We start from the raw sequence: 70,313 nt of genomic DNA on the forward strand, positions 1-70,313 counted from the left end.
TACAAAAGGTCCAATTTTGGTGTAACATTTAAAAATACTTCATGAGTACGGTACATTTTATAGAGTACGGTACATTTTATAGAGTACATTTTATTTTCTATTGTTGTCATAAAAAAATCAAATGATGCATAACCATGTAAATAAAAAAAGGTTCATCAGGTTTGTTTGCTATACTTTATGTTAAAAATAGCTCATTCTCAAACACTGTGTTCTCGAAAAAAAATTTACACTCCAGCATCGCGGGAGAGCCCGTGCGCAGTTCATAACATTTAAGGGTCTTGCCAATAACACTTACAGCTCCAGCATCCAGATCTCATTGTATCTGTTCCTTCCCGTAGACCCTGTAAGTTAGGACAGTCACTGCCCCTGCTGGGGTCTGGGCTGCCTAGGGGTAGGGAACAGGGATGGCAGTGACTCAAGAGAGAGGCCTGAGGGTGACCTGGTCTTAGGATAGTCACTGCCCCAGCTTGGTCTGGCCTGGACCCTTGTACGTAATCTGATGTGACCAAAAACCGTGAAAGCTGGCTTCTGACGACCACGCCCTCTCCATGTGTTTCAAACAGATCTCCTTGTTTTGAGCAAAGGCAGCACAACAGAACTGAAGAACTGCAGAAACCAGTCCCTTCTCTGGGCTTCAGTGGTGAGCACTGGGACAGCCCACTTGCCCTGAGAAATGGGATAATCTCAAGCCAGTGAAAGCTCATCCTTTATTCACTAGTACTGCCCTGAGCCTATGAAGTCCTGGGTGCTGCCCTCCAGGGAAACTAGTCTAGCTGTGCAAACAGGTGTGTGAAATGCTGCAATTAGTATGAGCCTGGATTTTTGCAGCAATAGTTAGGGGGTGACTTTGAAAAGGGCTAAAAAAATGCTATCAAGGCTTTCTACCATCCTGTGGAGGAGGAGGTATGGGCAAGCTCGGGGGATTAAGGATGGAAGTCAGATTGTTTACAATACTTGGGTCTCTCCCCAAAGACTCCAAGAGGCCTCACAAACCTCAGAGTGCAAAGGAATCACCTGCAGAGCAGTAAGACGCAGCTTTGGCTTCAGGAGGAGGGGGAGCTGAGGTTCTGCGCGGTGGGAAGTGTGGGAATGGGAGGGCAGCGTGGGTGGGGGAGAGAGGAAGGGAGGAAGCAGGCGCAGTGTGAGGCTCAGCGTGGAGAAGCTTGGTGAGCTCCTTTCAGGACAGTGGCCGTGATGACGGGAAGGGGTCAACGCACCAGCAGCCGGTGCCCAGGGATGTGTCCCCAACCTCACGTTCGCAGGTCAAATGTCTCTCCCCACCCTCGACTGTGAGCTTCTAGCGCTCGGCCTGCAACTTGGACATGTCTCCATCCTCGACTGTGCCCAGGAAATCTTGGTAGAACAGCCTTTCTGAGGTAGGTCGCCTCCCCTTCTCAGAAATGGACCTGACATTGGCCTTCACTCCCAGCAGCACAAGACTGGAGGTGAGCATTATGAGAGACGTTTTCCTCTTCTACCTGCTGGGGCATGCAAGCCTCAACTCCAACCCTATCTCGGCACCGATGGGCAACCCACTGGGCAAACACAGAATTTTCTGGCCAGGCCCTGCCCTCTGGCCCCTCTGGCCCTCCACTGTGACGATCAGACCCGGACAAACAAGGAAAGTGTGGTTCGAAGGGGTGATGCTTTTACTCAAGTTTGTGCAACCAGTACAAGACAGAGCTGTCAGCCAAACTGTAGCCCCAGATGGGCATTCTTGCTACCTGCTGGAAGCTTCTCCGCTGTAAGCCTGAGAGGACAACCGGCTCCAGATAAATGACCCATGTGTGTGCAGTCCAGCTGTCCTTTCTAGGCTTAGAATAGACTGCTTTATCCTGATCGTCACTCCTTTTTTCAAATGTTCAACTCCCTTTCTTGTATGAAGTAACAGTAGGCAATTGTTTGTGCTGATTTACAATGACTGACAAAACACGGAGTTGGAAACCATGTTAGTCCCTAGTTCTAGAGAGATTTTGCCCATGGCTGCATGACAGCCAAGAGCCTGGGAACCATCCCAGGCCAGCCCTGCCTCCCCGAGGGCACTGCCCTGCATTTCCTATCCTGCCCCTTCTGTCAATAAATCCCTCCTCCTTCAGAAACGCACCCTTAGTGAATGAGAGAGCGGGGTCAGCCCACAACATCTGAATTTAAGCTTAAAAAAGACGGTGGAGGTTTTCAGGGTCCTGATGTGACGTCACAGACACTTTGCAATTCCGCTGGAAGTTCATCACACTTCATTTTTTTCCCAAAAAGTTTTGCAGTGACAGCTGTATAGGACTTTGGTGTTACCTGTGGGCTTCCCCTCAGGGGAAGTTAAGCACTCCCCTTAACTGTCCTGTGCGATCACTTTTTAGGGGCGGGGGCAGCATGGCAGTGCTTTGAAGAGAGAAGAGCTCATGTTTATGGATGACAAAGGAAGCTGCCCAGGATCCAGGACATGGGGGTGACAGCGCGCCCCACTCTCTTCTTGTGGTGGGGGGGAGGCAATTAAAACGCAACAATCAAACCAACCTTTAAATAGTAACTTTTAAAAATATAAAAACAGCTCATTACAATGACTTTTCATTTTCTCTTTTCTTCAGGAATCATCTTGTCTTCCAACCTCGCCCTCCCTTGTGGAGAGAGCCTTAACAAGAGGTGGCAGCTGAGCATCTGAGACCCAGAGAGAGAGGAGGGAGAGAGGGAGAAAGAGAGAGAGAGACAGACTCTGGATATGCCTCCCCCAACCCGTCTCTGCAGCCTCCCATGCCAGGTCGGGGGAGGGGCTCACCCAGAAACAAGAGGGGCGGCGGGGGGGGGGGTAGGGGCGTGGTTCACCAGAGCCCCTCCTTCCTTCTCACCAGACAGAATCACACATTATAAAATAATCCATAAAAATGCAGTATAAAAATTATCTTCCATATGCTACATCCATGGAGATCCCACCACCAGGACTCACGACGGCCTTTAGCTTTTCCTTAGAAGAAAAAATAAGACCAAAAGGAAAAAAGGAAAAAAAAAACAAAAAACCGAAAGACCAAAAACCCACCAAAATCCTAATACCTCAGAACATTTTGGTACCAAAAAGTGGCACCTGCAGGAGATGATATTCTACCTGTAAGCTGTCTGGGCTCCCAAAAGAGATGGGAAGCTACAAGAAGTCAGCCCAGTGTGCCCCCAGCCCAACCCCAAGTCCCCTCTCCCCAGGCAGGGGGGAGATAAACCTCAGACTCACAGCTCTGCAGGTTAAAATACACACTTTCCCTCTAAGGAGAGAGGAGGAGGTCAGAGGCAGGAAAGGGGAGAGAAGGCATTTTATGAAAGGACATCACTTCTAATTCCTTTTATTCAAATTAAAAAAAAAAAAAAAAAAAAAAAAGCACCCACATCGGTTGCTATTTTTTCTCTGGTAGCTCCCTGAGCTGAGTTGCTATGCTTTCCTCTAACTTTGTGTCCTTTTTAGGTTGTGTCCGAAGATTAAGAAGGGCCGGAGACAGAGTGGCTTTGAACTTCCATTTCTCATCACGATAACCAAATGTGCACCAAAGAGAGATGGAGGTCGGGGTGGGAGGGAGGGAGGGAGAGAGGAAGGGACAGAGAGAGAGAGAGACAGGGGGTCAGACACCTGAAAGGGGAGCATGGAGCTCAGGAGACTACAGAAAAACCCACCATTTCTGCTGCCGTCAGCCCGGGCTGGCACCCATCTCAAGCTCTGTCAGTCCGTCAGTCTGTCTGGAGCTTGGTCCTGACACGCCCCAAACGATTCCCAGGTCCACATGGAGATACACTTGTCCAGGGGGGTACCTGACAGCCAACCTGGTGGCTAGCCTTAGTGCCTCTCCTCCACCCCAGGAGTTTTCTCCCCCTTCTACTCCCTCTCCATTCTGCACCCGGCTCCCTGCCTTCCCTTCCCGATGGGAACTTTTGTTTTTTTGTTTTTTTTTTTAAAAAAAAAAAAAAAGAAAAAAGCCACCACCACGAGTGGATTACAAATACAGCAGGCGAAATACACGGCTGGCGTTGCCGGTGGGAAGGGGCCTCTTCCCCCCAGCTGACCAGTCCGAGATAGGAGTCTGTTATTTACACTTTTCACAAACCTTGTGCGCTGCACAGTCAGGGACGTGAACACCCCCCTCCCCTGGCATAAACATGTGGGCCACGCTCCAGTGTCCCCAAGCCAGGGCAGGGGAACACATCAAAAACAAAAGGGGAAGGAAAGATTCATGAGGGCGTCTGTGGGGAGCCGGAGCCACGAGCCCCCGAATAAATCTATGTGTAACATCTGCCAGGATCGTTAAGGGGAGGAGAGGAGAAATCCATCAGAGTCCGTGAGTCCCATCAATCCACGCCTGGGAGTCCCGACTGTGACGGGGGCACCTTCTCAGCCGCCGGAGCACAGCGCTGGCCTGCTCGCCGCCCATCCTCCACGTCCACGGAGCCCCTTGCCGGGGTCTCCCTGGCACAGCTGAGTCTGTTTCTCCCAGAGTTTGACAGCCCTGTTACAGTCCTTGTTTAGTAGATGACCTCATAAACCGTGGCCTTCTTGTCACCAGAGCCTGTTACAATGTATTTGTCATCCGCCGAAATGTCACAACTCAAGACAGATGAGGATTCCTTAGACTGGAGAAGGAGAGGCAAGAGAGGGCGGCGAGAGAAAGGATAGAAATTCACTTTGTGGGTACTGGACGCCCTTTCAGTGCTCTCTGAATTCAACCGCCCTCTGCCCGCCCTGGAGCCCACACTGCAAGGCCTTCAAACACAGCGCTTCCCGTTAGAGGGGCCCCTTCCACCTGCTTCCCCACAAGGAAAAGCTCGTTAACAGGGCCCAACGTGATCTTTACAGCCTCTGAGGAGCAAAACAGGACACTTGAACCTTGTGAGCTTTGATCCTGAGTTTACAAACAGGAAGAAGCTTTTCTGAGCTGGGAGCAGGTGTCAACAGGCCAGACCCTCAGCCTGGTGAGCTAAGCAGGTGTCAACAGGCCAGACCCTCAGCCTGGTGAGCTAAGAAACAGGATTTGCACCTGAGTTTTGAAGCATGCAGTACAACTGGAGACTTGAAAGTTACGTGTGTGACACACTAGATGCCAGACTTCTAGCCTGAATCCAGAAAGTGGCTTGTTGGCTCTGAGAGCAAAAGTGTGACTGTGTGTGTGTGTGTGTGGCATGTCTCTGTATGTGTGTGCGTCTGTGTGTGTGGGAGCGTGTGAGTGACCAAGTGAGGGGGTGCAGCATCAGGCCGCAGGTCTTGAAAACTCACAGAAAGCCTCTTCCTTCTCTCCTATTTCCTTCTGGATCTTTCTCCTGCCCCACCTCTCTCCCTACTTGGAAGTGTTGAGATGAAATACGAACTTACTTGAGTATCAGACAACACTGCTCAGAAAAAAAACTGCCCAGTTTGCTCAAATGCCCAGCACACCTCCTGCGAGGGCTCAGCGTGCAGGCCAAAGCCGAGAGCATGTTTTCACTTCTCCTTGCTCTAGAAATCCTACAAGAGCCCCTGCTTAAAAGCCCTCACCCTGAGGGGTCAGATGCCATTAGCAGCAGAGTGTACGGCCCACTGATGTGCCCAAGTCCAAGCCCTTGCCTCTGGAGAACCCATCCTGGACCCCTGGCAGATAGGGGCTGGAAGAGGCCGGGGCAAGTTCTGTTTTACCTCCCCCACCCCTGTCCCCATCACCGCGGACGGGCCCTGACTCTGGGCAGAATCAGGAGGGGGGTGCTCGGATGGCGGGTGGTACCTGGAATATGCTGGCTCCATACGGTGTCCTCCAGGCGTTGAGAAGGTTATCTTTCCCAGTGCTCACAAACCACTTGCCTGCAGGCGGGAGGCAAAGGAAACATCAGGTTGTGGGCTGCTGCCCTCTAAAGTGAGACCCGCCCCATACATGGCCGGCTGCCATGGAAACACAGTGTGAACCGCTAACCAGTGCTGGGCCAACTCTTCACTTGTGAGAGACATTTTGTAACCGAGACACAGTAACACAAACATCAACACCCAGAGAATGCCTTCCTCTGCAATCAAGGGGAGGGGTGGGCAGGCTGGGACGGAGAAAGGGAGGATCTGCAGTTAATCACAGGGATTACACTGCCCAAAAGATTCTTTTTAAAGCCACTGAGGTCGACTGATCCATCTCGATTCTACTACTGGAAGACAGCAGGAAGTACTAGGAATGACAAAGCTCCGAGTGGCTGAAGACCCAGCTGAAGGCGGGGATCGCTGCAGGTGCGCTGCCAGGGCTCTGCCTGCGTTAATGCCCCAGGGTTCCCAAAGCCACGTGGGGTGCCTGCAATTCCTGGTCCACAGAAAGACCCGTCGGGGTTTAGAGAGGACGGGACGCATCAGAGCTGCACAGCCACAACTACTGAGTCCGCGTGCCACAACTACTGAAGCCCGTGCACCTAGAGCCCATGCTCCCCAACAAGAGAAGCCACCGCAATGAGAAGCCCATTCACCGCAACAAAGAGTAGCCCCCACTCGCTGCAACTAGAGAAAGCCTGCGCGCAGCAACGAAGACCCAATGCAGCCAAAAAGAAATAACTAAATTTTTTAAAAAGTAAAATAAATTTATATATATATATATATATATATATATATATATATATATATATATATATATATAAGTGGGCCGGCAGATATTCCAATCCAGAGTTATGGCCACCAAAGCCTGGGGTCTGAACCATCACCTGGAAGCACTGCTGGCAGGGCTGTGAGTACTGTTCCTTTGCCCCAAGCCAGCAAGGTCTGGCTCTGGCCTGGTCTCACAAGTGCTTGGTACCCTGTGGCAGTATCTGTATCCAAGGATGCAGGGGGGGATGCCAGATGGGGGCGGGTACTGGTCAGGGTCGGGGGGCCTGGTTCTGGGACCGTGCTCACTTTGGGGCTCTGGCCCTTCTCTAAGCTTTGGGCCGCATCTATGCACAGAGGGCAGGCCAGGCCTCCCGGGGCTCCCACTCCCCCAGGCTCACCGCAGTAGGCGAATTTGAGGGACAGCACGCAGCTCTCGTGCAGGTGCAGCTGGTACTTGTCGGGCTTGGTGTGGTGTAGCACCTCCACGTTGCTGCTCTCCATGCCCACGGCCAGCCACTCCCCGGTGGGGCAGTAACCCAGCGAGAAGATCTGTGGGGGAGGGGCATAAGGAGATCAGCATCCTCCAGAGCCACAGGGGTGGGGGTTCCTCAAAGGCCCTGCTCTGGGACCCTGAAGACTCAGCGTCCCACCACTCCTTCCCCCAGCACCTCCCCACCTGCCATTTGCAAAGCCAAGCCCGAAAACCCAGGGGAATGGGATCTCATGTTTCATCCCCATTTGATAGGTGACGAAGTTGAGGCCCAGAGAGGTTGCTGACTCTAGAAAGTAAGTGGCGGAGCAAACTCAGAGGTGGCACAGATATTTCACCTTCACAGTTATCCTCTCTGCCTCAGTGACTTCTGCCTTTCCTTAAGAAACGTATGAGTAAATAAAACACTAACGTATTGAATAGCAAGATGAAAATATTAAAACAAGTAATAAAATGACAACAAAAAACACTAATACCTGGCACTTATAGAAGGCTGTCTATGAGCCAGGCTTACAGCTAAGGCTTTTAGAGGGACCATTTCAGGTGCTCCCACCACACCCATGAGGTAGCTATGACTATTCCCATCCCACGTAAGAAAACCAAGGCCAAAGTGCTCAACGGTAGAGGAGCTGGGAATCAAATCCAAGCCGTTGGGTCAAGTGTGTCCAACTCCAAAGCCTTGTCGATTCTGTTTCATTGCCACTTCCTCCAGGAAGCCTTCCCAGATGGCTCAGGTTGGTCTCAGGTCCATTTGCAACAACCAGGTGTGAGGGCCCCTTTGTCCCCTGACTCAGCCACTGGGACCTGGGGAGGGAAGGCCCCACGCTGCTCCAATGGAGGGAAGGGGGGGGTCTCGGGGGCACACCTGGGAGGTGAAGTCATGCTGCTGCAGCTGCCGGCCCTCCCGCAGGTCCCAGGAGCGCACGGTGTTGTCCAGGCCTCCGGTCCACAGCTTGGTGCCGTCGTGGGAGATGTCTATGCAGCTGGCCCCATCCGTGTGGCCCTGGAACTGCCTAGGAAGGCCAGGCAGGGATGGGGGTGAACTCCGGGGAAGAACCGATGCCAAGCGGACAGCCATCCCAGGGGGCAGGCCAGCTCTGCCCGAGCAGAACAGGAAACTGAGGTCCATCGTCCCCTGGGGAGCTTGCAGCAGAGCCAGGCCTGGGCCCCTCTGCTATTCTGCTCAAGGGTCTTGGGCAGGGGCAGTTCTGGGAGAGCAGGTACGTAACAGGGGAACCCCCCCCTTAGCCCGACACCCCATGCCTCCTCAATTTGCATGCTTGATCCATCCTTGTCACCCCGCATGAACCACGTGGCGGAGGCCATAAACCAGCTGCATGGTGCTATGACTAACGCAGACAGCCACACTGCACTGAGGGCCAATGCTGGGCCCGGCGCTGGGGTCCGACTCTAAGGAAGGGGCTTCACTCCGCCCGTTGCATGCAGGGGAAACCGAGGCACGGAGGTTAAGTGACTTGCACAAGGTCACACGGAGGCAAGATTGAAACCCTGCAGCTTTGCTCCTGAGGCCCCACACTTAACCACCAAGAGGTACTTGCTCCTCCACTCTGGTCTCAACGCCTCTCCTTCTCCTGCCCTCTGTGTGTCTCCACTCATCTGAGTCCCACACTCCCAGGCCTGCTCCAGCTCCCCTTCTCCCCAGAGCCTTGTGCAAGCTCCTGGGCCAAGGAGCCCTCCATCCTCTACCCATGCCGGGCATCTGGCACAAGCTGTTTTCTCACCTGGGTGCCCTCGCCCACGCTGTTCCGGCTGGCCCACAGCACCTCGGACAGGCCAGTCGCAGCAAAGATACCAGGCACGGCCAGCGAGGCCTTCCCGAGGACAAGGACCCCCGCCCCATCCCGTGCCTAACCTGACCAGGGTCTGGTTGTGCAGGTCCCACACGGCAATGTTCCCGTCGCTACAGCAGGAGAAGCAGACTTTGGCGTCGGGGCTGATAGCCAGGGCGTAGCAGGCCGGAGCCGAGGATGTCAGTTCGGCCTTGATGCGGGGCGTGGGTGAAGCCAGGTCCCAAATGGTGAGCGTGCTGGCCTCGCCGCCCACGATGAGCGTGCGCCCGTCGGGGAGCAGCTTGCAGGAGCGGATGTAGTTATCCCTGTTCTGGAGGGGGAAGGGGCAGTGTTCAGCCCCACCCACCTGCCCTCCTGGGGACCAGGAGGGTCCACAACACTGAGCGCCCTGGCCGCTTCTGCCCACTTCCTGCCCTTACTGAAGGCAGCTGCCAGTCCGACCCCACTCCTCACTCACTCCTCGTTCACCCCCCCTTTCAAACTTTCACTCACTTCTTCACAAACCCCTGGAGGTCAGCATCACCTCCCCTTACAGACGATGAAAGTGGGGCTCAGGGAGGTTTGCCAGCTTGCCCAAAGTCGCCCAGCCAATACAGGGCTGCACCTGGCCGGGGGGATGGGGCTCTCCCCCTGGCTGCCCCACTCTCCTATACCAGGTGGAAGGGATGCCCACAGCCCTGGGATCCTCACCAGGCAGTCCAGCTGGGAGATGGGGCTCTTGCTGCCCGGCTGGCTGATGTCCCAGATCTTCACACAGCCCTTGCCACCTGTGTAGACGTGCCGCGTGGGGTTGCTGATCGTCACCGCACACACCACCTCCCCATGGCTGAGTGTGTTGATCTGCCGGGCGTGCCTGGGGATGCCGGGGCCTGCCAGGGCATCGTGGGGGAAGGGCACGGGCTGCATCTGCCCATCAGCACTCACGTGGAAAGAGTAGGCTCTGGGAGGGGAGAACCACACTTCTGCCATCTCCAATCCTCTAACAGTTTGCACAGCTCCTGCCCAGTTTGACTGACACCCGCCCCTGCCTGGCCTCCCTGCCTCCAGCTGTCCCCTCTCCCCAGATCTGAGGGCAACTGCTAACCCTAACCTCCTCGGCCTGGCTCCACTGGGCCGGAAACTGCTGCAGAGTCTGACCTTGGCTTCTGCCCCCACTTACAGATCCTTGCTCCAAACCAGGCTGCTGACCCCAAACTGGCCGTGGGACACCCTTCCCCGCCATCTACAGAATCCTGAACACGCTGACTCCAGAAAGGACCCAGCTTGAACGCCGCCACCCCTCCTCTAGGAGCCGGTGGCATTAGGGAGAAAAACCTGTTTGCGACCCTCCAAATGAGTCACAGGGTGCACATCAGAGCCAGGGGTGAGCCTGTGTGGTTGGCCTGCTGTTTTAGGTGCCAACTGTGGGCAGAACCCACAGGAGCCCCCCAAGGCCAGGGCAGCTCCACGGCACTTGGTTGGGAGACTGCAGTGTCCGAAGTGTTCCTTCCCTCTCAGAGCCCAGGGACCACATCCTCCACCCCAGCCCTGTCTCGTTCCCCTTTCAGAGGGAGCCTGGGGGCCGTTCAGGAGTGCGGCATGGCCAGGCAGCTTTGCTGGGGTTGCAACCTGGCCTATGGGTACCCCGAGAGGGGCAGACACCTTTCCTCAGGGGAGGTCCACCAGGGCAGGGGATGGGCGGGTGGGTGGTGTGCTCTCCCCTGCCCTCCCCAAGAAGCAAAAAATAGCCAAAGCTTACGGTTTTCCACCAGGAATGGAGGCAAGGCTGGAGGGCAGGCCCGTGGCCCGCATTGGGGGGTGAGGGTCAAACCCAACCTGTAAGGCAAGGCCAGGCCAGCCCTTAGTGAGGGGTGCCGCCATATGTCCCCCCACTATACATCCCCCGCCAAAGGCTTCCTCTTTCACCACCTCCTGTCCCACCCGCACGGCGCTGCCTCTTCAGAACCCGAGACAGCTGGGCAGAGCACAGCCCCTTGGTCCAGAGAGAGCACGGGCCCAGGAGGGCCAAGTGCCTTGTCCAGGACAACAGCAGGAACAGGATGATGGTCCAGACCCCGAACTCTGAACCAGTTATCTTCCACTCCCACCCGCAGCTCATTCTCCCTGCTCTGCAAGGCCGAGCGGGCCCCTCCTCACTTTGTTCCCTCCCCTGGTGTCCCAGTGGGCTTCTCATGTGGAGAGGAGGCCAACCTGGGTTCAGGAGATCAAGAGAGAAACCGTCTCCTGGAAGAGGACCCACCTCTCCAGTCTGAACTGCTCTCAGTAAACGGCAGACAAATCTTGGTATAATGGGCTGCCCCATTTGCCAAGTCCCTGCCTCGTGGAAATCGCCCGACTCACCGTGGGATTCCCACCCCCACAGAGCCCAGAAAGAGAGGTGTCAGCCCTGCTTCCCAGATGGAAAGGGGCAGCCCGGGGAGGCTGTGTTGTGTGAGGTCACATGGCGACTGACGGGCAGGCGGGGTGGGACCCAGGTCTGCTGACCCCCAAGTGTGTTCCACTCTTACTCCTAATAAACACTCTGCCCCAAAGGCAGCTAGCTGCCTGGTCACTGGGCCCGGAAGGTCCCCTTTGGTGTGCAGGAAGGGCCACCCTCACCCCCTCCAACTCCCCCGCTCCTTACCCAGTCCCCCCAAAAAAGGAGCCAAAAGGTCTACGTACAGCTCCAAAGCTCACCATTGGCGATCGGCCATAGGCGGCAGCGGCGGCGGCGGCAGCCGCGCTCATCTGGGGTGGGATGTTGTGGAGGCCGGCGTAGGCGCTGGGGCTGGTGAGGGAGCCGTTCATCTCATGGTGGCTCATCATGGCAAAGGGTGCAGCGTAGGAGCTGGTGATGGAGATGGGCGTGCGCAAGGCCGAGGCTGCAAGGAGGCGGGCGTCAGCTGGGAGAGGCCACCAAGGGCAGTGGGCCCCACGCCTCCGTCAAGGGCAAAGCTCAGGCCACCAGGCTGCCTCCCCACCCAGCAGCAATCCTTCCTGTGTTCTAAAGCTGCCTACTCCACGCAGTCCTCCTGGACTGAACCCACCTACCGAAGAACCCCATCTTCACAGCCTAAGAAGGTTCGAGCTGAGAGATGTGACCACCGCTTTCTATAGAGCAGGACTCGGAGGCCCAGAGGAGGGAGTTGTTCAGAGCCTCACAGAACTAACAGCAGAGGCAGACAGATCATTGGTGTCCTGATCTGTCTGAAGCTCCTTCCACACACCTAGTGCACGATGGCTCCAGTAATCCTTGACATCGGTGTTGAAGCACCAGGCACTCACCTCCTTCTCAAACCTGACCAAGTCCCCCAGAGACGGGCCCTGGGAGAGCCCTGACTCTGACCCCCCTCCCTGGCCCCCATCTGTGAGGCTCTAGCCCTGGCCTGGGGCAGACCCCCTCCCCTCAAACATGGTCAGCCCAGCCCCATCGTGCCTACCCATTATACCTATCGGGTCCATGCCTGGAGGTTTGCCCGGCATCGACCGGAGTCCCGGGGTCGTGCTGGTGCCCGGAGTTGGGGCATCGTTCCTTGGGGTTGGTGTGTTGGACTTGAGCCCAGGGGTGGAGGATTTGTCATTCTGAAGAGGGTAGATGCAGAGACCAAAGGAAGCCATGAAGATTCCTTTCTCCCAAGAGCTGGGCACCACATGAAGCCCAGTGCTGGACCCAGCTCTGAATCTTCTGCCCCACAGCTCCTCAATTCTTGCCCAATCTTGTTTGGCAGGGACTGTGGTAATTGTTCCCATTTAATAGATGCAGCAACCAAGGCTTAGAAACGTTAACTAATAATAAGCACAGGGCTCAGCCTGTAAGTGGTAAAGCCAGGATTTGAACCCAGGCCAAGCCCCAATCCGTGTGCTTTCTACTCCAGCCCTCTGCCTTCCACTTAGCACCACTCCAGATCCAGACCCTTTTCCAGAACCTTTTCCCTCTGCCCCCACGTTCCCCACCCTCTCCCAGCCTCTGCGGCACCAGGGGCAGACCCCACATACATGACCAAGGTCTTTGGTCTTGGAGGAGGGCGTGCTGCTGGAGGAGGCCACCGAGGCGGGGCTGGTGGGAGCATCCTTCTTCAGGCCACGGGCCTTGTCCAGCCCGTTTTCAGGAGGGGAGTGTGCCGGGCTGACCCGGGGCGTCGCTGGGTCCTAAAAACACAAGTGATGGGGGGATGTGCTGAGCAGTGACGAGCCTGGAGTCTTCTCCGCTCTGGGGACGGGAAGGGAGTGGGCACAGGGCATGGGAAAAGAGCCTGGTCCCAAGTGGGGACAATGAGTTTTTAATGACCTAGTCTGACCCCTTCATCCCACAGATGGGGGGAGACTGAGGCCTGGGTGGGTGGAAGTGACCTGCCCAAGATCAAATACAAGTTCAGGACTCCAAGCTGGGCAGCTGGGCCTCGGCCCTGGGTAGATCCTTTCCAGCTCCCCCTCCCTTGCTAAGCCTGACCCAGGGGGCTCGCAACCCCAAGATTCCAGGGGTGGTGGGGAGAACAGAGCTGACCTGGAGGACCATGGGGACCGGGAGCCAGCCCTCCCCTGGGATCTTCAGGGGTCTCTCTCTGGAGACCCATCCTAGGAACCCAGCAGTGTGCACGAATGCCCAGCCACCAGGCAGTCAAGCCCTGCCCTCCTCCTCCTGACCAGCTGGATGCCCCAACCCCAAAGGCCTCGTCACCCAGCTGGGGCTGCTGGTAATGGTGCAACAGCTGAGACACGACAGCTCCCACCCAGGACAGGAGCAATCGCCAACCACCCTGCACAGGGACAGCCGCCCTGCGACCTGGGCCGGCCCTTACCTCATTGGAAACGTCCACCACCAGATCGTCACTCTTGTCCCCGTCACTGTCCTGCATGGAGAGGGAAGCCAGTGAGAGGCTACGCCCACCCCAGACTGAGCCCAGACCACGCCCCTGCTTCCACCAGCCAGGATCTGAACCTGGGCCAAACCCCAAAGTCCACGCTCTCCCCACTCGGCCCCACCAAAGCTGACCTCTTCTCCCTGCTGTTTGCTAGCCCAGAGCCCAGCCCCTGGGTCACTCTGCTCCCACGCCCACAGGCAGCCTCACCAACACCTGCCCAGTTATAATATTTCTAAGCCTGCTTTAACGTGTCGCTCTGGAGCCAGACACCTCTCTCCAGCTGGCCTGATATCCACCACCATTTGCAAGTGAGTGCACTGGTCTCGTTCCATCATTCCCATCACTGTGTGGGAGGGGTGATTAGCCTTGTCTCCCAGAAACGCAGCTGAGGCTTTGGCTGTGCAACATGTCCAAAGCCCTAGAACGGCCAAGTGGCTGAACATGGAGGGCCGGGCCCAAGGGCACTGGGTCCCACACCGCATCGCCCCCTGCCCTCTGCCCCAGCTCTCAGCCCTGCTCAGCCTGGCACAGAGAAGACACCATGACCACCTGTAGGGTCGAAGTGTGGGGATGCCAGGGACGGCCCCCAGAGCACACCGGAGGTTCTGAGGGGGCCGTGATGGCAGCACGGGGTTTTTGGCCCATCGGGGGAGGTGCCCCTAGCTCTCCCCAGGCCTCATGGAGGCCAGGATGACTTCCCTGTCCACTGCCTCCTGGCCATGGTCCTCAGGCTCACAGGACATCGGTCTGTGGACGCTTCCCCTGCCCGGGCCACCTGCCCTCCTCGGTGCGGCAGCGTCTCCTGCCCCCACCTCTTCCTGACTCTCCCACGACTCAGGCCCCAGCCCAGTCCGCCCAATCCAAACCCCGGCGGAACCCGCTGCGCTCTCAGACGTACGTATCGGCTCAAACTGTCCTTCTCCTCCGCTTTCCGCTTCTTGGCTTCCATGCTGTAGTCTGCGGAGCCCCGGTGCTTCTCACTGGCCCGTAGGCTTTCCGAGGGCGACACCGAGTTATTCTGGAAGCAAGGAGAGTGAGTATGAACATTTCATGCACATACTGACATAGCTAAGTGACTCAGAAGGTCAGCTGAGGTGTCGTGTGTGTCCTGCAGGTCTCAGCTCCATCGGAGGTTCCCCAGGGACGCCTTCCCAACTCCCCAGACTCGGTTCCCCTGGGAGTGACCCCGGGAGCACGACAATTCTCTTTTGTAGCTGCTATTAGATAATTAACTCAGCACGGGCCATCTGTCTCTGGCCTATGAGACTGTATGCCTCATGAGGGCGGGGGTCACGCCTGTGTCCTCCACTGCCCATCTGTGCCTGCCATATATATTTGCTCAAAGAATGGATAAGCTGAATCTGCACTGGGTCTCGAAAGATGCATCTGAGCTGACAAACTGGGGCCAAGTGCAATACTTCATCTGCTGAACCCGACAGGAGCGGGGAGACTGATCGGGATGGGGATCGCCGGGGTGCCAACAGGCCTCCTAAGTGGAGGTGGGCAATGGGGCATTTTGTGCGAACACCCTACAACTACAGCATGGCCTCCTACAACTTTAGAGAAACGCCAGGGTTATAAAGAAACAGAAAATGCAATGTCATGAAGCCTTTCCCCTCTTAAGACAGGAAAAGGTATAGAGGACAGGTAGACTCCCCTGCTTTGTAATGACGGGACAGGAGGGGCCCCAAGACAATGGGCAATGTGCCCAAGGTCCCCCAGCAGCAGGCAACATGAAGGAAACCCAAGTTTTATAGGCCTGGAAGAGACTTAACAAGTTCTCCCTTCAACTACAAAGCAAGTGAGGACGAGAAGAGTTTGGAATTTCAGGCCTGGGAAGAGGGAAGGCGGGCCAACAGGCGAGGTAGGAGAAGCACCCGCCAGCGGGCCCGGGGACGGAGCGGTGCTGGAAGGGGAGAGCTGCCCACGGAGGAGGACCCTGGCTGGTGGTGTGACAGGTAACCAGGAACGGCAGGCATCACGTGGCCACCAGCACCGGGCTGGGAGCAGGGAGGGAGGAGCTACGGGCAGGGGTACCTGCCAGCAAACCTCTGTGCCAAGAGAAAAACATCACAACCCCGTCTAGGGGGCTGCCGAGGTTTGCCCCTTCCTAAGAGACCACGCAACACCGTCCCCGCTTCGCTCAGCACCCTCTTCAGGGCACCTGCCCTGGATCAGGCCTGGGGCCGGATGCCAGGTGTGGAGGAACAAGACACAGTCCCTGCCCTCCAGGAGCTCACAATCCAGCCGGAGGGAAGGCAAAGTCCACTTCATCCCCATCCCCAGGGGTGTGTGACAAGGCCACGTGGGGACCCAGAGAGACGTCTGCTCAGAGGAGAAAGGCATCAAGAGGCAGGAGGAAAGTCTCCCCACTTCCCCAGAGGCCGGGGACGGTGTTCTGGGGGGGTGGGGGTGGGAGTGGTGCGGGAACCAGCCACAGAACTTTATTTCCTCCCCAAAGCCGGTTTCTGGGCAGCCCTTCCCTGCCAAACTTCTGCCTGAAGCAAATTAAAATGGCAGAGTTATCAAGCCTTGAAGAAAATATGGAGGTTATAATGGAAGTGCAGCTCAACCTTCCCCCGCAGCCGGGCAGGCGCGGCGGCGATACACGCACAGCCGTGATTCAATTAGCCGGGGCGAGCGCCGGCAGAAAAATCGCCGTCATTTCATTTCAGTTCCTCTGACGGTGGCCACCCTGTGCTAAGCAGAAGCGCTCCCAGCCCCTCTGCTCTCGGGTGGGCAGGCGGGGAGGAAAGGGGGGCGCGCGGCTGCTCGTGTTTCTCCCCGCGACCAGGGCCACGGCTCAGAGAACAGCGGGCTCTTTCTTCTCCTGCAGTCAGGCTAAAAACCCTCGCTGCTACCGGAGGAGAGTCCTGTCAGGCGTTTAGCGGCATCGATCCAGCCCGCCTCTGGCTGGCAGGCAGCCAAAAAACTAAGTATTTTTTATTGCTTCAGCTAGGCAAGGAAATATGAATGAAGCTACCTCTAATTGGACTCCAGACTAACCCCTCTGGGACAGCTTCCAGCCCATCCAGCCGGCCCCCCTCCCACTCCGACACGGCCCTGTCTTTCCTGCCGGGGCCTCATCTGTTGACAACCTGGTTTCCAAAGGGCTGATTACGTTTGTCTACACTCCCTCCGACACCACGGCCGCGTGCACACACGTGAGCCCCTACTGCCTCTCCCCGGGACGCCCCACACCCCTTCCCGGCCCAGGACAGCGTCCCGATTCATTTCCACAGAATTCTCCAGTGGCCCAAGGATGGCCCCTCTGCCCTGAGTCTGGATGTCAGCGAGCACTGCGGAGCGAAGAGCCCAGCTCTTAGGGGTTCCCCGTGGGTTCCTTTTAGCAGAAAGCGTTCACAGACTGGGGCACAAAGCCAGAGCCAAGAGCAACGAGGATAGCATGAGAATGTGTGAAGGCAGGGAAGGGGCCAAGCACCCACTTCTCTCTGCGGCAGGTCCCTGTTAAGCAGGTAACCTCTGGGATCCTGGGTCCTGTTCTGAGCAGGGGGTCTTCCTAGCTAAGCGGAGAGGCTGGCTGGGCAGGAATATTGCCATGTTACAGATAGAGAAACTGAGGCTCAGAGAGGCCAAGAGGACTACCCAACGTCCCATGAATCTGGGACCAGACTGAGCCTTGAGGTGTCCAGCCCAGCCCTCCAACAAGGCCACCTACTGGGATCAACACTAAAGCAATCAAAATGGATTTAGTTTCAGCTGTTCCTTTCTTATGCACCTAGCCATTCCTGGGCCCAAATGACCTGGATTTCTGAGCACACAGGCAAGTCAAGAGAGGACGTGAGCACTACTGCTAATGGGAGGTTTAAAGTCAGCCCGGGTAGAGGGCTGGCAAGGGGAGGTGGGTCGGGATGGAGGAGCCGCCCAAGGAAGCTGCTGTCTAGGTGGTTAGTTAACTGCCTGACCTTCCAAGTCCCACTTAACACGAGGTAATAACCAAAGCCATCCTAACAGATTAGATGGCCCCAGATACAAGGACGGCGATGAGGAATAAAATAGCTGTGTTAATCGCTGGAGGATTTTTTTTATCCAGACTCCACTGTGCTTATTCAGAAGGCTTATTCACTTGAAACAGAACCTCTGAGCCTCAGTGTGATCAGAAAGATTTACAACAAATCTCAGAGCTGACAGACACGCAGGCAGCCTGCCCTTAATGCTCGCTTGCTAGCACTTTCTCAAACCGAGTTAAAGCCTAGAACAGGGAGAAAGCTCAGGTGTTGGGAGGAAATAAGGAGCATATAGGATCATACAGGGGTCAGCCAACTGGGGGGCAGGGAGGCACTCTGGCCCCAAACGAGGGGGGGACCAGGGTCCCGAGCTCTGGGTTCAGCCCTGTGACTCCACAACCCCCCTTGGAGGGCCCAGGGCTGGCTGGCTGACCTCTCCAGTAATCACCTCTCATACAAAAGGCGGTTGCTTAGAGCTCACTTAGCCCAGCTCTTCACTTAACAAATGATGGCCCTGAAACCTGGAGAGACGAAGGCTTCCCCGAGTGCAGGTCACTCAACAGGGGACAACACCCTCCTCCCAGGAGCCCACACAGGGTTAGGGCTGACCCTCCCCCAGCACCCAAACACCCCCCCAACAGGTTCCAGAGTGCTGGCACTTACCGTGCTGGATTCTCTCTCTTTGGGGACAGAAGGCCAGGACAGGAGGAGGGTCAGGTCCCCCAAGACAAAGAAACAAAAAAGAAAGCAAGGTCAGTATCGTCCGGTTGGCTTTTATGCTTTGCTAGTTCACGGGTTTTAAAACGGACAGCGGCTGGCTCTCTGAGTCACCGCGGGTCAGCCAAGGTAGGGCCATTAGGTGACGTCTCTCGGTTTGGAAATTAACCGCCCCAATTCCAATGCTTCACCTGGCCACCAGGCCCCGGTGGGGCAGCGGCGGGGATCTGTGGCCTAGCTCTCCCTGACATGCCGAGAAGGGCACCAAGATTACTGGTAAGCAGTTTTTAAAGCTGTAAACTTGGGAAGGATCGTGCTACGCAAAATATCCATAGGATCTGGGAGTTGAGAACATTGATGTTACTTAAAAAAAAAAAAAAAAAAGGAGTTATCAGAGTGGTATTTTGGTGGTGTTGTTTTTTAATTAACACTCTTCTCTGTCTCTTTACCAAGACGCCCCTGGAAGCTGAGGCCTCTGATTATTTGCCCAGCCAAGCACTAGCTCCCTGATCCTCCTGTCTGTTGTGGGGAGGCCCTCTTCCTCTGCCAGGAGGACCATCCTACTGCAGGGGCCAAAAAACTTAGTCTCTGGTTCCCACGACCTGCTACTACCGCCCCATGGCCCCGGCCCAGGCAGGATGGTTAACACTCCAAGCCCCCTGTGCCCAGGGCCGGCTCATAAGGCATTGGCCATGTGCCCCAGTAAATATCTAAGGGCAAATCAAACCATCATGGGGTGCACCTTAAACAGGATAGTATGTGTCGATTATATCTCAATAAAGCTAGAAAAATAATATCTAAGGGCAGACCACACAAGGTGGCAATCTTTGCAAAGGGTCTGCTAGGAAGCCAGGCCCTCTCCTTTCCCGATCAAAATAGGCCCTTCCAAGGCCCTTCTCGGCGCAGCTGGTCTTCGCGGGATAGGTTGGGTTAAGTAAGGGTAGAGGACGTTCTCATTCCCAGTCTTCCCAATCATCTCCCTGCAGCAGTGTCACCACCACCTCTACTTAAAGACAGTCCCCTAATGAGTCTTTACTTGAGCGCCAACTGGGTATCTTTTCCAAAGAACGTGGTCTCTGTCCTCAGAGGACTAATGATCCTGGTGAGGATAAAACACTTTCCAGGGTAGGAAACAGAAGAACGGTAACAAAGGGCTCCGTCTTGGGGCCCCCAACTCTTGAACTCTTATGGGAATTTGAAAAGAGACCCTCAGCTTGGCCAGGAGGGCATCCTGAAGGGGTGGGACTGGGGCTGGCCCTTGGAGGGTAGGCAGGGTGTGACTAGGAAGATGAGAAGGTATTCCAGGAAGAAAGGACAAGATGTCTTCCAGGGAAAAGAAGAGCAGGTACACATCAGGCATTGGGGGGTGGCCTGGGGGGTGGGGCTCCGGTTTCCGTGTACCAGGAACTTAATAGATGGCTCCAGGCCTTTTGCTAACTCCTGGTCCTAGGGTGACAGCATTTGCTGTGTCTGTTCACAGAGGGGCCTCCCAAACCTCTGCCCCCAGCCCTGCACTCTGCCCTCCACCCCCGCCCCGGGCCGCACCTCTGTGGTCCAGTTCATGGTGGTTCTTCTCGTCCTTCACCGACAGGTGGGCCTGGCTGCCCAGGGCACCGAGCGCCAGCAGCCCTGAGCTGCTCCCCGTCACTGGGGGAATCCCTGGAGGCTGGAGGCCTGACGGGTGGGGTGGCAGCTGCACCGGGGGGCCGTGCGTGGCGTGGGAGAGGTGCTGCGCCTGGAGCTGTTGTTGCTGCAATGAAGTTGGTGGTGAGTGCGGCTGAGCGGGGAGGGCCGGGGGAACATGCCCCCCAAACCTCTGCCCCCACCCAGCTCAGGCCACACATGCTGTCATGCTGGAGGAAGTCTGGTAATGGACTGCAATTGAGACACAAGATTTATGATGGCAAACACTCCATCTCCTCTCCAACCCCAGTCTCAGGACAGAACTTCTCAATGCATGTTTCCAAGCCCAAGATAAATACAGCATGCATTTAAAAGCCAGTCATCGGGGTTCTCTCTCCGTTGAGGGCGACCCACTTTTAAGCTCCTAGCGGCCACAGTTTTGCTCATGCTTACATGCCTGCAAACGTCAGCAGCCAGCGTTTCCCACCCTGAGCCCGTACCCTGGGGAAGGCTCCCTAATTCTGAGGAACTCCACGCTTGTCTTACAAAGCGGGGGCAGGACACAGCAGAGGAGTCCCGAGATCAAGAGGAGTTTGGGGCCAGTGGAATGAGAGCCAACGTCACCGGACATCAGAGTGGAAAACAGGGTAAGAGAAAGAGTGGGGGCTTTGGAATCAAGACAGACCAGGATTCAAATCCCAGCTCTGGCACTTACTAGCTGGGTGACCTCAGGCAGGTTACTCACTAAGTGATCTCATAACAATAGCTAAACGTTTCCCAGAGGCCTTCCCGTGGCTCCCTCCCCTTCCAAAATCTAGTCGTGCATTAAGTCACTTATTATCAATAGCAAGGATAGCAATCCCTAATTAAGGATTCCGCTCAGCACTAGCCTCAGAGTCTTCTTTTCCCCCTTCCCCTTGTGCTCCCCCAGCAGCCAAGACAAAGCACCCTTTATCATTCCCAAGATTGCGTCAAGAACCACGGGCACTGTGGCGCGAGCTACACCACGGCTGAATATTTCATAGGGACTGAAATATTTCTTAGGAATGGCTGGGCTCTTGGGTACACATACATCTTTCTTCTCAACGAGCACAACAGGAGGGGACAGAAATTTACTGAATGCCTGAATCAATGCCTGGGCCCTTTCCAAATATTTTCTCTGACCCTTCCAACTACCTGGCAGAAGGGTTCTGCCCATTTTACAGATGGCAAACTGGCACTTAGGGGCTGGAGTGGGCAGCAACTAGCCAAGTCTCACCACTAGTGTGGTATCTGGACTCAAATCTGTCAACCACCGACGTCAGCCGAAGAATGTCCCTAAAGAGACCCTCCTCCCCAAAGCAAGAAGAGTTGGTGGGGGTGACAAAGAGCTCGCCTGTCAGTGTGAACTGTGGCTCTCAGGCCACTGATGAACAGACAACACAACACAATGAAGGCCCACAGATCTGGACAGACGCGAGGCTCCAAAAGGCAATGAGTGTGTTTGAGGTCAGGGATTAAGAGCCCCACTCTTCCCCAACTAAGCCGCCAACCGCCAACCTGGTGCACCCCCAGATTAATGGCACCCCCAGTCACACCACACTCCTGGCCCCAGAGAGCTCATTTCTCAGTTTGGGGAGAAAGGCTGGGACCCACGGCCATTGCTCCAGACCTAGGACATCTCTTGGTGGGCAGTTTACAGAAGCTGCCGGTGGGTACTGGTCCAGGTTGCAGCCTGATCCCAGATCTGCCTCGAGACACCAGAGCAGAAACGAAGCCGAAGGGCCCCCCGGAAGCCCTCCCCATCATCCGGGTCAGAACAGGTTCCTCCTTTCTGAGAGTTATGACAGCTCAGACTCTGGAGCCAGACAGACTAAGGAAGATGTCCCGCTCTTTTATCAGTTATAAGACCTTGGACAACAGTGGACCTCTCTCAGCCTCAGTTTCCTCATCCGCAAAGTGGGGATCAGAATGCAGCCCATCTCTTCAGGTTGTACAAGGATCACGTGCGTTACTACATGTGAAGGCAAAGTAGGTGTTCAACAAACATTAGCAAAAACTATGAGTGGACCACAAATAGAACTGCATCTTTCATCTTTCTCTGATCTTGACAACTTGTGAGCTCCAGGAAGAAGGGACCTTGTTTTATCCATCCCAGCACCTCGGGTGGGGCCTGGCGTGTTTGCCCAATACACATTTGCTGGGTAAATAAATGAAAATGTTGGAAAAGGGTTTACACAGAGAGGCTGGGAAGTCAGTCAGCAGAGTGACTCTGTCCAAAAGCCATCCACCTTCCCAGATCCAAGCCTCCTCTTGGTTGGGACGCGGAGCATCAGTGGTGCATCCTGCTTCCCAAAACATGAACCAGTGAACCAGCATCAGAAACTTGGAACAAAGGCTGTAGTTGCAGTGACTGTTTGGAAGACAGTGGCTTTCAAAGCTGCTGAGCTTCCCAGATGGAGAGGTTGGTTTTCAGCCGTGGCCCGTCAAGCAGGAGTGTCTCTTCTTTGCAACAGAGGAAAGGCAGCTTCCATGTACTTCTCATCTTCAAATACAAGAGCACCCCCTGCACAGCCAGAAATTCCCCTGAGGTCTGTTCCGGGGGGTTGGAAGGCACAGTCGGGAGCGGCCCAGCAGGCTCCAGGAAGCAGGGACAGAGAGCCGACCTCCTCCCAGGCTTCTCTCCTGGGGTGAGGACAGATGCCAGGGCTTGTCGGGCCAAGGGTCTGCTAACAACAGTCCTGGTTGTGATAAAGAGGGAGATAAAGTCTTTGCCGCAGCGGGGCAGGGGGAGCCGGCTGGCAGTGATCCACCTGTCTCTCCGTCCCCGTGTTGCAGACAGGGCACAGCCATCCTCAGGCTGCATTTCTATCCCTGTGACATATCTATGACTTCAGAGGACGATGTGCAGAAAACACAGTGACATCCAAGTGGGAGGGTGACAGCGTTTTCAACTGCGGACAAATGGGATCAAGTCCACCATCCGCGGAGGGCACTGGGCTCACCACTCTGCAGCAGCCTGTCCCTGGCTTCCACCATTCCCTCCAAGACCAGGATTTCTCCGCCCACCATAGGAAAGGAAGTCAACAACCCACCCCCCAACCCCAAAAGAGGGGTGAGGCTTCTGGAAGCAAGCCAGCTCGTGAGCACGCCCTCCTCCCACCTTTAACATTTCATGCTGGAACAGCAACCTGTCAAAGAACATGTCCCGTGGGGCAGACGTGTGTCCCTGTCCTCACGTGCCCAGTTCCCGGGCTCCGAAGGTATGGCCACTTACATGGGAGGCTGTCAGGGAGGCCCGCGCTGGCCGAGTCTGTGTAACTGGATTATGCACATCACGCTTCATGCCTCTGCAACCTGATTTAATGCTTCGCTTCTCAGGTTCATGATTTGGGTTAAACCTAGTGAAGTTGTCTAAGCATTTCCAGGGCTGAGACCCACCAAGGACACCCAGACGGAGTCCTAACTGCATAAGATGCAGACGCCCTGCCCTCCCAGGAGAGGGAGGGCAGCCCCGGCCGCTACTTCCTGCCCACGGAGGTGGCCCCCCAGCTCCAGGCTGAATTGTGCCTTCATGCTCTGTTATAGTTTGGAGAGCTCACAACAACCCCGTTATCCCCATTTCAGAGACGGGAACAGGCTCAGGGGGAGGTGAAGGAACTCTGCTAAGCCAAAGTAACCAGAGCCAGGACGCAAACCCAGCATGACTTCTCTCTACCATGGCCCCCTGGCTGAGAGAAACAGATGCGTTCATTCTAAGGCACACTCTCTGCACCATCCTTCTCCCAGTCAACTGAACCCAGCTCATCAGCATCCTGGAGGGAATGCGAGAACCTCAGGACTGGCTTCAAAATACCCAGTGTGGTTTGTAACAAGCTAAAACCTCCCCCTTCCTCACCCCGCTCACTCAATTAAAAAAAAAAATAAGTAAGCACCAACAAGGACCTACTGTACAGCACAGGGAACTCTGCTCACTATTCTGTAATAACCTAAATGGGAAAAGAATTTGAAAAAGAATGGATACGTGTATATGTACAACTGAATCACTTTGCTGTATGCCTGAAATTAACACAACGTTGTTAATCAACTATACTCTAATATAAAATAAAAAATGAAAAAAAAAAGCAATCAAGCCAACACATATCTTCCACTAATAATTTCCAAGGGAATGCAGGCCAAATTGTCAGTGGGGCCAGTGAGGTACATGCCCCTCCACCTGCCAGGTTCAGTGACCTTGGACTAGCACGGAGCAAAGTAAAACATGAGTTCTGAAAATGGTGGGTAACATCAGCTCACAGGGTCTTTAATCTGCTTGGGGAGGCCTTGTGCAAGCTGCTGACCAAGGGACAGTATTTCACCCCTCACACTCAGGAATCTTTTGACCCTCCAACGATCGCCCACTAACTTGGATCCAAGAAAAAAGGGTGTGTAACAGGTCTGCAATAATTGGGTCCTGGCAGGCCCTGGCGAACAGACACACACCTTCAGGCCTGCCTTCCCCAGACGGTCACTTGAGTTCCCAGTGGCCCTGTGTGTGGTGGGCGGACTGGGCCAGCAAGCCTGGGCTTCCGTCAGCCCCTCTGTCCTCTGTCCCCTCTCCCCTCACACCAAGCTGACGCTGAATTCTGGCCTCTCTCACCTGAAGGGGAGGCCCTGGAAATACTCTAATTCATGTGATAAACACACACCACTAGCTGCAGGTATGCCCACGCCAGAGGTGTCTACCTGACCTCTCATCTCTCTCTGAAATGAGCCAAGATGTGAACCCAGAATCCTTCCACCCCACGCTCAAGAGAGCCCCAGATGACTGACTGAAGAGGGCAGGTCAAAGGAAACTTGCCCAGCCCTTCTCCATCTTTTCACAAATGGGGAAAACAGGCCAGAGGAATGAAGTGACTTGCCCGAAGCCCCCCTAACTCCCAGACCAGGGGGCTGGGCTACTTCTCCCCCAAGAGGGGCCAATCGGACAGTACCATGTGGGTAGCCACAAGGCTTCTGGGCCCTTCCCTTCACTGCCCTTTCCTGCTGGGGCAGGACTCCTGCCCTTTGGCCATCAGCCCTCCCGGCCCCCTGCCACCCTCCTCCCATCACTCTCCCGAGTCAGCCCAGCCACAAGCCCACTGTCCCTCTCCTTCTTCCTTCACGGGATGCCCCAGCTCAGCAAGCCATCCTCAGCCGTCCGTAATTCCTGCCTTGTGAGGCTCTGTCAGGCGCGGTGATTAGATGGCTGCCTTCTTAATGACAGGGAGACGGCCACATTCATTCAGAGCCGGAGAAGCAATTACCTCGAAAATGGGGGTCACAGGCCCTACTCGTTGGCTTTAATTGAATTCCAATATCTGCCTCGAGCTGCCTTGACCTAACGTGTAGCTTCCTAAATACTCCTTGAAGGAAGTGGAGCTAATCCAAGCAGTGCTTCTTCCCCCAATTCCACTCTTTTCTTAGAACTTAAAAAAATTTTTTTTCATAAGAGGATTTTAACTCCAAAGCGGGGTAGGGGGGAGACAGTGGGGGAGAAGGGACTCCACTGTGGCCACAGAGGGATGGGAAGGCTGGGCCTGGAAAGCAGATAGGGACGAGGATCTGAGAGAGGAGAAATATCAGAGGATGCACTTCCCACCCCGAGCCCTTATCTGCCACTCTCAGCAAAGCCACCACACTGTGAACTGGCCACTGAGGAGGACACAGGCGCCCCACCAGGGCTGGACTGGATGGGAGGGTAGTGGGGGCAAGAGCCCTAAGCCGAAAGCCAGCCTGGGGCCTCTGGCCTGCTCCTGGACCGTGTGTGACCGTCTGTGAAATCACTCCCCGTCTCTGTAAAGCAAGGGCATCGGCTGGATCAGTGGTTCTCTACCACGGGCCATTTCATGCACTGCCCCTGCCCCCTGCCAGGACACCTGGTCATGTCTGGAGACGTTTTGGGGTGTCACAACTGTGTGCGGGAGGGTGCCACTGGCATCCAGTGGGTGGAGGCCAGGGCTGCTTTGCTCCTCACAAAGTATCTGGCCTCAAAGTTCACGAGTCTTGAGGCTGAAGAACCCTGGGCTCAGATGGTTTCCAAGGAGACTTCACACTGCACCGTATGATGATTTCCCTGCTGGGGCTCTACCTCCCAAGCTCACTGGCTAAAAGCAGTGACCAGTCACTCCTGCTCCCCTTTCTGGCCTCCTCTCTGCTTCTCCCACACAGTACGTGAGCTCCCCCACCCTCAACACTGTCAGGATTCAGACGAGGCTAATGCTCCCCTGGCCATCCCCCAGCAGCACTCAGCAGCTGCCAGGGGACTCAGACCAGAACAGAAGGACAGAACCCAGTAACCATCACGGGTCCCAATAATGTGTTGGAGGATCAGGATGCACCAGCATCACTCTGTCACTCCAAGCCCTCCCTCCCAGCATTCCTGGCCCAAAGAGATGAGCTGGTCCACCCCCTCCTGTAACAGACGCAGAAACGAAGGCCCGAGGAAGAGATGGGACTGCCTGAGGTCACGTGGGGAAGAGGCTTAACTAGAACACAGGTCTCCAGGTTTCTGCCCCAGAATGAAGAGCCCAGAGTCATCATTCATCCACCAAGCAGAACATTCTAGGCCTTCAGTTCCACCTTGAAATAATGACCGTACTTAAGAACAAGAGGAGGAATGAGGACCAATCAGAGAGCTAGAGGGACCTCAGCCAACCAGCCCACTGCTTCCCAAGCCTGACTACCCTTCCAAATGATCTAGAAAACTTCAAAAACACAGCTTTCCGGGTCCACCCCAAACCTATGGAAGAGAACTCTGGGGTGAGAGCCCTAGAATTTATTGTTCAGAAGCTCCATTGGGGACCTGGACTCGGCCATCTGTGGATGCGAAGCAGTGATCTCACCCACCCTGTTCATTTTAGGGACCAAAGGTGGACAGGTGCATCCTGAGGCTAAGAGCCTTGCCCAAAGTCCCCTTAAAAAGCCTGTTTCTCCTCAGATGCTTGTCTTAAATATCCTTTAGCAGCCTCATACCAAAGCAGCAAGCAGGAGAAAGATGCTGTGTGAATCCCAGAAATGCACTAAAGATATAAGCCAGGTAGGAACACTAAAGGGGAGAGATGTGGCTTCCTCCTTTCACTGAGGGGCCAGACCAGAAGTGGGCCTCACGAAGCACTCTGCATTATCTTTTCCTGTTCCCGGGTGAGACGGGACTTCTAGAACACCAGGGAGACCTAGCCAGGGGTCCTAGCCGGACTTGACATGGGCCCATGATGAAGACTCCGCCAGGCAGCTCAGCGCATGGGACAGCAAGGCCCAGACCCAAATGCCACAGCACGTTTCACATCACAGTACAGCAGAGACAGTTCTGATCCCAGGTGGCCAAAGAAGGGTAGACCTTTGCCAGTGAGGGGACGGGCCCCTGGGGAGGTGGGAGAAATCAGGTTGGCCTCCAAGGTGATCCCAGAGTCCAGCCCCCCTTCAATGTTGGAGACACCAAAAGCCGGGAAAGGATGGGGCTGATGAATTTCGAGGTGGATCGGGGCGTGTCGGGCACCCCTTTAACTTGGGGAGTGAGAGGCAACCGGGGAGCCACAGGGGGAGATCTCTAGGTGGGTCCAAGCCCATGAGATGCTGGGAGAGGCCGGAGCCCTGGGGCTGCCATTCTTTGAGGCCAGCTAAGGTCAGGGTCCATCTCTGGTTATGGTAAATGAGAGGAATAAAAGGGCTATACACACGGTGAGAGGCAGATTGGGGAGTCCACGTACCCCGATGATGGCATTGAGCTCCGTCATGGTGACCTGCTTGGCTCGCTCCACCGCCTGCGCCACCTGCTGCTGGTGCTGGAGGGACCGGGTGTGGGTTAGAGGCGGCCGCCTTCCCCGACCGACCACGGAGGCACAGGGCGTAGGGGACAGGCGGCGACACAGGAGGCAGAGGAGGTCCACTGACCAAAGCAGGACACAGGGAGGACGGGGGACCCTTTAAACCCTTCTCAACGCGTGCCTATTACTTCTGTAATCCACATTTCCCAGAGTTTGAAGTTAAAATATAAAAGAGCCAAAAGAGGGCTATTTGTGGACCATCTCCCTCCGCCACGCAGACAAAAACACTTCCTTCCAGGCATCTGAGACAAAAAAACTTCCTTCCAGGCATAAAGCCCCAAACTAATGTCCAGGCTGGATATTAGAAGAGGCTACTGAGTGATTCTTCATTTTCTAAATGCGGTGACAATAGTGCAGTCACGTAGGAGGGTGTCCTGTTAGGAGAGGCAGCTGGAGCAGTGAGTGCTGTGAGGTGTCAGGATGTTTGCAACTTACACCCAAAGGGTTCAGAGGAAAAGTATGTGTATCTACAGATACTCAACCTGTATGTATCTAAATAGAAAACGAACAACAAAAAAAATGGCACAACGTTATAAGCCAGGAATTGGGTGATAATGTGTCGATGTAGGTTCACCAGTTACTCTGGTGTGGGATGTTGACGGTGGGGAAGGCTAGGGGACATCTCTGTACCTTCCACTCAGGTTTGCTGTGAACCTCAAACTATAAAAAATAGTCTATTAGGGCTTCCCTGGTGGCACAGTGGTTGAGAATCTGCCTGCCAATGCAGGGGACACAGGTTCGAGCCCTGGTCTGGGAAGATCCCACATGCCGCGGAGCTACTAGGCCCGTGAGCCACAACTACTGAGCCTGTGCGTCTGGAGCCTGTGCTCCGCAACAACAGAGGCCGCGATAGTGAGAGGCCCGCGCACCACGATGAAGAGTGGCCCCCGCTTGCCACAACTAGAGAAAGCCCTCACACAGAAACGAAAACCCAACACAGCCAAAAATAAATAAATAAATACATTAAAAAAAAAAAAAAAAATAGTCTATTAAAAAAAAATTTTTTTTTTTAGTGCATTCATTCCCTTCAGCCTTGAGGTGAAACCCGCTTTATAGGCAGCTGTCTCCCCTAATGGGTTGCAAACTCCTAGGACATCACTATATCCTGTTTTTACATGAATTCAATCATGTATGGGTCACTACTGCAACTCAGAGATCCAGGAATCCCGGAGGGAGCGAGGGTGGTCTAAGCCACTGAGAGGGGCCTGGAGGGCAGGCCTGCCCCAGGCTGGAGTGAGCTCTGCTGGATGGAAAGGGGCTCCTCTCGGGCAGCCCACCCATCTGCCCTGCACCACGGGGCCTCCTTGGAGATGCTTTTCTCCTACTGCCCACTGGTCCAGCCCTGCCTCAGGCGGGAGTCTCTTGCAAACGTGTGCTTAGAAAATGACATGACTGACTTGGTCATGCCTCTGATGAGGACACTCTGTCCTGGGGGCCGGGGTCCCCTTTGGGTAGTGGTTCTCCTCGCAGGGTCTGGCCCTCTGTGCTAACTGGCCAGGCTTCCTTGCTCTTAGATGTCTCAGGGTGTGGAAGCTGGGGCACGGGGAAGCAGAGGCTGGGAATGCTGGTTGGGATGGGGTAGGGGCCGGGGGCAGGGGGGGCACAGAAGTACCCACTGCCCACTGTTAGCCACTCCACAGGCCAGGACCCTCCTCTCGGGGCTCAGGCAAGGGCAGAGAACAGGTTCCACTGAAGGAGCAAGTGGCCCCTCTGATGTGCCAGAGGAGCTTCTGTAAAGCCCCAGGATGCCAACTTCAGTCCACATGAACGGACAGGGGCTGGGGCTCCGGTGAGACCTAGGCAGCCACTGGGCTGCTCTGCAAGAAACGGAGGGCACAGTAAAAGAAGGGCTTACCTCTTGTGACAGGAAAGGCATGATCTGTGCTAAAATCGTGTTCAGTCTCTTCGCAATCTCTGTCTGCAAAGGAAAAGAGAGCGCGTGAGGCTCAGGCCAATAAATCAAGTCGCCAAAATGTCAGACGGTGGAAGGACAAGCTCCCCCCAAAACCGCAGACCCCCGATGGGCTCCATCCTTCCACCCTCGGTGGGCCTCCTGCCAGGAGGCCTCGCTAAATCCACAGCGTGAAGCAATCTCTTCCAACTCCCTCCAACCGGGCTGCCTACATTTTAGGGAGCTCCAATTTCCTATCAGAGGTGGTCTCTGTGTTTGGTTCAGAGTATCCAGTTCGCCTCCTCTGGATGGAAGCCCTAATCAAAACAACGCAAAACTAAACAAGAACAACCTCCACACCGCCCACTGCGGTGAAACCCATTGCAAACAAGAGTGAAATGCAGTGTGGTGAGAAGGAATTGCTATGCCCAGTGGCCCCAAGGGCAACAGCAAGTCAGGCTCTCAGGCTCCCAGACAAATCAGGAGGTGATGGAAGACGCCCGGCTGCATGGGCCAAAGTGTTCCCTGGGGGCAGCCTCACACCCGGCGGTATGTGCCTTAAAGGGTCTCCCTCGCCCTCCACTTTTCACTGCTGCCTCTCCCCAACCAGACCGACCCCTCACCCTCATATGTGCTTCCCAGCCTGAAATCCCACCGTTGACGCTTCCTTTTGGGGGGCATAAAGCACTGCCTTCTCTAAGATGATGCTCGGGATGTAACTGATTGGATCCCTAGCCCTTCATCTAAATTGACCACAGAAAGGCAGATCAATTCTCTGCCCCACCGCTAACCCTCCAGAAAAGAACACATTCAGAAAAACATCAACTGATTTTGCCACCCGTGTTCTATGTGAAACCATCTCAGACGAAGAATGGTTTAAAAAAAAACAAGAAAAAGAAAAAAGAAAAAAACAGTGGGGCTAAATGGTTAACTGAATCCAGACAGGAAGGCCGAGGACCACTGACAGACAAGTCTCAGAATTGCTTCTCTTATCTCCTTCTGAATCCCAAGGCCACCAGGACTGAGGTCCCAGAGCTGGCTTCAAGGCTCTCATCAGCACATAGCAATCTTTCAGAGACAAAACCATGACAACAGCCTTTAAAAATCTGTGATCATCTGCATGTCAAATGACTCTGGATGAGAAATCCTTGTGCACTTAAAATAAAAGCAATGTTGTCTGAAGGCTTACAAACAGACCCTGGCCCTCAGGAGAATTCCTGGGGCCAGCACCCCCTCCTCCTCCCCCCAGCCCCCAGCCACTGATGAGTATGCCCCTGGCTTGTGAAGAGACAGGCCATGGACCAGGAATCTGATGGGCTTTTGTGGTCCCATGTCCTGGGGCTGCTGGCTGCAGTGCAGGCTCCAACTCAGACCGCCTGTCCAGGGCATCAGGGGCTCCTGGGTAGGGATCAGAGATCACCGGTCTCTCCTGGAACACTCTAGATTCTCAGGAATAGGGCCAGTCTTGCCCACTGTGGGCATCTGGGGTAAAACAAGTCTTTGGTGCGAAAGACTGTCCCCCACATCCTAGACCAACTGAGCGCCAATAATGGTCCCCACATTTCTAAACTTCCGGGGTGGAAAGGGTATATCATCCTGGCTAAGTCCCATGGGACTGACTCACAGCCACATATGCACATTCAGGGTATATTCCAGCAAGGTCACTGTACAACAGTTTGTCATACAAACTGGGTTTGTCAGCAACAGTGCTATTGACATTTGGGGCCAGATAATTCTTTGTTGCATGGGGCTGTTCTGGGCATTGTAATGTTTTTAGCAGCATCCCTGGCCTCCGCCCACTGGATGCTCGTCATTCATACTGTAAGGAAACTGGGACGAGTACTAATTATTGTATAAATTATTAATCTAGGTAAGTGGGAAGAGTTCTACTCCAAAACAAGGTCCTTTCTCACTTATGTTCATTTTTCTTCCCCCAAATTGATTGATAGTGGGCAAGGGGGATAAAATATAAGAGTCAGGGTTGTACACGTCAGGAGTTCTAGAAACAATCAAATCAGTCCAAACCTGTAAGAGCAACATAATCACTCAACGGTCACATGTTTATGCGCCAAGTAAGAATAGAAAGTTTTATTTAAAACAAAAAGCAAAGAGAAATAAACAAAATAAACCATCCTCACTGCTAGGGAGCTCACTGGTCCAAGGCTTCTTACCTCAAATGACTGGCATAGCAGAGCCTGGTACATAGTAGGCGCTCAGTAAATGTTGAGCCAAAAGAATCTCGCTGGCCTCCCCGCATTTATTTTTCGAGACTTCAGATTGCAGTGGCCCCTGGCCGGGGATCTGGGCCTGCCCCACTGTGGGGGGCATCTGGGGGAGGGGCAGTGGTGGACAGAGTGGTGACCTACAACCAGGAGGTAGGGTGGACGGCAGCACAAGTCCTTCATCGACAGGGTGAGGCAGTGGCCAAGCCAGACCAGCCACAAGCCGCCCACTGGGCTCTGGCTGCTGCCCCCTCTACAGCCAGGAAGGCAGGTGCAGGCTCTGAACCTTCCCCATCACTTTGGCCTGCTCAGCAACTACAGCTCTCAGTTTTTGGGGTGGGTGGTTATAAAGGAGTCCCAGCTGTTGCTTACTTCCTCTAGCAAACAGGTCAAGTGTCAAGATCTTGGTAGATAAAGGAACAAAATGAAAAGTAGCTGACCTTCCCTCTACCCACATCTTTTAGCAAATGTGCAGCCACAGGCTGCCCCCAGGTGGGATCTTCCCCTGCAGGGCCTGGTCCGGAGCCCAGCATCCTCTGGTTATGAGGAAAAATCTGCCGGGATTTCATGTAGCTCTGCCTGGTTCAAGACTGGTTCAAGCCTGGCATCCGGGCTACTAGGTGACCACGGCTGGGTCGCTCAGAAGCCCTGTGGGGGGCTCAGACCAAGTCCCCTCTCATCTCACCCTTCCACCCACAGGGAGCAGTTCTTGCCTCCCAACCCCACACATCAACCAAGGGCCAGCAGAACAGCTCCACACAGATATGCAATATTCCGGAGGCCTGGGCTATCAGCCTTCAGGCTCTCTCCTGGGGCCCAGACTTAATGAAAAGCGGCCTCCCCGAGTGGCAGGAAGGACTCTGGCCGCCACGAGTTAGGACTGTACAGTGTTGGGGGAGGGCAGAGGGAAGGGGGTGGTGTCACACTTGGTCCCTGTCCTCGTGTCTCGGTTTTTTTTTCTGGGAGGAAGCGGGGGTGGAGAAAGCATGCAATCCCATCCCTCCCAGCTGGGACCGTCCCCTGCCGGGGAGCAGCTCTCCCCTCCTGGTCTCCCCACCACGTGCAAGCAGGAATTGAGTCTCGGTCTTCTCTACATAGACCATCCAACCCTGAGAACGGGCTCAGCGCACGCTGGTGCGTCAAAGAATGAACAGGAAAACTGTTCCCTAAACGCTTTTTCTTTTCATGTTTATTTTTTGAGGGTGGTGACGGCAGGAGTGGAAGCTCCTGCAAATAGAAAGTTGACCGGACAGAACCACTCTTAACAACAACGATAATAATAATGGCTAACATCCGCCGACCCAGCTGTTCCAAGCATTTTGCATGTGCGAGTTCATAAGAACCCTACAGGGAAGGCACTTCTTATAAATCTCCAGTTTTCAGATGGGGAAACTGACGCTTGGCAATTAAGCAACATCACTAAACGACTTCCTACCAAGAAGCCAAATTTTGACATTTTGAGGGAGCTCAGAGAAGTATTTTTGAAAGAAAAACTACTGTCAGGGTTAATAATTGACAGCATTTCCGATTAGGGCAGCTGTTAAAACAGCATTTGATCCAACTCAAACAAGCTCTAAACATCACTTCCAAGAAAGGAAAGAAAAAAAAGAATCAAGACGTGTGACTTTAACAATCGGGACAGGTCACAAATCACAAATCGGAGTTAGATCCTACGTTGGAAAGCTCCTTTTGGCCTTCGGGGCACCCTGTTATCAATAAGGCAGCTGGGGCTCACGGGGTGGACCTTCATCCTTCCTCCATCCTGGTCCCAAAAGGCCACTGCCTTTGAGTCAGAGCCTCGAAGGAGAACCTGGGAGGCGGCGGGTGCCAGGACGGCTTCCTTTGGAAAAAGGTGTTTGGGGAGCCTGGTGCTGCCTTTGAAAGTTTCTTTTCAAGTGTGGTTCAAAGAAGGCAGCTTTGCTGGTGGAAAAACATCGTTCCTCAGAAGGAACTAATCTACTCAACGCAGACAGAGCAGCCGCTCAGAGAGAGAAGCGTGCACAGAGATCCTGCGAAATCCGGAATCTGCGCTCTCAACTAGGCACAGGAGGTACCTCTGCCCTGTGTCCCCGTCCAGACTGTTAGGCAATAAATGACGGAACACAAGATGGGGGGGGGGCGAGCGTAGCTTCCCAAAGAGCAGTCTGCTCCACGCGCCTTAGTGACTCCCATTCACGCGATCATCTCATTAGAGCAGAACCTCTAACCATCCTGCTGTAAACGGAGGGCGCCAGAGCTTTCTCAAAGTACACTGCTCCAGCCACACCCTTGCATTCACGTTTTGCTGCTGTTCCCATCCGTTGGGCCTTTGACCCACGACACGGAATGAAGGGAGGTGGAATCTGCCCTTGGTCCACACCCCAAGCAACCTTTTGCTCCTGACCAGCAGCACTTAGCCAGGCTTCAGCTTTTTTTTTTTTAATTTAACTGCCTGCTCAAGTCACAGCTGACAGCCACTTCCAGGAGACCGTCTCTCCGGTATTTAAACTGCCAGGTCGTCTGGACCGATCAGCTCTTGAAAATGCACACTTCAGTCTAACCTCAGCCCAATAAAAACAAGGAGAGGGAGGAACCTGGCCGCTTTAAAGAGCATGTTCTGACCCCGGAGCCACACAGAAATGACCTGGCGTTGCCTCCCAGCTCGGCCTCCAATCTAGCTGCATGGCTTTGGGCAAATCCCTTCCTTCCTCTGGGCTTCAATTCTGTTGTCTGCAAAACAGAGGGATGAACTGAATAAATTATAAGATCCAGGAGCCATCTTTCAGAGTTTGAGAATGCTAAACATTCCGGAGTTGCTCTGTGACGCATTGATTCCTCCAGAAAGCTCAGTAAAATAGAGCAGAACGTGAGTTTAAAAAGATGAGCAGAGAAGAGGCAAGCCAACTCGAGACACAGATGGATGCCAGGTAGTGGGCTAGACTGGGGCTGGCTGGGCTTGGCCCCCAGGACCAGTCTTCATGGCACAAACCATTCGAATGTGTCCATCAGCCGTACTGCACATAACAGTCACGGAGCAGACAAGAGCAGTGATGTCCTATCTGTAAGTGTCAAGCAGCTCCTGTCCGGGTTCTTTCCGTGATTCACAAGGAGCTGAAGACAGCCAGGCAAGGGCTCTTCAACGTGTCTCATTTAGTGGGAAGTAACAGCAATTAGGCAGCCAAAGGGCTGCTCCTAGGTTCCCGGTTTCACTTCTAAAACAAGGATTTCTTCACGGGACAACCAGCGTCTTGGGAAGAACAGCGTGGTGTGATTCTGGAGCCCCTTTTCTGGACGTGTGCGAGAAAAACGAGCTGAGGAAAAGATACCTATGTGAGACGTGAGTTACACCCCAAGTCATGTGGAAATGGTGCTTTCCCCCCCAGCTCTGTGTCTGACAGGCCATGTGACCTCTGGACTGGTGGCTGGGCCTCGGGTTACTCCTCTTGAAGCATGTGTGTCTGGGGTGGACACTTGGTCTGCTCTGGGGTTCTTGAATTTGGATCGGGTTTTACCTGGTTCTCTGACTCAGGTCCTGGGGTGTTCAAAGTGAGTCTGCCTGTCTTGAATTAACATCACAGGGGCCCAGGGAGAGGGTGGGGGCCATGCAGAAGCAGGAAGCTGTAGCAGCCAGGTGCCACCGTCACCCCGCAATCAAATACTGGGAGATCCCAGAACAATGCATCTGAGCAATTTTACCTTGAAGTATCCCACTGCATTTCCTAGGCAATCCTAAATTGACAGGCCCTCAATTATTGGACTAAGAGATGAAATTCCTTGCCAAGCAGTTTCTCCTCGGACCAAGCTCAGAGAGCTCTGAAATAAAGCAAGTGGGTGTTTTATCACCAGAGAGAAGGAAGTCCAGGGACAGGGAGGTGTGAGGCCTCCAGCAAAAGCCAGTGTCGGGTTCCCAGGCCCTGCTCCATCCCCGCCAGGCACTGGCTCTAGGGGAGTGCAGCTCCACGATGTCTTTAAGAAGGGGGGAGTAAATGACCCACTTAGCAGCCCGGGAGATAATGAGCCCTGCTCCTGCAGGGGCTGGGGAGGTTTACATCACAGATCACTCAACGATAGGTGAGCCTCCTTAAAGGCCCTTTTAGCATTGACATATTGATCAAATTATATATAACTACAACGCCATTAAATATTTATGCTTCCGAGGAAGCCTGCTGAATTCTTTATGCCGGGAGGGCTCGGAACAAAAAAAGGCCCAGCCCTGGTGTGACCCTGAGGATCTGTCTCCCGGGGGAAGGAAGGGGACGCTGGCTGGGGCCAGCCTGTGACACTGGTCCCTGTGCCCTTCACACAGAGTAAAGATGGCAGAGAGGATTTAACACACTTGCCCTTACCCAGCGAGCACAGATGAAAAGCAAGGGAGTCTAGGGGCCCCGAGTTGTGACATGACCTTCCCACGTGCTCCCCTGAAAGGAATCCCGCCTTCCTTTTCTGTGCCCACCAGAAATCTTGGACATTTTCTGCCAAGAGTCTAGGGAGTGAGGGAATTGGGAATGGTGACGCTGAGTGAGGAAGCGGGGGAGTGGCGTGGGTGGGAGAACAGAGGAAGCATCTAGGCCACTGACCCTGGGAAGAGTTGGCAACGCCAAGTCTGGAGACCTGCATTTCCGCCCCAGGTGTGTCTTGTGCTAGGACCTCAGCTTCCATTGCATGAAGGAGGCAGATTTGGGTCCGAGTTAATAATCAGAGCTCTCAAAAACAAATTAGGTGCTGTGTGCAAGTGAGGACCCTGTCCTGGGGAGCATTCAACGACAACCCTACAGGGACACGGGCGTGGACACCACTCCATGGGAGGGACCTGGAAAGGTGACAGCCAAGTCCCTCCCTGGCTCTAAGACTCAGAGACTTTCATTTCTCAGACTCTCAGTTTCCATCCACCTGGCTTCCTGTTAACAAGATCCAATAATCTTTAAATATTTGTTCACTTTAATTTCTTGGCTCCCAAACACATTAAACTCTGCTTGCCTCCCACCCCCACTCCAGGGAATGGCCCTCAAAGAGCTTGTTTGTGTAGATGGAACAGGGAAAGCCTTTTCAGATTACAGCTTCTCCCAACACTGCCCATTCATCCCAGGCGCGGCAGACCCCACCAACCCCCCCATCCCTCCCTCCCTCCCCTCAGATAACCCCCGGCCCCCTCCCCCACCTTCCCAGACTCCACAGGCCAACTCCCGCCAGGAGGGAAGATTCTCAATTCATCCCTGTAGCGTTGCCATGGCAACCCCCAGCCACCTAATCCCCCTTGGAACATTATGCAAATCTCCCTTTGCCCCTCAACAGGCTGTAAAAGTCACATTACCCTTGCAGAGGCAGCTTGTTAAATTTTGGGAGTCTCCCTGTAAGGTCAGCGGTATGGCTTTTTAAGGACAGGGGCTCTCTGGGAAACCTGGGTGGTGGGAAGGGGAAAATGAGGTGTCGGGGAAGGAGCAGGGACAGTCCCCTTTTACCCACCCCACCACTGAGTTCACAACCCAAGAGCATGGCCCCTCCTTAGATTAAAAGGGTCAGAGGGGCCTCTCTTCCCCAGACAAGGATGGCAGAAATGGTGGCAACTCATAGGCCATAAAAATCAAGATCAGTTATTTAGAAACTTGCTTAAACGATCTGCTCCCTCTCAGACTGGCCCCCTCCCAAACCGCCAGCACATTCAACATCTCATTTCACAGATGGAGAAAATGAGGCCCAGAGAGGGCCCAGCTGCCCCAGGTCACACAGCAAGACAATGGCTCGGGAGCCAGAATTCCTCCCCCTCATCAAGGGTTCTAAACCAGGGCAGAGTTTGCTCCCCCAGGGACACTGGCAGTGTCTGGAGACATTTTTGGGTGTCACAACTGAAGTGGTGCTACTGGAAATTAGGAGGTAAAGGCAAGTGATGCTGCTCAATATCCCGGGAAGCCCAGGACAGCCCCACCACAGAGAATTATCTGGCCTCCAAATGACAACGGTGCCCAGGTTGAGAAACCTCAGTCTACACGTCACTGACACTCACGTTTCACTGAATTCTTCAAAAGCTTTGTCTGAGGACTTCCCAACACTGGAATCAAAGCCTTGATGTACAGGTGGGTCTGAGGGTGGGCCAGCGTGGAGACCACAGGAGACCACACCTTCATGTGGCCTCTGGATAAAGATTACTGGTCCAAGTGAAACAAGCTGAGTTTCCAGTTCTGAACCCGCCCCTGGTCCACAGTGAGACTGCAATCGGGTCTCTTAACCTCTTGAAACGTTAGTGTTCCTACTGTTAGGTGGGGCTCCTGGTGTCCACACTGTAGGGCTGGCATGTGGAGCCAACAAGTCACAAAGGAGAAAGGGCTCTGGGAAGAGTTACAACATGTGCAACACCAAGGAGCTGGTCCTCGCCCTCTGAGGCCTTGGCAACTTTGGGGGCTGTTCTGTTGTGAGAATCCCCTGTTGAGGTCTCCCCACACCCAAGGGAGGTACTGTGCTAAGCAGTTAATATGCATCATTTCACGTTATCCTCAAAACACGCTCTATAACTGCACAGTCCAATACATGAAGCCACCAGCCATGCGTGGCTAGCTAACGTTAATCAAAGTTCAGTTTGAAACTCAGTTCCTTGGTCACAGTAGCCACATTCCAAGGCTCAACAGCCCCATGTGGCTGGTGGCTACCGTACTGGACAATAAGACAGACACTTCCTCAACTGCAGAAAGTTCTATCAGGCAGTACCACTCTAACAGGTAGGCATTCTCATCATTCCCATTACAAATTACAGTTCGCAGAGAGAAATGGCCTGTCCCAAGTCACACAGCCAGTAGATCCTAATCTAGGACTCAAAACTAAGTTTGTATGACTTCCAAGCCTGTCTCCTAGCCACCAGGACAGGCCATCTCCCGGCTCCTGGGCTCTGCACGTAACTTCCCAGGATACCCCTTCGAGAACCAACTGACTTCTGATAGACAAACTCTGATTCCACTGGCACCTTCATGAAAAAGGGTTTATCAAAGACCCACCACCTGGAGGCCTGGGAAATGCCCAACGTTCCTACAGCACCAGAGGGGGATTAAAACAGGGACCTAGTCAGGGGGATAGCGAGGGAGAGCCAGGTGGAGATCCCTTGAGAAGTGGGGTGAGAACCAGGTAAGAGATTAGAGAGAAACTGGAAAAGGCTAAGAGAGAAGACCATCCACGCACACACCCCACCACCGCCACCTTAAGGAGTTCCTGCAGGCCAGGCTCCCCGGTGCCACACACAAGTGCCAGGTGACACAGAGACCAGCGTCAAGCCAACAGTGGGAGAACTGGGGCAGGGGGAGGGCAGCTCTTTGGGGGCTCTAATGCTTCTCCTCGTTTCGGGCTGGCTTTATGGGGATACCGTTTCTCTGGGATAAAGTGTGAGGTCCTAGGAGATGGGGCCATCAACCTCAACTCCTCAGGAGTCTTGCCCTAGGACTTCTGCTCTTAGGCAAAGCAAGATGAGCACTGGACTGCAGCACCCTCCACGGGTAAGGGATCTCTGAGGAAGGGCCCCCTTCTCTTCTCAGAGTAAGGGTTTAAGGAGAGGCTAAAGCACCCACTGACTGATCAGCCCTGGCCTGCTCCCTACCACCAACTGCCCGATCTCATGGGTACTCTCTTCCCATTCCAGACCATTTGGTATCACCTGCAGCTTCTCCGAGGCCCATGAGTCTGCCCGACCTCTTCCCGGGCAGGAAGTCTGATAGTCCCCGTACCCCGCTCGCACCTCAGCTGGAGGATTGCCTCCCATCCCTTGCCCCCCAGACACACTAAACTGCCCCGCTCCACCCTAGCAGATATCACCACTGGTTCACAAAGCACGTTCCTGCCAGGATGCTCAGTTTCAGACCAGGAGCAGGATGGATCTGTTGAGGGCCCTCCCTTGAGAAGTGTTTGGGGACTGGGTAGGGGCCCTTCCTCTTCCAGCCCTTTGTCACATAGTCCTCACCTATTGGCTGGGTGGTGTAGGAGTCTAAAACCGAAACCTCCCCAGCCAACCAGGCAGGAAGAGTCCCCTGCCCTGCCCCCAGGTTGCAGAACTGGTGGAAAGAACTCTTTCTGCGTTTGAGGGAAGATGTAGCCTCCCAGTACAAACTAAAAAGTTCTCATTCGGAATTAAGGAGAAAAAAAAAGTCGAAGAGCTGTGAACAATGGTTATCAAGGATTTAAAAGGGCAATGAGATAAGGCCCCAACACTTGGAACTCCAGGCCCAAACAGATAGCTAAGGCATGACAGGCATCGTTTATTAATTTACCTCCAAGCCATTAACCCTTGCTTCCTGCTACTCAGGTGCTCCTGTAAGCCAAATTCAGCATGCTTTCCCTGGTGCTTCCCCATTCCTTATCCTCCCCCACCCCCCCACCCCCGCATATCTCTGCTTTATCATCTTTCCCCAATTATCTCGTTCCTCACCCCCCTCCCTTTCTGCCCCTCTCACATTTCAACTGTCCTGTCATGTGAGGGGGGGGGGGAACGGTTAAGCCTATCAAAGGCACGTTATAATACAGGTTTATGACACATATTTCTTCCTACCAGCAGGACTTTCGCAACCACAGGCCTCTCTCAGAAACCTGAGAAAGCCTGGTATCCTTCCCAGAAGGTCCGTGACGCTATACAGGGTAAGGAAGACCCCCAAACTGGAACATACAGTCCCGGAGTCCCCCACAAAAATGCACACCGTGCACCCAGTACGGGCTCAGGGGCCTCTGTGAATGCAGAATGGTCTCGTCCCTCAGGGCGCTCACAGCCTCCACACCGCTCTGCTCTCCTCCCCTCCCAAACCCAGCCCCAGTTTAAGAACACAGCCCCGCGGGCTTCCCTGGTGGCGCAGTGGTTGAGAGTCCGCCTGCCGATGCAGGGGACGCGGGTTCGTGCCCCGGTCTGGAAAGATCCCATATGCCGCAGAGTGGCTGGGCCCGTGAGCCATGGCCGCTGAGCCTGCGCGTCCGGAGCCTGTGCTCCGCAACGGGAGAGGCCACAAAAGTGAGAGGCCCGCGTACAGCAAAAAAAAATAATAATAAAAAAATAAAAATAAAGAAAAGAACACAGCCCTGTGGCACCCTGAAGTATACAGGTCATCTTCACAAGCCAGGCCTTTCGTGCCAGGCTCTGATGCTTTTCTCCTGGTGTGTGTGTGTCCTGGACCCAAATGCCTGTGAGTTTAGGTTTCTAAGATGCAAATGTCTGATCTGCTCTGCAAACAATCAAGTGCTACAGAAATACGAAAGGCTCTATTATTATCATCTACAATATTTGGTAGATGAAATTTTCACTCTATCCTTGATAAAGGCTTTCCCTTGGGATTATCTGGGGATGGCGGCAGCTGCCCCACACCCCGCCTGTGTCACTCAGGTGGCGGGTGAATGAAACCGGGTGCCTCTGAGAGGACAGGGCAATGGGCACAGCCAGACTCAACCCCAAAGGGGCTTCCCTGGAATCTCAGCCCCACCCCTGGGAACTTGGTTCTTCCTTCACCCTTCAAAGGACGCAACTGGTCAGGGGAAGTTTTGGTGACAGCGAGTGAAGGGAGCCTCTTCCTAAAAGGTTGTTGAACCTTCAAAGTCGTGACATCACTGGGGTGAAGGGGAGGGAGGTCTTTGTTCTTAGGCAGAATCTTCAGGGCTGAGGAAATGGGTCCCCTGGCTCATCCCAAGCTGCGATGAACCTCCCCTGAAGAAGGCAAGTCCCTGACCTCCCCATCCTCACGATTTCCGGAGGGACCTCTGCAGAAGAACGGCCTCCTGGAATCCGATTTGAGGGACTTCGAGGTCCCTGATCTGACTCCCCAAAGGCTGACCCCTCCCCCGTCAGATGGCCTCTGCCTGCACATCCACGGTGACAAGGTGACAGTTTGGAAGCCTGCTCGCTCCACCCACATGCTCACCGTGCAACATCCCTAGCAAACAAAAGAACTCAACATCACCGCTGGGGAGAATTGCAACTCCCCCATTATCTCCTCCAGAAGACCCTGGGGGGCGGCACCAACCCTTACTTCTGTGGCAGCAGGAGATTCCCCCCCTTCCCTAAGTTTCTCCTTAGCCTCAACCTGAGAAGGAACATTTATTTTGAAAGGCAAGAGAAAAGCAAAAGCCAAGGGAGAAAAGCAAAGAGAGAAGGGGAGAGAAAGCATCTTGGCTGTGATCTTGAAAACAAGATATTGTCCCTTTAAGCATATAAAAACAAGGCCCTTGAGTGCGCAGTTCTCACTCTGGTACACAATTATGGGTGCTTTCAGCTGTCTAGCACTAGTTCAAGTGCTCTCTTAAACCAGACTGTCAATGGCATGTTGAAAGCTATTTTGCTGGCTGCTATCATTAATAGCAAAGTGGAGAGCTGGGCTGATGAGAATTAAATATGGGGGAGGGGGCGGGTCATAACCAGTCATTACAGAATTACCAATATGAGCAAGACGACAATGCCACTTTGGGGAGTAAAGTTCAAACCAGCAGATGACGGTGGGGAAGCAGGCCACAGACTGCAGGAAGCGGCCCCCCGCCCCGGCCCGGCAGATGGACTTGGGCCAGCCCTGGAGAGCCATCTGGGGACCGAAGAGCCACAGAGCGGCGAGTGTGAGAGCAGAGAGGCCTTGGAGATCACTTGGCTGCAACATGTCACCACCTCACCTCCTGCCCCAAGTGGAGTCCCCCCCTCCCCGCCCCGTTCCCAAGACTTGTGGACTTGTGGCTTCCGGGACACACCTGGCTGCCTTTCCAAGCACTGTTGCTGCCACCCCCGGAGGAGCCTCCACTGGCGGCTCCTGCCTAACGAATGCGGCCCTCCCTTTAAGACGCAGCTCAAGTAACAGCCCTTCGGTGTAGTCTTCTCTGACCCAACTCCCCTTTCCCAGGAAGGATGAGCCCTTCTGTCCCCGGGGGCTCCTCCTGTGACACTGGCCCCGTTAGCACTTACTTCACTGCATTGCAATGACTTATTTAGACGCCCGACTCCCCCGTGGAGGGAAGGGTGTCTGTGGAACAAGCCCCAGACCACACCCGGCCCATCCTAGGCCCCTAATAATCGTTTGGGGGATCAGTCCAACCCCCTCATTTGACTGATGGAGAAACTGGATGGTGAGCGGTAGGAAGCAGCAGGAGGAAGCCTGCAGAGCCGGGCGGCCAGCCCGCAACGAACAACCCCCATCTCACTCACACCCTCTGACAGCCCAGTAGTTCTGAGCAAAGGAAAAGCAACCTGTTTACTTAGCACCCATTCTGTGCTAAGTGCACGTAGGAGTCCTGAGCAGAGGGGCTTGCCCCCCAGCTATGGGGGTGTAGGAGGACCTCCTGCATGCAGATGGCAGCAGGGCACCCCACTGAGGTCTAGCCTGGATCATCTTTTTGCCCCTGGCATCCCAGGATTGTGTACAAACGGGATGGAAAAACATTTCCCCCCCTGCGCAGGAAGGAAAAGGGAATTCATCCCTTGGCTGACTCATTCCTACAACAAAAAAGGAAACAAAGGGCCTCTGACCTAGGCTAGACCCTTCCTGTCTGAGCTGGGGAAGGAGGAAGCCACAGACAGAAAGAAGAGCTCCGTGCCCTCCAGGAGCTCCTGGTCCAGCAGGATTCATGGAGAGTCTTCAATAAGGAGCCAGGTCCCCATCCAGGACCAGTTTCCTTGGTTGGAGGGTAAACACAGGGACCATGTGCCCATCTCCCAGGTCATTTCAGTGATCAAATGGATGAGAAGGAAAAGCGCCAGGAAAGCACACAGACCCTCACTCTGACAACTCCATCAGCAAGAAGGAAGAGGGGGTCCCGAGAAGGCTGGTGTGAGATGCAGTCTTGGGGGCCTGGGAGGCAGGCTCCTCCTAGGTGGACAGGACAGGGTGATGGGAGCTTGGAGCTTGGTGGACCCCAAAGTGGAGCAAGGCAGGCACCCCAGGCGAGCATGACTAGAGGAGAGACTGTTCCGGAGAAAAGCGACAAGGCAAGAAAGTCAGAAGGAAATCAGGGCGTAGAGCAGTGCCTGGATGCCAGCATTCTGACCAAAATAAATGATACTCAGAAGTTTTTTTCTTAGCTCGACTCAGATGCCACACAAATAGGCACTGCCCTAGTATGAAGACCCACGTCCCCTTCAATTTGAGTGTTCCACCTTGTCCTCACCAAGACAGGCTTGATTCCTGGGCAGGATTTTGGTAACCTCACCACCTGCTGGCCCTCTCTGGCCACCCACACCTTCACAGCGGCCACAAAACTTCAAGATGTTATCCCTAGAGGTCTTCCAGCCCAAGCCCCTTTTTATGTAGGTATGAGGACCCAGAGAAGGGCAATGACAAATGAAGATGTCCCATCTCCCTCTTCAGCCATGTTCATGGCCACCCCCATCCTTAGATGAAAGAGTCACAGGTTTTATCACTTTACCTTACCTGTGACCCTCACCTCCAGGATTGCTAGTTACGCGTTGTGTTTATTACTAGGCGCACTGAATCATTAGTTGTGCAAATAGCTAGCGGTTCAGAAGAGGACCCTGGGCGGGCAAAGATGATTCATCTGATATGGTTATACAGCCAGAAATGGGGGACTTTGGTGTTGCCAGGTTTGTGGCCTTAGCCTCCTGAGATAACACAGAAAGAAGCAACCATAATTAAAGACACAGAGTGCTATTAGTTAGTAAATAAGCGCTCTTCATTTCTTGAGTTTTGCTAAGAGACCTGGGGTCAGGAGGAAAAGTGGCAGCGGCAGTTCCTCTGCTAACATGGGACTGGATACCTCGGCTCCCCTCCCTGGGCCTCCGTTTCCTCATCTGTGACGTGAAAGGTCTGCAGGAGATGCCAAAGGGCTCTCCCAGTTAGAACAGAAAGTTCGAAGAAGTGTTGCTTGGTGACAGGAAAGTGGGGGCATGACACTGTCCCCAAATCAAAAGGCCTCTGGTGCTCTTCCAAAAACCTTAGCGCTCACCAGCAGGGGGGTGAAAAGACAGCCTGCCCCAGCTTCTCAGAGCATCAGTGCCTCAAACCCAATGCACTACGATTGCTCTGGAGTGCTTGTTTCTACGCTGGTGATTTGTGGCTGACACTGGAGAGCTTCAGCCTCTGCGGGAACAAGATGGAAACTGACGAGCTGGCCAGCCATCATCGCCTCCCCGGCCTTGCTGAATCACCCTTGACATCCTGCCTGGAAGTAGAGGCTTGGAGGAGGTGGGTGACCTCTTGAAATCTCGGGCCAGGCCCGTGAGGCTGTAACCTCTGCTTTGCCACAATTAGGGAGGGAGGGGAGGAGAAACCATTTACTGCTTCTCTGGGATTTGACAGCTTGGAAAAAGAACGGAGAGGGAGACAGAGGAACAGCCAGGAGAGGAGCCAGCCACAGTGAGTTTAACCCCTCGGTAAAATAAAAACGGGCTGGGCGCACCTCATCAGCTGCCCGCTGTCAATACGCAGGCCCATCTGGTAGAACCCGAGGTTCCCAACTAATAGGCATTTCCCATAGAGCCAGCAAAAGGCTTTTGAAAAAAATATGTGGGGGTGCTGGTCAGAGGTGTAGGTGTGTGTGTGAGAGAGAGAGAGAAAGAGAGGGAAAGAAAGAGAGAGCGGGAGCGCGCAGGCTGAGGACTGCCACAGTCCCCAAGGTGCCAGCTCTGGAGAGCATCCATTATATAAAAGTACAGACAGTCCCCGCCCCCCCACCCCCACCCCCAGCTTCAAGATGAAGAATCCAGCCTGTTTGTTCCAGGCAGATGTAATCACACGAACAGTCAAGTCTAGAGGGCAGGACACTGCATGAATAATTCAAGCACTCCAGTCACTTGATTGTGTGTGCAGATAAAACACCAGTCAACCGCTAAACAGGTCAGCTGATAAACTTGTTTGCTCAGGCCTAACCACCATCCGCCAAATGCACCCAAGACCCACACTACAATTAGTGGCCGGTTTTCTTCTGCAGAACCCTTGCACGCCTAGGGAGTGGCCAGCCTCAGGAGGTCAGGGCTGCATTTCTCAGTGCAGGGTTTCTTCACCTCCTCGCCTCTCTGTTCCTACACAGCCACCGGGCGATTTCACCCAACTCAGAGATTGCCATAAAACTGGCAAAGGCCCTGAACTCAGAGCACGGAAGGCTCCTGCTGGGAAGCAAGTGGGAGCTGAGGCTGGAAGGCAAAGGTGAGCGGCAAACAGGGTAAAGTACTGTTTAGAAGCCAGAGGCCCAGATTTGAGTCCTAGGTCTGCCCTCCTCGCCTCCCTGAAGCCTCAGTTTCCTCTCCTACAGAAAGAGGGCAAAGAATACATCTATCTGCCTCTGGCAGCTGACAGGATTAAATGAGACCATGTCGCCAAACCTCAGGCATTCTCCCCCTAAGAACCTGGTTTGGGGACTGGCCAGAAGTCCCACATGCACACAGCTGCTCCTTATGCAAACCCCACCACTGAACGTGCTAGGAAGGTGAATAGCTCTTCCCGGGTTCAGAGTGTCCCCAGGACTCCAGGAACAGCTTCGCTCCACCAGCCAAGGTGGATCCTTTGTGCCAAAGAACCATCCACTCACAGACACGGGGAACACCACCCATGCAGACCTCAACATGCAACGACATATTACACCTTAATTACGAAGCTCTTAGAAGAACGGCTGCTATAACTTTTAAACCTGGGTGCAATTACCCTGTTTAAACACACCCAAGATACCAAGCGCTGAGGACAAAAAAAGAGGGGGTGGAGAAAGGGATGAGGTTGCATCCTGCGTAACAGCCCAAGGCCCTTGAACACCTGGGACCCCGGTTGCACTGTACACATTCTTACTGGACCAGTCAGACCCAGTCAGTTCCACCTGAAGTTGGGCAGTCTCTAGCCCAGACTCCCAAGGAGAAACATCTTTACTTACAAAGTGGTGTCTGTTTACAATTCCCGTGGGTCAAGAAGTAAAAACCTGGTAGCCTTCATGTGCCTCCCCAGATTCCTCAACAAACTCAGGTCCCTTTCTGGCTGCCCTTCACCCAACACTGGGGTTCCCTCCAGGAGGGGGAAGGAAACTAGATTCCAAAGACTCTCTGCGAAGCCACTGGAGTGGGCAAACAGGAATCTACAAGCATTCCAGAGGTCACCTGCCCTTCTCACCTGCCCTGGGTCCTGCCCCCTTAAACCTTGTAAACCACTGTTCATTTAGAGCAGAAAATCCATTCAAAGCACAGTCACCAAAGACTAGAATGAGTCAACAGTGTTCTGGGATTTCAAGAACACCAATTGTTAAAGAGAACAACCGGCCTGCGCCATTTCTCCTTGCCAAGTCAATGCTAATCGCTGGCCAAGCCAAATTATAGGCGGCCTCTCCACGGAACACAAATACACAAACAGGCCTCTCCCACAGCCCAGCCCAGCACCCAGGATGAGTTACTGATATGCACCAAGATAAAGGTGTTTGTATTTGCCTGGTTTGAGGTATACTGTTATTAGAAGAGTGACAGTACGGGGTAGTTTACATATCCATCACACACTACCACACTAGCTAAACTGGTTTGACTTCAGGATTTCAAAGCTGAGCTCAACCCCCAGCCATCTCAGAAGTCCTGGTTAGGCTGCCCCAGGCTTGTTACTTCACCTCTCGGCTTCATCTTCCTTCTCTGAAAAATGGGAAAGACTGTGGCCGCCTTCACATTAAGATGGAGATGAAAAAATTGCCTCATATACATAAGGCATTGGGTTGTATTTCATTCTGGCTTTATATTTTGAAGCGGTTGGTGGCTTGTTCCCTTAAATTTTGACAGCTCAGCCTGGCTTTTAAGACTCTTGAAGTTTAATCTCATCAAGGCAGAACATCATATTTTTGTACACACACACACACACACACACACACACACACACACACACACACACACACAAACCCTCCTGCCTTTCCTCTTGAAAATTTTACATTAAAACAGGTAGCAGCCAGCTATCTCTGGGTTTCAGGAGTTTGTAAAGTAGATCCTGAAGGGACAAGTTTTCTTTTGCTCCTTCCTCCTCCACCAAGATCCAACACCAGGACAAACTTCACAAGCTCGGACGCTAGAAGCTCAACATGTCCAAGAAATCAGCCAAGCCTCAAACCCTGAATGTCAAGGGCTGGATCTGTTCACTCTTCAAGGAGGAGAAGGAGGAACAGAAGAACGAGGCTCATTTGGAGGAACCATTGTAAAAAATCTGTGTATTAGGTAAAAATTTTAAAACTAGTCATATATGTTAAAGCACTTACCTGCTTGTGCATTTCAATGTTCAATCCATAGGACATCTCGTAGTACTACAAGTAAAAAGAACTGCCGTTAATGCACGACACCGAAGCCTGTTTGTGTTCCACAATCAGCTGTGGGGAAGGTTTTGGCCAAATGGTACTTTTATGATACATTTGCTAAAGGAGTTTAAGTCAAAGCCCAAAGCCAGCTATAAAGGGGTTGCAGAGCTGAAGACCGGCTCATGAGTGCTGTTCTCATTGCAACAGAACATCCTATGTGCAAAGTATTATGAAGAGCGGGGCCCTCCCTCCCACCAGCCCTGCCTGTGCCATATATCCTGTTTATACAAGGTTCTCGTTCAACAAGGTATCATGTGTACACTGGGACCCTCTCGTCCTTTGAGAGTTATTTAGCAATGTGTCGAAGGCCTCTTATGTGGAAAGCAGTGGAGGGAGCCTCACTTAAGGACCTCCGGTGCCTTCCTCACCAACAGAAGATTTAAACTTGCTGGAACAGACACTGGGGAAAGGGCGGACGTCTACACACTGAGGTTCTCAGTTGGGGGGTCCCTGAGTGTACAGTGGAGGCAAAAGCCTCTAAAAGGCTCCTCCACTGTCAGAAACCCCCGGGAAGAAAGGGGGTAGGCGGAGGGGCCTTACGTCCCACTCTGGCTAGATCCCAGGGCTGCAAAGCAATGAAGTTTTCAAACACTCCCAGGAGATCTCTAAGAGAGATTTTTATCCAACCCTGACATAGGCTGATCCAATCCTATCTTACTAGCCAAGATAAGACAACCAGCCCTCTGGGGAACCTTCAAAACACAAATTAATGGGGCACAAAAGAAGTGCACAAGTGCCTGGCCTGGGGTTTGGGTTTCTCTTTCTGCCCCTCCTCTCACCCACCCTCCTCCAAGTGGCCGGGCTAAGGGAGGCTGGTGAAGGGTCAGAGGTTACACTCGGATTACACCCGCTCCGGGGCTGCCCAGCGGAGGCCGGTCAGGGGACCCGGCTCCAGGCTCCCCAGGCCCACGCCGCCCCGGCCTCTCACCATCACATAATGGCGCTGCATCTCCGTCTTCTCGTTCGCCAGCTTGTCGTATTCCACTTTGAGGCTGCGAGGGCAGAAGGAGCCGGCTCAGACTTGGCGCCTGCACAGCCTCCTCCGAGGCCCCAACCCAAGGGCCTCTGGGAGTCACTTTCCTGACACCGCCCCCCGGGGGGACCCCCTTATCCCGCAGCCTCGGGCGGAGGGGAGCTTGGATCCCCGACACGCGGAGATGGAGTGAAACAACTTGAAACTTCCCGCGGCCGAGAGTGGACTTATCCGGGCCGCGGGGGGGCGGGACCCAGACGCTAGCTCGCGACCCCCAGAACCCGGAGCGAGCCGGCTCGCGCCCCGACCCCTCACCCTGGGGGCGGCGCAGGGAGCCGGGAGGCTGCCGGCAGCAAAGGGTTAAGGCGCCGCGCTCGGAAAGGGGAAACAAAAGGAGGAGGCCCGGACTGCCCAGCCGCCCCGGGGTCGGGAGCCCGCTCGATCCCCTAGGGGTGGTGGCAGGAGCTGCGGCGGAGACGCCCCCGCCCCGCCAGCCCCGGGGCGGCCCCCACCGGCCTTACCTGTGATATTGAGCTTGCAGGAACTGGAATTCGTCTTTGATCCTGTCACAAGACTCAGCCACCGTGAATTTAAATCCCGGCTGCCCGGGTTGATGGGGAGCCTGAAGCCGGCGAGGACAAGACAGCGGAGGGGCGGGGGCGTCAGACCCGGCTCCAAGCTGCCCAGACCCCTCACTGGCTTTCCCCGTTTTCCCCCCGCACCTCCCCCCCCATAGGGGCCGCCCTCACAGCCCAGAACCTTTCCAGCAAGTTTCTCAGCTCCCCGACGGGGGGGGGGGGGAAGGGGGTGCTAACCTCTCCCTATTGGCCGCGGGGCTCCCATCCCTTTCACGAAGGAGCTCCCATTCCCTTTTGGGGCGGGGGAGACACAACGAGTGAGTTGCGAGACTTAGGCGAGGGGGCGGGGGACAGCGTGAAAACAGTTCCCCAGGACCACTGGCAGCCCCCCACGCCATTAGGGCGGAATTAACCTCCTCTCGTAACGGCGCCCCCCCTATCCCATCCCCTTTGTGTGAGCGCGCGCGCGCACACACACGCACACACTATAAAGGTAGCAACAAGCAAAATGGAGGTGCCAGATAAACTGCCTCGTTTACCCTGCCATGATAGATGCTTAAATAAACCGAATTGCAATTACTCACCGGATGTCTGCCTTGCGGATACATGGCAGGGAGGGGTCGTGATTCCGAGAGCGTGGAAGCGCCGAGAGCCCGGGCAGGCGAGATGAGGGGGAGGGGGGAGCCAAGCCCGAGCGGGGGGCGGCCGGGAAACCGAGAGCTCGCCCCCGGCCCCCCCAGCCCGCTCTCACACCGAAATCCCAGAGTCGGGCGCCCGCCCCAAACGGAGACAAAGAGCCGCGGAGCAGGCGGCAAAGTCGTCGGCGGGCGCCGAGGCCGGGCGGCGGGCGCGGGCTTTGTGCACCTAGGGCTCGGCGGGCTGTGGCCGGCCGCCTTCCCCCCGCTGCGTGGAGCGCGTCACAGCCGGGGGCTGAGCGGACATCGTCGTCTACCCGGCGGGTCCGGCGCGGGGTCCCGAGGTTAGGGGGCCCCTCCTGGGGCAAGCGCGGGCGCCCTCCGGTTCACTCAGCGCGTCGCGCCAGGAGGGAGGCGCGCCGGGGCAGCCCCAGCATCCAGGGCGCGCGGGTCCGATCCCAGGGGCGGCTCTCGGCGAGAAGAGGAAGGAGGCAGGCACCGGGGTGGCGGCTTGGGGCCGCAGGAGCGCCGGAGGGTGAGGGCGGGAGCCCGGCGCGGGCGCTTCGACGCCCCCCCTCGGAGAGGAGAGCCTGCTGTTCTGTCTGCTACTGCCGCCGCCGCTGCAAGCCCTTCCCAGGGCCGAGGAGGAAACTCCGGGCTCAGTAGGTGGGAATCAACCACCGTGGCATCCTAACTCCAGCAGGCACAGGAAGCCGCATCAAAGAGGTCCTCGCTGCTCCCTGCTCGAGCGCCGAGTCCCCAGTGAGGAGCGCTCGGTGCCGCCACCGCCGCCTCGGAGCGCGCAGGCAGGAGAGCGCTGGAGGGGAGAAGCAGCCCGAGACCGGGGAGCTCTGTGGCTTCCTTCCTTCCCCTCCGCTCGGCTCTCCTCTCGCGCCCCGACAATCCCCCCCAAACACACACACACACACACACACACACTCGCACCAAAAAAAGTGCCCCGGACCTGCGGATACCACACACAGACAGGCAAGGGAGACGAGCACGAGGTCTGAACTGCCGCGAGAGCAGTTCCAAATAGGGACTGAAAAGTAACAAAATAATGTGGCAGCTTCGCCCAGCGCTGGCCAATGGGAGCGCGGGGCCCCCACGTGGGGCTGCCGGACTCGGCCTGCGACTGGGCGCCGCCGGGCGCGACGTCACAATGCCCTCTTGTGTCTAAAACTATGCATGAAAAGTAGCAATCAGGCCCTACCCGCTGGTGACTTTCGCATGGAAGTGAAAAACAGCGCTCCTCAGATCAGGAATTAACCGAAAGACATATAATAAATAGATATATATTATAGTCCTGAGCTGCTAGGGTTTTTTTCCCCTCCTCTCTTTTTTTTTCCCACGATCTACTAGCAAATAATTAGTTGGCGGGAGGGGGAAAGAGGGAAGACAGGAATAATAACAAAAGAAAGAAAGACAAGCTGTACAGTCCTCAAAACCTGTGGCTGGTAGTAACGTATCAGTTTATTCTGCAGTGGCGGCAAACGATACCTCCCTCTAATCCCATTAGGTCTGCAAAGCAGCCCAATTAGATACTATAAAACAAACAAAATCACTTTGTCACTTTAATGTTTTCACAAGATTTCGGACTGATAAAATAGTGGTCCCAAAGTTGCCTCCCACCTTAAAAAATTTGCTCTGAACTGAGGGTGTCCCTTTCTTTACGCCTTCTCCGGCCCACCCCCGACCCCACGGCCCCCAGCTTTTCTTCTTTGTTCATTTGTCCTTCTTTTCAGAAAGCCAAATAAACAGCGTCTTTGATGTGCGGCGGCTACCCCCGAGAAGTCAGAGGCTCTTGCTTGGCGGGCACCGCAGACGGAAGAGCCCGACTCCCGCGGACACTGCTCAGTCCACGCTGTCCCCACACGGGGCTCCTTCCCGGTGGAGACGGATACGCCCTCGCCGCGGCTGCTCACTGAGAGCCGGGGACAGGGAAGCGAAGTCGGGAATGCGGTGGCGGCCTGGCCTCACCGCGGCCCGGGAGTTCCGAGTTCCGACCCGGTTTCTTCAGCCTGCCCTCGGCAGTGTCACCGCGTCGGCGGAAACCTGCGGAGCGGCGCGTGTGCGAGCCTGTGGGCGTCTCGGCCGCCAGCCTCGACGCCCCGCGAGGCGAAGACGCTCATCCGCCCCCGCGCACTCCTCTCCCACCCCCGCCGCCGCGCCTCCGGGACTCCCCGCGCGGTCAAACAGGCCGCTCGACAACGGGGGCCAGTTTGCCCGCACACCGATAGTCTCCATCTCTGGTGCTCGGGGTTACGTCAGGGCAGACGGGCCTGGGGGACGCGGCCCTCAAGAGGCTGGGAAGCTGGAAGGGTAGCGTCCCAGAGCCCACGGGCACCGCCGGGTGGGCGGGCCCAGGTGGGCCCCCGGACCCTCCCCTCCAGCATCTCCGCGAACCCGCACGCACCCCGGGGCCGTCGGCGGTCCCCGGATCTATATTTTCTCCTCATTAGGAGCTGGAGTTCGCTTTTGCATCTTAATGAGGAGCTGAGAGCGAGCGGGCGCTCGGAGGCCGGTGCGATGGGAGTTACACGTGAACACCCGCCTCGGAGCTGAACCTCCCCGCGTCCGTTCCGGCCGCCAGCCCCGAACCGTGCTCCTCTCTTCATTTATTTATTTTCCTAAATAAAAACATAAATCGTGTGCGGCACGCACCGAAGGGCGGGGGAGGAGAAGCCCGGCTCGACAGATGCGAGCATCTGGCCGCAGCATTCATTAGACACAAAATGGCTCCGCTTTGGAGCTTCCTTTCCCCCTCCCCCTTCTCTGCCCTCCCCTCTACGTCACGGGTGGGCGCACCCGCTTCCCACCCGCCCCGCCCCTTTCTCGCCCCTGCGCCCACGTGGGGGCCTCCGACCCCTCCCCCGATCAAGGCCCGGAAGGCCAATCAGAGACGGCTGATGGGACTCTCTGTTACCGATTGGTGAAGCTGCCGAGCGCTGTCAGTCCGAGACCAAGGCTGTCAGTCAAAACCACGCGGGGTGGGGGAGCGCTGACAAATGCCGAGGCTTCTGAGCCTCCCGCTTGCAAATAGTGCTTGGAATGGCTGCTTAATTAGCTTTGAATGGCTTTTCCTTCCAGCTCAAACAATCTGTCACTACCATGTGGTATAAAGGAGCCATGCATAAAAAAGTAAGCAGAGGCTAAATATCAATTTGATTTTGTGTATCAAAGGAATATTTTATTTTTCTCCCTAGTAATGAAACGTATCAATTTAAATAATAAAAGGTAAAAACACACACACACACCAAAGAAAAGAAAAAAAGAAAAGAAAAAAAGAAAGAAAAAGGAAAAAAGCCAAACTCCACGGTTCTCCGACTCCTGTGCAAGCCTGAAACAGGTAATTTCTACGGCCCACGTTCAGGAGGAAGCCTGAAGCTTACCCCCACCCTCCCCCCACTTTTAAACTTGCATTAAGTGTTCTGTTGTCGTCCAGAAGTCTAGAAAGAGTGATGGGGGAGGGGTGGCAATGTAAAAGGAGGTGGGGACGGGGAAGGGGGCAAACTTTAAAGGGAGCTCTTTGAAGCTGCTAATCAAAGTGGAGGGGGGGATTTAAGACCCCCATAAACTGGGGCTCCCGCAGCAGGTCTCGATTTGGGAGCCGAGAGGAGAGCGGGGGAGAGCGAGGGTGCGTCCCGCCCGGATTTATTAAACACAATGCCTTCAAGATGCCCGGGACGCGGCCCCTGTTCCGGCCTTCCCCCTCTCCGCTCTCACTCGAGACCGGCTCCGACGGCGCCCGCCCGCAGTCGACCGACGAGCCCGGGCCCTAGGTCAGGTCTACGCAGACCGTGGCCAGAAGAGACGTCTCGGGTTTGGCGTCGCTCCTGCCCCGACGTCCACTCTCCTAGGGACCCCATGAGCAGAGCAGACTCACGTTGAATTCACCTGTGAGCCACAGTCCTACGGCCAGAGCCAGGCCTGAAACCTTGGAGGAGCCCGCGGGGCGTGTGATCGACCTTGTTTTGCAGGGAGCCGCCTCCACTGCAGGGCCCGACTGGACTACTCCGCCACCCAGTCCGAAATGATAACGGCGCCCAAGCACTTTCTGTGTACAAGGCAGGACACTGCTACCCAGGCGAGAACTCTCTTCATCCTCACCTCACTCCTGAAGGAAGCGGCCTGGCTGGTAGTCCATTTTATAGAGTAAAAAAGAGAAGCCGAGAAAGTTCAGTAACTTGCCCCAAGCTGGCCAGAGGTGTCAGGATTAGAGTCCAGGCCAGCGGGTTCAACAGCCAACCTCAGCGCCCCCTTTGCTAGCGCGAGCTGGACCGGCGCGAGCTTTTGCAAAAGGAAAGGCATTCATTCATTCATATTCACTCATTCATTGTGAGGGTCTGGCGACGAGGTCAGAGGCGCAGCTCCCCAGCCTCTGGCTTCCACTCGCTCTGCACCCAGCATCACTCCCAGCTCTGCTGGGCTGTCTGGGCCTCCTGCCTGAAGAGGAGCGGAGAGGTAAGCAACCAGGCCAGCACCCCTTTCAGCTCACCACCGCTCTACCCCCCACCTTGCCACCCCACAAATTAGGAAAAACAAGGAGAAAAATAATTTTTTTATGCTTGAGAGAGAAAAGAAAAAACATGTATACAACACCCCGTCCAAAGCGCTTGACAATTATTTTTAAAGAAGGAGGGGAGTGAAGAGAGAGTTCAAACGTCTCTGTCTCCAGTTCTAATTGGAAACGTTTCAACTGTTTATGTTACAAGAAGTGTCAGGGTCATTTGCTACCGGAGAGCTGACTTTTCATTGGCTGCTTAATTGAGTACCTCGGAGTCCACCCCACGTGGGAGAGGAATTCCTGGCATAAAAAAAAAAAAAATTCACCCGGTGAGACAGAAAGTCCGGCCTGGATTTGCAGAGCTGAGGTTCCCCAGCCCCTCATTTGAGGCGCAGGGTGGTTGGTGGGTAGCTGTTTGCCAGCTCCAAGAGCTGCTTTTCTGGTTTTTAAAAAATAATTGTCAAACACTTTAGATAAAGTGTTAATATATGTTTTCTCCCTTTCCCAGCAATCAAAGGGTCTGACTGTCAAAGGTCAGCCACTGGGCTGTGGCCTCCTATTTGAGGAAGAGCTCAGTACCTTGGGTGGGTTTCAGATCACTCCCTATCATCCCTCCCCCCACCCCCACCCCCCATCCTCCACTGGCTTTGATTTTCTAAAGGTCTGTTGTTGGGAGTGCCTAAAGGGAAGAGAAATCTTTCTCTCCCCTCTCCCCTTTTGTTGATTCTGTAAGGCTCCTCTGATGGTTGGCCCTTGACTCCATTGCTAGGGCAGTTCTGTCCCCCCACCTTCAACACCCCTACCCCCCCGCCCCGCGCCCAGTCATCCCCAGCCTTCTTCCACAAGTGAGCACCTCACCACAGAGTGAAAGGAAAGGGAATTTTTATTTATTTAACATACTCTTACATAGTGCTTAACTCTGTCCCAGACACTGTTCTAAGCACTTGACAAATATTAACACACTTAATCCTCTCACAGTGAATGAAGTGGGTACTATCAGTATCACCCCTATTTTACAGAGGGGGCAATTGACATGCAGTGGTACAATGACTTGCCCATAGTCACTTCAGTGGCTGATGGACTTGAACCCAGGCAATCTGGCTCCAGAGTCTTCAGCCCCCACACTCCACTGTGCAAGCTTGGCTTTCCTGGGAATGGAGATCAGGGCTGCAGGACAGACCACAGGAAACTGGAGGGGCCCCAGGAAGACCCAGAAGGAGCTCATCCTGCAACCACCTCTTTTCAGGGAAGGGAACTGAGTTCTGAGAGGCTGGGGAACTTCCCAGGGTCTCCTTACCCCTCTTCCACTTCTCTGGCTGGTCCCAGCTATGTGACCTTGGGGGACTTATTTAATCTTGCTAAGCCTCCATTTCCTCATCTGTAAAGTGGAGGTAACAATCCTGTCCACCTCAGAGGGTTGTTTTGAGGATTGATGGAGATAATGCATGCAATGTACTTAGTCCAGAGCCTGGCACATTAAGTGATCAATAACAGTTAGCCATGTTGGTCATGATGATGATGATGATGCAGAACCATCAGATGATTCAACTCCTTGCACATTTTGTGGGTGCCTGCAGAGATGAGGAAGGTCTAATGTCCCAGCCCTTGCAGGGAATAATCCAGGCAGTAGCCAAGCTGGAGCCCCTCCTGAGGTCATCAGGCCTTCCCCTCCCTCTCTGGAATTCCCATTCTTTTTTTTTTTTTTTTACATCTTTATTGGAGTATAATTGTTTAACAATGGTGTGTTAGTTTCTGCTTTATAACAAAATGAATCAGTTATACATATACATATGTTCCCATATCCCCTCCCTCTTGCGTCTCCCTCCCACCCTCCCTATCCCACCCTTCCAGCCTTCCCATTCTTTATCGTGGTCCTCAGATGACCTTGGACATCCATACTGCCCAAGGACCCTTGTGGTGTGTGTAGGAGGGGAAGGGCAGAAGGGAGGGGGCAATTCAAGGCTAAGCCTTGGAGGGCTTGGAGGGGTGAGGGGTTCTGGAGGCAGAGAAGTCCGACTAAACAGCAGTGGAGTCCATAGCATTTCTGAGAAGACAAGCCACAACAATGAAGTATATGAGTATAAAGTAGTCTGGCTCTGAGGGAGAACAGGAATTGTGAAGGGGGCGTTCTCTGAGGGCTCCCTGGAAGGGTGGAGCTTGAGCTCAGTCAAGAAGGATGGACAGAAGTGCCAGTGGGTAAAGGGGACCAGGCTGAACAAAGACTTGTAACAGAAACCTTTCCCCCTCAGCCTGCGCCAGGGTGCTTTCTGCTTCCTTGGATCCTTTCTGTGTTTTGCCACCTGACAACGTGCTTTGGCTCCCTTCCTTAAGACCCCTGCCCTCATCCCAACTTCTATTTCAGACTTCAGTGAAATCTGTCTCTAAAGTCTCCTAAGGTCAGGAGAGAGGAATCCACTCATTAGTACTGTGTGGCAGCCCCAGCCTGGGCATCAGGAGGCCTGAGGATCTGCAAGATCCCCCTGAAACTCTCGGGGTCTTGGTTTCCAGATCTGTAGAATGGGAACAGTGACACTTGATTGCTTACCTGGCAAGAATTTACAGAAAGCCTACTCTGTGTAAGACCTCTTTGGAGGTACCAAAATCTAAGGGAAGCCTTTGCCTTTGGAACATACACAAGGCAGGACAACCCCTAATTCCAGGCTGTATGTAGGCCCTAAGAACCAAACAGAGTCTATGCAGGGAAGCAGTATTGGGTAGAAGGGTGGAGGTTGACAGTCAGGGAAACTGCCTATAGAGGGTGGCCCTCGGTGTGGCTAAGTGGAGAGGAAGGGGAGAGTTCCAGACAGGGGCAAAGGTGCCCAGCCGGGACGTTCTAGAGAATGCTGGGGATGGTTTGCTTGCCTGGTGGCCCAACTGGCAGAGGAGGCCACCACCTCTCTCCGGAAAGCTAAGGAAGCCGGGCAGTAATTTAATGAGCCCCTCACGTCTACCTGGGACTTTGTGCTGAGTAGGCATGGAATGTGTTTGTTCACCTGTCTTTAGCAGAAGCTTAAGTCTGGAAACATTCTCCCAGCATTCCATCCAAAGCCGAGCTCCACCGCATCCCGCTGTTCCCAAGGTGCACTTTGCTGACCTCCACTGACTAAGGGCGCAGGGTTTCTATGCCTCATGCCGGAACCGGGTAAATATTTATCGAAGTGATTGGGCGTCCTAATTAAGAGATTTGTGCCATTTCTTTCTTTCCTTTTTAAGGATTCAAAGAGGAGGCTTAGGAGATTAAGAAATATTTTGCTGGTATTAATGCATCCAACTTCACAAGGGTGAGGCCCATGCCGCAAGAATTATCCAGGCAGCAAGCAGAGGGGAGTGCTCTGGGTCAGGCCGGATGATTAAGGGGGGACTGTCACCAAGCACACTTGGTCTTTGATGGCGGGTGCGGGGTGGGCGAGGAGAGAGGAGAGGATCTGTATTTGCCTCACAGCTTTGATTTTCACTTCCAAATCTGCTCTCAGCTTTATATCCTTTTAGTAAATGAATTGATAAAAGTCTGTTTGTCACATACAGGCAATAACAGTGAAGCGTTTGTTTATCCAGTGTGCTCACGTATCCGAGTGGTTCTCAACCAGGAGGGATTTTGTTCCTAAGGGGATGTTGGCACTATCTGGGGACATTTTTGGTTGTCACAATTGTGGGTGGTGGTGCTACTGGCATCTAGTGAGTACGGGCCAAGGATGCCTCTAAACGTCCTACGGTGCACGGAACAACCCCACAGCAAAGAATGATCCAGTCCCAGATGTGCATAGCACTGAGGTCCAGGAGCCCTGACAAACCTGTCTCACCTAACCTTAACAAGCAGGGGATCTCTCTCTGTTCTTATTTTGCATGAGCAAACTGAGATACAAAAAGGTACCACTTGTCTAGGATGTGAAGAAGTGGTTGTTGAACTCAGACCCTCTATCTTCAAACACGGGATCACGGTCTTTAGACCCCTTTTCTTCTCCTTTCTCTATTCTCAGAGAATAGAGCTCTACCAGAAGGTAATTAGAACCAACTAGCTCTGGCATCCTCCCTTGTGTAGACTTTAAGCCATTTTAAAGGTTGCCCTACAAATTGGCAATTATGTAGTTGTTCAAATAAATTCTCTCTATGAAGGGCTGGCTCTAGACAAGGTCCTGGGATTTCCTGGTAGCTCCTCCAAGTGAGGACATTAAGCCTGGCCCCTCTGGGCATCTGTATTATACTGGGAAATAGTCAGGAAAGTAGCTGTTGGCCCAGCTCTGAAAGACATCCAGGTGGAAGGCTAAATAGGATGCGGTTGTGTGGAGTTCAGTGGGGGAGGTGTGGCCCAGGAATGGCATATGTACACTTTGCCTTCTTTGGAGGTGTCTTTGCTGCAATGAAGGTCCTGCAGGAGGGAGCCTGGGGCAACTTGAGAAGGGTGGGCTGGAGCAAGGCTGGGGGTACAGAGGGAAGAGAGTGACGGAGACTGTGAAGGTCCAGGCTGCAGGTGGACCTGGAATTCTGGGAGCATGGAGAGATGGGGGCAGTAGAAGAGGGAGGGGCTTCTGATGTAAGAAAGAAGGAAATAAGGCTGATATACCATTTCAGATTTTCATGCTGGAGTAGAATTGCAAAAAAGACTCATTTTGAAAGTCTGGTGGACCAACTTGTTGTTTGACCACTAACCCACTGCAGAACATCTTAGGAGGAGGCAAGGTAAAAACACAACGAAAGCCATGTGTTCAGCTTACAGCACTATCATATCTATGGACTCGTAAGCAACACACAACATGTAGAGCAGGGAAATATCTCCATCTGATAGATGAAAAAACTGACGATCAAGGAGAGAAAGTGGTTTGTACACCACCGCACAAGTTGATAACGGTGAGTTTGACCAGAATTAGGCCTTCTGGTGTTGGAATAACCCAGTCAGGTTTTTAAACTGTGCTCTAAGGCGGTCCTGGGATCTGCAGAAGTTGATGGGGTGGGAAGGAGATGGGGAAGTGGAGAGGGTGGAGACAGGGAGGCCCTCCCCCACTTCCGTTGGAAGCGCTCCAATTTTTTATCTGTTTAATACATTAGGTTCTACAAAATACTTTGGGGAAATAAAGAAGAGGTTCTGGAGCTAAATAAGAAGTTTTAGAATCACTAAACTACATAATATCTGTCCAGACGTTCTCAGCTGTGACTACAGAATTTTCTCCCGCTTAGTGAGAAGGGCTCCAGAAGCCCCATGCGCTGGGAGGGGCACTGCCGTTGCCTCATAGCAGAAGGCCTTGCATTGTCTTCACACCTAGGGAGTCCTTAGTGCTAATCTGGCTTCCCATTTGTGCTTGTGAAATGGCCTAGGAGGAAAGGGAGACTCTGGGAGGCTGAGGGCCACTCTTAAACCCTCAGAGTGGGTTGGATGGCTCAAAGGGGAGAGCTGTAGATAATTCTGGGCCACCTCCCTCCCCACCACCCACACCTGCCCTTTTATAGAGCACAGAAGGGAAACCCAGGGAGACCCAGTGATCTGCTCAAGTCACTCAGCTCAGGAGTGGGAGACCTGGGGTTCCACCCCAGCCCTGTCCAGCTGCAGAGTCGGTGCTCATGAGCATTGAACTGCTCTACGCAGTACCACCCTGCCTCATCAACCCACCATTCCTTTGTGCTTGGAAAGTCACAGTGAACTAATGCTCCACTGTCTGCTAAGCAAGGCCCTGGCACTTTCTGATACATCATCTTATGTGTTACCTTGGCCCCCAGCACTCATCATGCATTCCAACTTCCTTACTAGGCACCTTCCTATACTGCAGAGGCTGACAGCTAAACATCACACTTCTAGACTCCTTCATTGCAAGGACCCTGAACAAAAATACAGTTCAACAATTAGATGCTCTCAAGCAAGATAGGAAAGCAGCAGTACGGCAGAGACCATCTCTGGCTACCCCAATCGTTTCTGAATGGTGATGTGTTTGTAAAGATGGTGTTTTTTTCTGCACCCCTGTTCCAGTGTCTAATCACTAGCTTCATAAGTGTCAAGGGTAAGTTGTGATGGGTAGTGCAGCTTTCTAAGCTCTGACTCTTGGTAACAGCAGGTATTCGTCAAGTCAGAGATGCTAGAGGTGGCCGTCTATTTCCCCATCCTCCTGACTGTGCCAGGCAGCCCTCCCACCAAGGCTCCTAGAGGAAAGCATGGGGGAAAAGCCTTCATGACACTGGATTTGGCAGTGATTTATTGGATGTGACACCAAAAGCACAAGCAATAAACACAAAAATAGGCAAATGGGACTATATCAAACTTAAAACTTCTGTGTGTCAAAGGAAGCAATCAACAGAGTCAAAGGCAGCCTACAGAGTGGCAGAAAATATTTGCAGATCATATATCTGATGAGGGGATAATATCCAGATTATATAAAGAACTCCCACAGGTAAACAACAAAAAAATAGATAACTGGATTTAAAAATGGGCAAAGGGGGCTTCCCTGGTGGCGCAGTGGTTGAGAGTTCGCCTGCCAATGCAGGGGACATGGGTTCGTGCCCTGGTCTGGGAAGATCCCACATGCCGTGGAGCTGCTAGGCCCGTGAGCCATGGCCGCTGAGCCTGCGTTTCTGGAGCTTGTGCTCCACAACGGGAGAGGCCACAGCAGTGAGAGGCCCGCGTACCGCAAAAAAAAAAAAAAAAGAAAGAAAAATGGGCAAAGGACTTGAATAGGCATTTTTCCAAAGAAGATATACAGATGGCCAACAAGCACAGGAAAAGATGTTCAACATCACTAGTCATTAGAGAAGTGCAAACCAAAACCACAATGATATATCACCTCAACCTCATTAGGATGACCATTATATTAAAAAAAGAAAATAACAAGTGTTAGTTATGATGTGGTAAAATTTGAACCCTTGTGCACTGTTGGAAGTGTTAAATGGTGTAGCCACTATTGGAAATAGTATGGAGGCTCTTCAAAAAGTTAAAAATAGAATTACCGTAGGATCCAGCAGTTCCACTTCTGGGTATACGCACACCTGTATTCATTGCAGCATTATTCACAAGAGCCAAGAGGTGAAGCAACCCAAGTGTCTATCTACGGATGAATGGATAAACAGAATGTGATATATACATACAATGGAATATTACTCAATTTTAAGAAAGAAAGAAATTCTGTCATGTGCTACAATATGGGTAAAACTTGAGGACATTATGCTGAACGAAACAAGCCAGTCACGAAAAGACAAACACTGTATGATCCCACTTACTTAATGTATACAAAGTAGTCAAATTCATAGAAACAGAAAGTAAAATGGTGGTTGCCAGGAGCTGGGGGGAGGGGAAATGGGTACTGAGTTTCAGTTTTGCAAGATGAAAAAAATTCTAGAGATCTGTTGCACAACAATGGGCATTTAGTTAACCCTGTTGAACTGTACCCTTAAAAATGGTTAAGATGGTAAATTTTATGTCATGTGCTTTTTACCATAATTGAAAAAAAAAAAAAAAGAGGCAGCCCCTCTGGCAGACAAGTTCTGTGGAGTTCTAGGTATGATTCCCAGAGGCCCAGCCCCAGCCCTCTGCTCTAGCCCTTCCAGTGGTATCTCAGATACCAATTCCTTCCACTGAATGCTGTCTGTGTCACAGCGCTAAAGTGGCTTCTGTTTCCCGCACCCGAATCCTGGCTGGTACCCTCCTACGTCTTCCAGCCAACCTCCTGACTGTGCCAACCTCAGCCTGACTTGGGCTTTGGGGTGTTTTGTCTTTCCTTGCTGTTTAACTGTTTCACAAGAATAATGATATTGAAAATAACAATGACTCAGGGCCATCAAGCCTGAGCATAAACAGATGAATTCATGCAATCTAGTGGAGGGTACATTCTTCTATTCAGAGCCCAAGTGCTCTTGGAAGACAGATGTGGGTTGATATTCTGATTCTTCGGCTTTCCTTTTTTTTTTTTGCTGTGGAACCTTGGGCAAAACACTTGTTTTTGCTAAGCCTCAGTTTCCTCGTCTGTAGAATGGGGGTATTAATGGTGCCTTCCTGACAGGGTGGTTGTGAGAATTAAGTGGGACAACGTGGGCTGGCAGCAAGCTTTCAATGACTGTTAGTGATTCCGAATGAATGAGGGCACGTCAGCTGTTTTGTCTCAATGTGTTCAGACCCCTTAGCCTCTTTATCTGAATCCAAACTTAGATGCTTTTCTGCTAGAGCTAGACCCTCTGCTCCCGGAACTTAAATATGTCTCACATTAGTGGGAGACATGAAAAGAGGGGAAGCTGGGGACTCAGAGGCCCAAATGCTGGAGGTCAATGTTACTCAGAAGGCCCCTGGAGTCCTTGTAAAGGGAAAATGCAAGTGGGGGGTGGGTTTTCAGTGGGTAACAGATGTGTGTGTGGGGGTGGGTGAGATGGGACTGGGGACTTGCTCCTCCAGAGCTAGCAAGGGCCTGACATGGACGCAGCCCCTGCCTGCAGCCTCCCACCCTACAAAGGCCAAATCCAGACAGACACTGGGAACCAGAGCCAGGCGGCCTCCACAGCTGGCAGTGCAGGGAGCCCCTTTTAGCCAATGAGGAGCATGCCCTCTCCAACCCAGTTAACTGCAGCCTCAGAACGCCTAACTAAGACAAGAATGAGGCCAGACCCAGACAGAGGAAGACAAAGCCTCCACAACCGTGACTAGGGGATCGGGCTGGAGAGAGTCTTTAGAAGCCCCGTGTTATGCTGTTGGTTGGGACCTGCAGAATTGAAGGCTAGAGCAGATTTGGCTGAGGGGGAGCTGTGAACAGAGTCCCCCCCTGCAGATGGTAAATAAACAGGACTGACTTTGGAAAGGGCTCTCAAAAAGGAGCCGAGGGAGATTGGAAGAACAGGTAACTCAGAGCTGGATGGTTGATGGCCTTGGAGGCCAGGCTAAGTGACCCGACCTTTATTTGGGGGATGCTAAAATCATCGACTACGAGGTGTCAGGCCCACACTAAGCTGTTTACACAATCGTCTCCTCAAACTGTATAGCCATCGGGTCATGGTTGCAGGGGTGGGCTACGGCCCAGACTCCCCCAAGGACGGAGGCTCCAGGCCCCAGCTGCAGGGAGTATTGGGAGCTCCCAGAACTGCCCTCAGCAGAGGAAAGCCCCCTTGTCCAAGGTCACACTCCTGCCCCACCTGGGAAAGCCAGAATCCAATGACGGGTGGGCTGTGGGAATGTAAAAGCCCAGAGCCCTAGCCTCAGTTTGGGTAGCTCTGAAAGGCCACCCAGATGCAGAGCATCCCTGCAGGTTGGCTGAGACCTCTGTGTGACAGTGTCACGGCCCTCTGCCTTCTCGCTCGGTCCCTTCCTGCTGCCCTCGCTGCTCGTATGGACCCTGAGAACACCCCTCAGTAAAACCCCTGCATTTGAACATTCTCCACTTTACAGTTGTTGGATGTAGCAAGTAAAAATGCAGGATACCCGCTGAAATTTGAATTTTGGTTAAACAAATAATTTTTTTTAATATAAGTATATCCCCAATATTACACAGGACATACGCTAAACAAAAACCCTTCGTTTATCTGAAATTCAAATTTAACTGGGCATCCTGTGTTTGATCTGGCAACCCTGCTCCATCTCAGTCCTTTCTTGGGCGAATCTGACCTATAACAAAGCCCATGAAGTGGTACTCTCATTGCCCCTTTTTAGAAACAAAACGAAGCCTGAAAGGAATTACAGTCACACATGTAACCCTGGTTATTACCCTAGGGTGACCACAAAAGCAGTGCACTTGGGAGCTGGAGCCACTGGATTGGGCTGGGGGTGCAGAAACTCCTCAGCCCTTTTCAAAGCACCACCTCTAACTGGGCCTGCAGCTCTGGAGGAGATGGTTCCTCCCCGGGTTTTCCAGCGAGCCTTCCCGGGGCAGAGCTGAACAACCCGGGAAGAACATTTTAATCAGCCACCCTGTCTCAGCCTCTCTTGGCCTTTGCTTTCATTGTCAGAATCTGTGTCAATAGCTGGAAATCCAGGCAGCAGCACAAGTAGGCTCTGCTCTTTCCTAAGCAGAAATCTCACAAAGGGCAGGGCTCCCCTCTTTACAAGGAAAACAAACAGGTCTCTAGGCTCCCAGGGGGTGGGGGTGGGCTTGGGGGAGGGGCTGTGGGCAGGCAGCTGGCTCAGCCCGGCCCATGCTTCCCAGTTCCATCTGGCAGATCCTGCGGCCTGGCCTGCGGCTGGGGGTGGGTTTGGTGGGGGGGGCCTCGGCAGGCTTCTCCTCTCCTCTAGAGAGCGCGGCTGGCTCAAGCCTCTGAATCGCTCAGCTGGGCCACTGGGCTCAGCAATTCCACTCCATCCCTCTCGAGGAGCCAGTGTGACCTCAAAACACTCCCATGGCTCCCTTAGGTGATGTAGATCACACCTCTGGCCTTTGCTCTTGGGTTCCTTCTACCTGAATGCCCTTTCTTCTCTGTTTGAGCTCATGGAATCCCACCCACTCTTTAAGGCCTTTTCTTTACTGTTTCCCCCCGACACTGCTGAACCCCCTTGGTCAGAATGAGTCACTCCCCCTGCCCTATGGTTAGTTGGGCAAGTGTGGGTCTCTGCCCCTAGGCTGTGAGCATCACCTGACCTTTGTACAGTGATGTCCAGTGTATAAGGTCATTTTCACATTCTTGCTCCCTTGCAGCTCTCTTGGATAGAGATCACAGTCCCCATTCTAAAGATGATGCAATAGAAGCCTGGAAGGTTTCCTGGTGTGCCCATGGCCAGGGAGCTAATAATTGCAGAACAGGACTCAACTACCCAGATCTTCTTGGTCACATGTCAGTGCTATTTACATTAAAGGCTGGAGTTATGAACTTATATGCTAACAACACTTAGCTCCATGGGTTAGGCACATAGTAGTAGCTCATTAAATGCTGAATTAAATGCCACGAATCAGAGAGTTTGCAAAAATATCAGGGAGGGGGTCATTTGGAGATGTCTAACAGCTTTCAATAATGCTGAGAAAAATCTCTTCCTCTGCTCTCTCTCCCCACCGCCATGCCTGCCAGGCTCCCAGTAGAGTGTGGGGTTGCTAGGGCAGGAGTTCCACTTCCTGTTCTGCCCCCTTCCTCTTTAACTGGAATGCTGGGGCCAGTGACGGGGAGGTCAGCCTCCGGGGCGTGCAGTAGGAAGCTACCATGTTGTGCCACTGATGGTAACACCAAGAGGAACTGGGATTGGGGCCCATGCAGGCCGGGGAAGGGGGGGGTGTGGAGGTACTTTCCACTCCTGGGGTGGCCCCAGCCATCACCAGCCTACCTGGGAAAAAGCAGGTCTGGAATCTCCCACCTCCCATGGACTACTTGCACCGCTGCCCCTGAGGACAGGGTCTGGGGAAGGGCTTCCGCCCCAAATCTTTCCTGTGAACAGCTCTCTCAGGGAATCATGATGGTGCCACCTCCCAAGTACATCCTCCACTGCCATCTCTGCCTCTTCCGGGCTTAGGTGGAGTCGGGGGCAAAGGAGGAGAGAAGGTGTACCAGGCAGAAGAGCAGGACTTGTGTACCAAGTCCTGGAGGCTCAAGAAAGAGTAGATGCAGGTGGTCTGGCTCAGCTGAGAAGGCCGCGGGCAAGGGTGCAGAGGCAGAAGAGATAGGATGCTGGCAGCCTGGGGTGCTATGCCAGGGAGTTTGGGAATCCTCCTGAGGATGGAAGGAAGCTACAGGATGACCATTACTGGGGAGGGCCATGATTAGGTTGGCAGTTTAGAATGATCCCCCTAGAAGTCACACAAGGATGGGTGGGGGGAGGGGGAAAGCAAGATAGGCAGTGACGGCAACAGTCTAGCCCTGGGGTGATTTTTCTGGGGCCACTCCAAGTAGTGGGAAGAGTTGGACTGAGGGGTCTGGCAGCACAGGGTGTGAATCCTTGGAAAGTGGCTCATCCAAGCTCACACACCAGCTGGCTGTGTGACTTTGGGCAAGTCACTTAACCTCTCAGAGTCTCAATTTGTTCTTCTGTAAGGATGCCTGTCTCCCAGGGAGATCCTAAAGTTGAAAAAAAAAGGCAATAAAAATTAAGAGGGTCTGGGGGGCAGGAGAGACATGGACTGTACCTAAGCCTCCAACTAGGGGAGGTTCAAGATGAAAATGGCAGTCTAAAATTGCCCGGTTCAGAACAAGGACTCTGGCACTGACGGTGCTGGGTTTGAATACTGGCTCCATTACTTAGTAGTATGCAATTGGGGTCTAGCCACTTCATTTCTCTGAGCCTCCTCTTTAGCACCTGTAAAATGGGCATAATAATGTCTGCCTGACAAGGTTCTGGGGCAGGATCACGTGAGATGATTCCCAGCACCCAGAACACTGCAAGTGTTCCAAAGATGGGAATGGTTGTCACTATCATCATTATTATTATCATCCTTAAAGGAATAGAATCAAAAATATTTTTTCTTTTGATTTTCGTTATCGACATGTTGTATATACAGTAATTATTTTAATAATGAAAAAAATTAACTCATCAAGAAAATGAGAAGACAAGCCACAGACTAGGAGAAATCGTTTGCAAGAGACATATCTGATAAAGGAATGTTATCCAAAATATACAAAGAATTCTTAAAACTCAACAATATGGGCTTCCCTGGTGGCGCAGTGGTTGAGAGTCCGCCTGCCGATGCAGGGAACACAGACAGGTTCATGCCCCGGTCCGCGAAGATCCCACATGCCGCGGAGCGGAGCCTGCGTGTCCGGAGCCTGTGCTCCACAGCAGGAGAGGCCACAACAGTGAGAGGCCCACGTACTGCAAAAAAAACAAAAAAACAAAAAAACTCAACAATAAGAAAATTAACAAGCCAATTAAAAAAATAGACAAAAGGTCTGAACAGACATTTCACCAAAGAAGATATTCAAATGGCAATAAGCATATAAAAAGATGCTCCACATCATATGTCACTAGGGAAATGCAAATGAAAACGACAATAAGACCACTATATACCTATTAAGAATGGCCAAATTACAAACACTGATGACACCAAATGCTGGTGAGAATGAGAAGGAATAGGAACTCTCATTCATTGCTGGTGGGAATGCAAAATGGTACAGCCACTATGGAAAACAGTTTAGTTTGGAAAACTAAACATATTCTTACCGTACAACCCAGCAGTTGCACTCCATGTTATTTACCCAAAGGAGACGAAAACTTATGTCCATACAAAAACCTTCACGTAGATGTTTGTAGCAGCCTTATTCATAATTGCCAAAACTTGGAAGCAACCAAGATGTCCTTCAGCAAGTGAAAGGATAAAGAAACTGTGGTACATCCAGACAATGGGATATTTTTCAGCACTAAAAAGAAACGAGCTATCAAACCAGGAAAAGGCATGGAGGAAACTTACATGCTTATTACTAAGTGAAAGAAGCCAATCTGAAAAGGCTACGTACTATATGATTCCAACTACATGACATTCTAGGAAAGGCAAAAAAGGACACAGTAAAAAGATCACTGGTTGCCAGGGGGAGGTAAGGATGAATAGGTTGTGCACAGAGGACTTTTAGGGCAGATTCAGACTGGGAAAATTAGGATGGCCTAGGTGCAGGGTGCCTGGCACAGGGTGATGGGTGGAGTGGGAAGTGAAGGTCCCCTGTCCTCAAGGCCCCATCACTCAATCCTACCCTTTCCAAGCCTCCTCCCCCTGCTTCCTGTGAGTGGCTGATCCTCCTGGGTGCCTGAAGCTGGGGAGGCTCTCTGCCTACATGTCAGCACTTGGTCCCCCTCTGCCTTGCTCTGGCCTTCTCTAAAATGGGAATGGAGAGATGCTCCATAATCCAAGAGCTCTTGAGGCCAGGCCTTTCGAGGGGCACAAGTGGGGTCTCTACCTTACCTTTCCACCCTGTGCCCCCACCCCCAGCCTGGCTGCCCCGCTGGATCTCCTCATGCAGAAGGGATGTTGAACCCACGGCTTGTATGTGATCTGGGTCCTGTCAGTGACACGAAGACAAAGGCGCTTCCAGGGGCATCCCATCCATGGCTACAGAGAGCCTGCCCCTCTTACGAGATGAAAAGCTCCTGTGAGGAGCTAATTAATTACCTCTCGCTTTGTTACTTCACATCAGGGACTCTGGGCCCAGGGAGAGCTCTGAGGGGCACGGGAACATGATACAGAGACCTGTGGTCACAATCTACACATGCCACTTGATGGCTAAAGGTCACACCCCCTCCAGGGCCAGCCACCTCCTTGGGTCCCATGGCTGGGCTCCCCTTCTTTAACCAGCCGAGTACCTGCCCGCCTGCCTGAGGCCACCCACGCCAGTCATGGGCTAGAGCCAGCTCCCCCTGGCTTGTGATGGCCCACATCTTGCCGTGAGAAGAGTATTTACACCATGGAAATCGGCAAACGCTGCCAGTCAACTGCACCCTCCAGTTGTTGTTTTTATTATTCTTAGCCGGTTGTTAGAACTTTACCAGCACGCACCACACATACTGCTTTTGCCAGGAACAAGCTCCCCTCCTCGTTCATACCTCAGTGCAAATGGGGCTTCCTCAGAGAGGCCTTCTCAGCTCCCCAACTAGAGTGTGGGTCACATAGTAGGGGCTCTTTAAGGATGTGGGGCGGAGCATGGGACCAGCTAAGTCTGGACAGCTGTGAGAAGGGAAGGACCTGCCGTGTAGGCTCTCTCTGTCCACTCTGGTTAGGAATGATGTCTTCGTTCTGCACCTCGCCTCCCAGGAACAGATGATTTTCGTTTTTCTGCCTTGATAGCCTTAAATTGCCACCTGTCTCTGGGAGGGCTCAGGCACGCATCCTTCCTTCTCCCTGATGAGAGTTTCTCCCCAAGCCTCCAAGCCTGCCTTTCTGGTTTTAGCAAGGCCCTCGAAGGTTGCAACTCACATCCTTACCTTTGCAAGGCCCCTCGGCTTTTCCAAACCCTCTCCTTCTCTACGCCATCCTTCCTCTGCTCTCCCAGGGCCTCCACACTGCCCTCGGATTCCCTCTGCCCTTCCACTTACACATCTTGCTTCCAGGCTCTGTCCTACAGTTAATCAATTACATTTTAGCGAGAATTAGAGGTAAGGCAGCTGGGAGCAACAGAAAGGCACACTGGCTTCCTTTCACTTGTCATCTTCCAGGGCTCAGCCCAGACCTCAGAGGAGTCTTCTCTGAACAACCTCCTCTTTAGTCTTGATCATAGCACCCTGCTTATTTTCTTCATAGCCCCGATCACAGGCTGTGATCTTTATTCATTTACTCACCTTTCTCTGGCTCGTTGTCTAAGAAGTGTTACCTCCAGGAGAGCAGGGACCGAGTTTGTCTTCCTCTCTCTCTCGCATCCCTGGGGCCTGGCCCACCCGTGCTCAGTACACATTTCTCGGTGCTCAGTACACATTTCTTTTTTTTAAATTAATTAATTAATTAATTAATTAATTAATTTTTGGCTGTGTTGGGTCTTCGTTTCTGTGTGAGGGCTTTCTCTAGTTGCGGCGAGCGGGGGCCACTCTTCATCGCGGTGCGCGGGCCTCTCACTGTCGCGGCCTCTCTTGCTGCGGAGCACAAGCTCCAGACGTGCAGGCTCAGTA

The 70,313-nt window shown here is 53.5% G+C and overlaps 1 protein-coding gene across 8 annotated transcripts; it reads right to left on the reverse strand.

The window, feature by feature from the left end:
• Positions 1-3,932: 3,932 nt before the first annotated feature.
• Positions 3,933-51,375, reverse strand: TLE3 (TLE family member 3, transcriptional corepressor). 8 transcript variants are annotated; one of them, XM_081227425.1, is made up of 20 exons: positions 50,299-51,375; positions 49,658-49,758; positions 49,092-49,155; positions 48,068-48,112; positions 29,679-29,741; positions 27,707-27,781; positions 19,923-20,127; positions 18,324-18,340; positions 14,591-14,710; positions 13,630-13,680; positions 12,827-12,979; positions 12,280-12,412; positions 11,528-11,712; positions 10,590-10,666; positions 9,542-9,791; positions 8,914-9,161; positions 7,906-8,053; positions 6,949-7,099; positions 5,721-5,797; positions 3,933-4,599 (listed from the first exon to the last, which is right to left on the reverse strand). In XM_081227425.1, the coding sequence occupies exons 1-20, from the start codon at positions 50,320-50,322 to the stop codon at positions 4,492-4,494; spliced, it is 2,295 nt and encodes a 764-aa protein (XP_081083551.1). In that variant the 5' UTR covers positions 50,323-51,375; the 3' UTR covers positions 3,933-4,491. The 8 variants fall into 8 exon arrangements, with proteins under 8 accessions (XP_081083551.1, XP_081083549.1, XP_081083550.1 ...); XM_081227423.1 differs by having other exon boundaries at positions 11,513-11,712; XM_081227424.1 differs by having other exon boundaries at positions 12,271-12,412.
• Positions 51,376-70,313: the final 18,938 nt, after the last annotated feature.

This window comes from Mesoplodon bidens, assembly GCF_964165515.1.
Source record: "Mesoplodon bidens genome assembly, chromosome: 3".
NCBI classification, from domain to species: domain Eukaryota; kingdom Metazoa; phylum Chordata; class Mammalia; order Artiodactyla; family Ziphiidae; genus Mesoplodon; species Mesoplodon bidens.

Excerpts from the sequence above, each read along its gene's own strand:
- TLE3 (XM_081227418.1), bottom strand. The coding sequence starts at position 50,322 with ATGTATCCGCAAGGCAGACATCCG. Across the intron at positions 48,113-49,091 it reads TGCAGCGCCATTATGTGATG|TACTACGAGATGTCCTATGG; the intron begins GTGAGAGGCCGG and ends TTTTACTTGTAG. Across the intron at positions 27,782-29,678 it reads TGCCTTTCCTGTCACAAGAG|CACCAGCAGCAGGTGGCGCA; the intron begins GTAAGCCCTTCT and ends CGGTCCCTCCAG.